Source organism: Vombatus ursinus, unplaced genomic scaffold (assembly GCF_900497805.2).
Source record: "Vombatus ursinus unplaced genomic scaffold, bare-nosed wombat genome assembly UNPS02014828.1, whole genome shotgun sequence".
Classification (NCBI taxonomy): domain Eukaryota; kingdom Metazoa; phylum Chordata; class Mammalia; order Diprotodontia; family Vombatidae; genus Vombatus; species Vombatus ursinus.
The window spans coordinates 611,772-683,860 of NW_020954606.1; the positions used below are offsets into that span (position 1 = coordinate 611,772).

Consider the following 72,089-nt stretch of genomic DNA (forward strand, 5'->3'; position numbering starts at 1 on the left):
TTTAATATGAAATTATTATAGTCAATTTAAATAGCATTCATGTTGTCTATTTCAATTTTTTATTTTCAATAGAATTTTAATTGATTCAGAATTGTCTTCTTAATTATATTTTTCTCATTACTATTCTTCTTGTCATCCCTCAATTATACTTTCTGACTAGTCCATCTCTCTTTCTGTCCTATAATTCTCTGATGATATCTTTTCCTCCTGCATTTCTTTCAAATTCCTCATTGGTTATATATTACATCCTACTCAAACCCACCACTTAGCTTTTCACTGTCTTCTTGTGTGATGCTAAGGCACTTTTGCTCACCCTAAGCTTCTCATAACAGCATGGGTATATTTTCTTACTGTAAGACTTTTACTGGTGTTGCTGTATGGTAGTCAGACCTGTAACACAGCTACCTCTGAAGAACTAGTAAGAGCACCACACAGCTGACAGAGATAACTCTCATTTCTATAAATCTTTTCCTGCTTGTTTTTGTCTATGAAATCTTTACTAGTATTTAATTATGATTTTTCCTTCAAATATTCATTCATTTGCTACATTTTGAAATATTATTTTGTAATACAGTAGATATGAATTGTTTTTCTGCAACAAAATTATACTTACAAAATTTTAATAAGACAAGAGATAAGAAGGCGTATGTTATTAATCAAAGGCAGGGAACACAGATTTTGATGTTGCCTCTTGTCCCCTGGAACTTGGCACAATATGAGTATTTGCAAACTGTCGAATAAGAAGTCCAATAATGAGCCCAGATTTATACACTAAATATTTAAATTACACAAGTTATAAGGCAATACTGAGGATTTCAGCTTCAATTTTCTTTTTTTTATACATTGGTTATTATGAAAATTTAAGGGCACAACTATCCATAAATGCATTTTTTTTTTAGGCAATTGGGGTTAAATGACTTGCCCAGGATCACACAGCTAGTAAGTGTCAAGTGTTTGGTCTGAGGCCAGATTTGAACTCAGGTCCTCCTGACTTTAGGGCTGGTGCTCTATCTACTTCACCATCTAACTGCCCCTCATAAATGCATTGTACAAAACAACTTATGTTTCCTAGGTAAGTGATTTTACAGAAATAAAGAATGAAAGCAAGTCTAACTTCAAAAAAATGTCAGAAATGGCAGTCAGAAACTGCCATTGTATGAAGAAATAAAATTTACCCCAGATATGTACATTGGATGAAAAATAAAAATCATAAAAATTATAATTATAATTATAAGGCTCACTGAAAAGGTATCTAAAGAAAGTTTCCAGTGAATTTCCTAATAGAACTGGCTTCAATTAAATAAAATTAAGTAAATATTTATTTAAAAACTATTAGGTACAAGGCTCCAGGACAGATAATGGAAATACAAAAACAAAAACAAAACAGACTTCAGGGAACTTACTAAACAAGTATACTTCCAAATTGGAAGGGTATATGTACACTGTGTCAAACACAAAAAGTTTGTGTTTTAAAATTTACTGCATTATCTACTTTGGGGAAAGGTTTCTTATAAAAAAAATATTAGAGGGATCTAATTTATTTTTTTAAAAGCTGGGTATTCAATATATACCACTAGAACATTGGGAACATGAGTCATGTTTTAGTTACAGTCAAATTAATAAGCATTTATTAAGCACTTAATATGTGCTAAGCACTAGGAATACAAAGAAAGGCAAAAGACAGTCCCTGTTCTCCAGGAGCTCACAGTCTAATGGGTGAGACAACATGTGAATAACTATGTGCAAACAAGTTATAAACAGGAATCACTTCAAAAGGAAAGCACTAAAATTAAGGAGAATGGTGAAAGGGTTCTTACAGAAGGTACGGCTCTTTTAGCTAAGACTTCAGGAAAGCTGGGAGGTGGCCAGGAGAAGGGAGAATTCCAGGCCTAGAGGACAACTGGTGAAAAGACTTGGTCTCAGGAAATGAAGTGTTATGTGCAAGAAACCGAAAGGTCAGTTTCAATGGATCACAGAGCAAATGTTGAAGGGAGTTAGATGTAAGAAAACTGGAAAGGTAGGAACAGATCAGGTTAAGAAAGGCTTTCAAAGACAAACAGAGGATTTTATATTTGATCCTGGAGGCAATAGGGAGCCACTAGAGTTTATGATATGATAAAGCATATGATAAAATGTTTTATCATAATATAATAAGACATGAGATAAAGCATATGGTGAGACACAGTGGAACTAATACAAAGAAATAACACTGGTCTAAATTATAAGACAATTCATTAAAAAATAAAATTTCACAAGTCAAGGTCTTATTTCACAGAGATTTATCTATTATTAGGATGAAAGTCAAAAGCAAAAGAACTTGTGATATATTACCTATATGTCTATGTTTTCTGGTTCCTCATCAGAACTGAGAGTGGAAACCTGGAAAAAACTTAGATGATACAAAGTAAAGTGAGCAGAGCCAAGAAAAAGGTACATGATGCCTACAACAATGTAAACGGAAAGAACCACCACAAAATAGTCGAAAATCAATGTCAAAAACTTACAAAGAACAAGCTTGACCCCAAAGAAGAGATACTGAATGAGCACCTCCCCCCAGCCCCCCATTACTGTGCAGGGATGGGAGACTCACAGGTGTGGAATGGATATTTTCAGGATTTTTTTTTTTTGTTTAAGCTATTGATCATTTTTGCTGATCACTCTCTCCCTTTTTTCTTTAAAAAAACTATATGGAATGGCTCTCTGGGACTGAAGAAGGGGGGGGAGATAACAGGCTTAAATTAAGGTTATGTAAAAACAAAAGATATCAAGAAAAATTAGCTTTTTATAAGTGATGAGAGCAGAGTAGAAAACAATGAGACAAAAATTATTTCTTTGTCTGGTATAAATATATAGAGAAGGAAAGAAATTGTTAATCGGTAGATCCTTATCTAATTAAGCTGTGGTTTATGTAATATTTATGAACAAAAGTTGGGTCAGAAAAAATGATTTACAGAATCAGAAAGGTTTTCAATGAAACTTAAAAGATGAACTTGATTCCAGGAAGAAATTCCAACAATGTGCAAAACACCAAATTAAAGAGATTTAAAGTTGTTTAATTAAGGCTTCTTTCTCATGTTAACACTGCAGTGTAATAATTAGAGGAGTTGTTGTTCTTATATCATCCTTACAACACTTGTGAAGTATATGCTATCTTATTTCACAGTTGGTGAAATTGAGGCAAAAACAAAGGTATAGTGACTTGCCCAGGGTCACACAGAGAACAACAATTTAAATGTAATCAGAAGTGTATACATTTGTGATTTGTTGTGTTTGGATGATCTCAAAATAAGAGTGGAATGAGTAGGGAAGAAGAATGCACTAGGAGAGGACAGAAAGGAAAGGAAGACTGGAGAAAATTATCTTACATAAATGAGGTGCACAAAAGTGGGTTTATACAATAAGGTGGAGGTAGTGGGGAGAACAAACAATACTTGAACTCATCTGAATTGGTTAAAAGAGGGAAGAACACATATACACACACAGTTGGTCACAGAAATACATCTTACAAAGAAATAGGAAGGAAAGGGGTTAATGGAAAAGTGGGATATAAAAAATAGGATGGGGAAAAAGAACAAAGTAAAAAGAATATTAACAAGGAAGCAAAGAAAAGATGAACAGCTCTCAACACAATGAGCAGTATTTACTATATAGACTTTCTTGAAATGGAAATTTATTGCTATATATTTTGAATATTCTCTTCCGTTCTGCTGTGCACGACATGCTTTTTTTTCTCTTCTTATTTTGTATTGAGTTTCAATATTTAAGTTTATGATATGTTTCTTATTGTGCAAGTTTCAGTAATAAAAAAAGAAAAAATAGGATAGGTTAAGGGAAGCATTAGTCAAAACAAAACAGACTCTTAAAGAGTGGGCGGGGGGGAATAAAGAAGGATAAGGATAAGAGAATAGGATGCAGCAAAATAAATACACAGTTAGCAATTATAACTGTGAATGTGAATGGAATGGAGTCATTCATAAAATGAAAGAGAATAGCATAACGGATTAGAAAACAGCACCCAACAATATGTTGTTTGCCGGACACTCATGTAAAAGAGGAGGATACATAGAGTTAATATGAAGAGCTAGAGCAGAATCTATTATTTTTCAGATGAGGTTTAAAAAAAAAAAAGTAAAGACAGCAATTACGATATCAGACAAAGCAAAAGCAAAAAAACTCTAATTAAAAGAGATAACAGAAGAAACTACATCTGCTAAAAAGGTACCATGGACAGTGAGTTAATATCAAAACCAAACCTATCACCAAATGGCATAGCACCTAAATTCTTAAAGGAGAAGTTAAATGAATTACAAGAAGAAATAGTAAAATTATGAGACTTAAATTTTCCCCTATGACACTTAGATAAATAGAATGAAAAAAAATAAACAACAGAGAAGTTAAGGTTCTGAACAGAATTTTAGAAAAGTTAGATATGAGAGACATCTGGAAAATACTGAATGGGAATAGTAAAATACACCTTTTTTCTCAGATGTCTATGGCACATTCACAGAAAACTAAACATATAGTAAGACATAAAAACTCAAAAAAATTTCAGAAAAACTAAACTATTAAATGTTTTTTTAAATATAATTTAAATTAAAAATTAAATATTTTTAAATTTTAAATTAAATAATTAAATCTAAAAATTAAATCATATTTGTTTATAAATAAAATGCTAAATATTAAATTATTAATTAAAATTAAATTTCCAACCATAATTCAATAAAAATTACATTCAATAAAGGGTCTTTGAAGCAAAGATTAAAAGTTAATTGGAAAATAAATAATTTAATCCTAAGGAAAGAGTAAATCAAAGAACAAGTTATAGAAATAATAATTTCATTAAAGATAATAACAACAATAAGAGAATAGACCAAAATTTGTGGAATGTAGCCAAAGATGTAGTAAGGGGTAATTTTATATCTCTAAATTCTTTCATCAATAAAAGAGAGAGCAAGCAGATCAACAATATGGGTATGCAAATAAAAAACTAGAACATTAACAAATGAAAAATCACCAATTAAACACTAAAATAGAAATCCTGAAAATCAAAGGCAGATAATTCAAATTGAAAGTTAAAAAATTGATTTTTTTAAAGAAAAACAATAAAATAGGTTCATCATTTTTTTAAAAAGAAAATCAAATTACCATTATCAAAAATTAAAAAGGTAAATTCACAACCAATAAAGAGGAAAAAAGTAAATATTAGGTGCTATCATGTCCAAATATATGCCAATAAAACATATAATCTTAAATGGATGAATATTTATTTTTTTTAAATATACAAATTATACAGATAAACAGAACAAGAAATAGAAAACTTTAAAAACTCTATCTTAGAAAAACAAATTGGACAAATCAAAAATGATGCCCTTAAGAAAAAGTCCTAGGACCAGACAGATTTACAAGTGAATTCTACCAAACATTTAAAGAGCAATTAATTCCAATATTATATAAATTGTTTGAAAAATAGGTTAAAAAAGGAATCCTACAAAAAATCTCTAACACAAATTTGGTCTTGATACCTAAACTAGGGAAAGTCAAAACAGAAAAAGAAAACTATACACCAATTTCCCCAATGAGCATGATACAAAATTCTTAAATAAAATATTAACAAGAAGAATACAGCAAAACACAAAGATCACAGACTATGACCACCCTGGATTTATACCAGGAATGCAGGTTGGCCAATATTAGGAAAACTATAAACACAACTGACGTTATTAATAACAAAACCAACCAAAATCCTATGATTATTTTAATAGGTATTAAAAAAGCCTTTCACAGGATACAATACCCTTTTCTATTAATAATACTAAAAAACCATAGAAATAAATGAAGCTTTCCTTAAAATGATAAGTATATCTACCTAAAACCAAGAGCAAGCATTATCTGTCATGACCATATGATACAATACAATAAGATCTAGGGTATAGCAAGGATGTCCATTTTCACTCATTACTTTTTAAAATTGTACTAGAAATGCTATCTATAACAATAAGACAAGAAAAAGAAATTGTGGGAATAAGCACAGGCAGATGATGTGATAGTTTACTAAGAGAACCCTAGAGAAACAACTAAAAAACTACTTCAAACAATTAGCAACTTTGGCAAAGTTGTGATATATAAAAGTAATTACACAAATCATTAGTGTTTCTATATATTATCAACAAAATCCAGCAGTAAAAGAAAGAAGCTCCATTTAAAATAACTGCACAATATAAAATACTTTGGAGTCTATCTGCAAAAGTATGCACAAAGGAATCATATAAACACAATTATAAAACACTTCCTACAAATAAAAGAGCTACGTAATTGGAGAAATTTTAATTGCTTATGGGTAGGACAAGCCAATATAACAAAAATTGCAATGCTACCTAAATTAACTTACTTATTTGGTGCCACATCAATCAAAATACCAAAGATTTATTTTCTAGAGCTAGAAAACTAAAACAAAATTTATCTTAAAAAAAAGTTAAAATTGTAAAAGGAATCAATGAAAAAAAGATTGAGAAGGAAAAAGGATAAGCAGTACCAGATCTCAAACAATAGTACTAAACTGTAATCATCAAAACAATTTGGTGCTGGGTAAGAAAGCTATAATCATCAAAAGAATTTGGTACTGGGCAGGAAAAACTTTGATCAAAACAATGACCAACCATAATTCTGAAAGACTTATGATGAAACATGCCAACCAACTCAAAATAGAGAACTGAAGTATATCAGAGTACCAAGAGTATAGATTGAAGCATATTTTCTTCTCTTTTTCTTTTTTTTTCTTTTTGGAGATGGCAAATGCAAGAATGTGTTTTACATGACTATATATATTTATTGTTTTCCTTACCTTCTCCATGGGTAGAAGAGAGGGAGAGAAAAGGGACAAAATTCAGAATTGGAAAAATAAAATTGAATTTTTAAAAACTAACAATTATTATCACTCAGAGAGGAATGGAAAAGTACATGGTGGGTATGAGCAGGATTCAACACACACGTGACTTTTCTATTGCCCTCTAAGTGACAAATAGATATGTGCACATACATATACATATACACACACATATAAATGTGTGTATTACTATGCATGCATGTTGCACAGACATGTACACACATATAAACATGTGTATTTCCATGCATGCATGTATGCTGCATCCAGTTAATAATACCTGCCATGATTGTCCATGTGTCCATGTACCTGAAAAGATGAAAATTAGTATTAACTCTAGTTTCTACTGTATGGTTTTCTACTGTATTGATTCTACAATATAATTGATTTTATACTATACAGATTTTTATAATTGAGTCTACATCTGCCTAAAGTCACCTTTCTATGTCCTTGAATTGAGCTCAGGAATTCTGCTTTCCATCTGAGCTAGCTTCAAGTTAGTTTAAAAGAAAAGTTGTTATGTCTCATACCGGTACCCTCTAGGATACTTCTTGAACATGTTTGTTTAGCCTCACAAGTCAACTTGTTACCATCCTTAAAAGATATGCCATCTGTCCTTACCTGCCTTTGCGTAATTAGGGGAGTTTTTATCTCTTCCAAGGAGACAAGATGGGTCCCATAAAATAATAAACATTCCTTAATTGTTAGAGAGGGGCATGATTAGCCTCACTTGAATGCCAGCCCACCTTTCTTAATATAGCTGACCATAATGTTCCTGCCCCAACCCTATGAGCTATCACCTTTAATCCATGCCTATGAAGATCCCTCCTTTGTTGTGCGTCAATAAAGATGGTCTCTTGGGTCCTTCTCTTGGGGGTCCTGACTTTGCTGAGGTTGCCAGTCTGACCCACTTTGTTAACAGTTATGTGCATCACTGTTAATAAACTGATCTTGCTCAGAAGCTGTACCTCAGTCTACCTTTATTAAATTTACTCAACACATACACTTATACACGGTACATGTGTGCAACATATGCATGTGTAGTACATATGTGCACACAGGTATAGACATGCAATTATGCATGTGACACCTTTAGGTATGTATACATATGCATATGTGTGCATATGTATGTGTCTGTGTATTTCCACAAGGTGTTCAAAAGAACATGAGTAAAGAATGGCATTGAGGAAATGTCTAAAAGACTGGTTAGCCAGAAAAAGTGAGAGATGACAGCTGGAAGGCCAGACTGCTAAACTTGCACCCCTGCAAAGTTGAGAAAAAAAGGGAAGGCCTCTGGGATGTTGGTGCACTCATTGGGTTGCATGTTTGAGAGAACGGAATAAAAGTCTCACGGGATTGACTGTAATTGGCATTGGTGGAGGGAACTGGGGAGATCATAATTCCATCGGAACATATAAGTTTCTTTGATGAATAACAATAATGGCCTTTTATGACATTCTAAAAAAAAGGTATGGACATTTTAGTCAATCTCTTTGAATAATTCCAAATTTCTTTCCAAAATAATTAGACCAATTTACAGCTCTACCAACAATGTATTAATGTGATCATATTTTCACAACTCCTCTAACAATAATAATTCTCATCTTTTGTCACTTTTGACAATTTGCTGAGGGTGAAGTGAAACTTCAGAATTGGTTCAATTTGCATTTCTCTTATTATTAGTTATTTGGAGTATTCTTTTATATGGTTACTAACAGTTTGTAATTCTTTTGAGAACTATTCATATCATATGATCATTAATCTATTGGGGAATGACTTTTGCCTTTACATATTTTGTTTTTTATCTACATATATCAGACTCTTATTAAAAATATCTGATGTAAAGGTTTTTTTCCTAGCCAACTGCTTCCCTGCATTAATTTTGTTCATGAAAAATCTTTCCAATTTCATCTAACTGAAATTATCTATTTTATTTTTGGTTGTCTCTAACTTTTGTTTGGTTAAGGATTCACACACCCCCACTCACAGTTGTGGCAATTAAATGACCTGCTTCTCTTCTAATTTTTATGATATGATTTTTAATATCTAGGTACATATCCATCTTGGATATATTATGGTATATGAAGTAAGATGCTGGTCTAAACCTAAATTCTGCAAGACTTTTCTCTAGTTTTCCTATACATTAATGTCAATACGGAGTTCTTTCCTAGGTAATTTATCTATTTGTGTTTATGGGATACTTGGGTTATTAAGTTATTTCTGATGGTTTCTTGTATAATTTGTTCCAACAATCTATGTTCTATTTTTTAAATCAGTACAAATGATTTTGATGCTTAATGCTTTTTAATACAGTTTCAGGGCTAAAAGTATAATTCCTTCTTCATTCTTGTCTTTTTCTCCCTTGATATTCTAAAGTTAATTAAGTTTTTTGGACCAAAAATATACTCTTAAGTTTAGTTCTCTAACTTAAATATGCATATATACTATATCAACTCTGCCACCACCCTATACAAACACTGATAACCACTCACCAGCATTATTTCATTAAGTCTGTAGTTAAAAATTTTCTCACCTCCATTTTCTCCCCATTCCAATCTATCCATACAGTTGTCAGAAAAAAACTTCCTTTAATATACATCTTGTACCGGCCTCGCCGACCTTATGCCGGCCGCGCCAACACTCCTCCTATAAGGAGCAGGCTGCCAGAGTCATACTCACTCATCAGTCTTCGGTCCTCAACCGGATAAACACACAGAGACGAGCCATCGGGAGGCGCCAACACCAGAGCTTTATTCAGAGGCCATCACAGCAAGGCCAAGCAGGAAGGCCAGAGCAACAGAGCAGGAGCCAAGAGAGCACGTGATCTGACCACGCTCGTTCCTAAGTACCTACTTAGCCCCTCCTCTCCAGCCCGCTTACTAGCCAATGATTGTAGGGTCAGATACCGGAAGGCGCTGTCTGAGTTTAGCACACCAAGGGAGAGGGAGTGACGTAGGAGGCTAGGACCGGATACAGGAAGGAGGCGTCTGGGATTAGTGCATAGACAGAGTACGTGACCTAGGAAGTCAGGAAGGACACAGGAAGGAGGCGTCTGGGGTCAGTGCTACACAAAGGGACCCAGGAAGTCAGGAAGGTCACAGGAAGGAGGCGTCTGGGGTTGACGTTGCATGTAGGGAGGGGACTAAGCAAAGGGAACTCGCCCTCTGCTGTCCCACTCCCACGTGGCACCACCCCTTGCCTCAGGAGCACAAGCTCCGGCTACTTCCTTGCACCCAGCTTATCTCACATAGCACTGCCCACTGCCTCAGGGCTTCTCCGTACCCAGCCCATCCCAGTCCACCACGACTCCGCCTACCACAGCCCCTGCCTTGACTTCCAAATACCCAGATCTTACCCTAATCTTGCCACAGCGCCCACCTGGTAGTTGCCAACATAGACAGTCCCTCACAGATCTACATGTCATTCTACTCTGAAGACTTCAGTAGCTCTTAATTGTTTAATGAATAATAACAACATCTGACATTTATACACGGTTTAAGTTTTACAAAGTCATTGACATATATTCTCTTATTTTACCTGCTTTGAGTACTTGCATCCTCATTTTACAAATTAGGAAACTGAGGTCAGAGAGGGTTTAAAATGATCACATTACTAGTATCAAGTATAAGATTTAAACCCAGATCTCTGAGTCCAGATCTCTTTCTGCTACAGCATGCTGTCTCAAGCTTAGCTTCCCATGGCTTTTCCAACTATATTTCATATCATTCCTTCCCACATACTCTACCCTCCAGAAAAACTGAACTTCTCTACCTCTGTAACATGTCCTCTGCTTTCTTGCCTCCATGACTTTACTCACACCTTGTCCCTGGAAGTTCTTCTCTTACCCTCTTTACATGTTGAATTACTATACAATATACTATTCAAATGGGGCAGGTAGGTAGTACAGTGAATAGAGCACTGGGCCTGGAGTCAAAAAGATCTGAGTTCAAATCTAGCTTCAAACACTTACTAGCTATGTGACCCTGGGTAATTCACTTAACCCTTAGTTGCCTCAGTTCCTCATCTATAAAATGGGAATACATTGGAGAAGGAGCTGGCTCTAGTATCTCTGCCAAGAAAATGCCATGGACCAGTCCATGTGGTCATGAAGAGTTGGATGCACCTGAATAAAAATAACAATATAATTAAAAGTCCAACTCAAAAGCTACCTCCTCTATGATGTCTACCTTAATTCTTCCTCATATCAGTGAAAACCTTCCCCCCTCATACTTCACAAAGTATTTCATTTCATGCTTTCATGAAAGACTAATCACATATTATTGTGTATTATAGTTATCTCTGTATGTGTATCATATACATATGTATATATATATATACATACATATATATAATATATATACATATATATAATATATATATAATATATATATAATATATATATATGTCTCAGTTTTGTAGGACGTAAGTTCCATGAGGGCAGGAATTCTAAATGTTGTATATCATCCAGTCTTTAAAGAGTGTCTACAGAGTAGGTGCAGAACAGAACTGATGTAATAAATGTCTGTTGTTGCATCCTAATATTCACTCTGATGATGGTCAAAACTAATTTAAAGATCAAGTGAAACAAAAAACAATGAAAAACTAAATCTTTGGTCATTACATTCAAGTCAATACCTTCAATCTCTTAATAGGACTTTTACTTAAGTCTAAAACATTTTTTTTAATTCGTGTTTTGTCCCTTCACAATTTATTGCATGGGTTAGATAACTGCAAATAAATAAAGCAGCCAAAGTTAGGAAGCATGAGAGAAAGAGGAGGCCAACTCAAGTAATAATGACACTTATAGAACACTCTGATCTTTTAAAGTGCTTTGTATATATTATCTCATTTGGTCTTCACCATAACCCTAGGGGTAAGCTATTCAGAAAGACAAAGTGACTTGTTCATTGTCACACAGCTAGTGTTTGAGGGAGGATTTGAACTCATCTTCCTGACTTCTAATACATCACTCTATCCATTATGACCTCTAGCTAAATGAGTAATTGACAAAATGTATAATCACTTCTTGAATGATTAAAATGTAGTTCTAAAATATGCTTATCCCCTAAAACTTAAGACTAGCATGAGTTCTGAAAATGGGAACTTTTTATATGTAATTTATATTTTATATGTAATTTATATTTATATTCTATATGTAATTTTCAAGATGACATTTAAAAGACTCACAAACGTGAATTTTATTTCATATAAGTCTTTAATTTTGGGAAAACAATGTAAGTGACCAAAGCGTGAAGGCCAACCATGGATGATAGCCAATTAATGCCAACCAGTAATTTTGTTCATACATATTTATCTAAATAAGTTTGGATTATCACACTATGCTCTTTATGAGTATGCTTATTGTTTTTAAAAAGTTATTATGAAATAATACTGTCACTTTTCAATGTTCCCTGAATGTAGACAACAGTGAAACAGAGCTGGAAATTCAATAACAAAATCTTAAACTAAGGAGACCTGTTAGAGCTTTTTCATTTGAAAAAGGACACCTGCAGCAATAATATTGTAACCATTCTCATGTGTCCGGAGAACAGTGGTTTTCTAATACTAGAATGAAAGAGCCTAGTATATATACTGCCATACTTACAACAAGCATTTTGGAGTATTTATAAATCTACCTTCAGAAAGGAATGTGCAGTATTTGTAGGTCTGGCAAGATCATAGCCATTCATTAAGGCTTTACTAGTATCCATGTTCACAGTTCTAATCGTACTGCACACACATTTTTAAACTATCACATTTCTTTACAAAATACTAGTTATTAGGCTTCAAATGATGGACTTTTATCACAATTACACTTCCATTTTTTTGGGAGGGGGGGTTTGTCAGGATATTTTTAAAGTACTCTTTAGTCAATTAAACAACCTAATACTTCTGAACACCTCTTTTTTAATATTCTTTATTTATTCTGACCATTTCCTTCTGAAACTTTAACACTGCTTTTTATATAAAGTCCACTTTCATGAGGACTCCTTGTGAGCATATTAAAGAGGGTTATATTAAGCCATGTTAGAGAAGGTATATTAAGAATGTTTAACCAGGGTAGGGAGCCAAGCAGTAGCCTATGCTAGAAGAGGTGTTATAAGAGAGGGTCTGTTAAATAGCCTGGAGAATATTTTTAGAGTTAACATTCCTTGTCCAAAGTCAAAATTCATAAAGTTACATAGAATTTAACATGTGGAAACATTTAAAGTCCCCATCTTCGAAAGAATAATTAGGTATAATACATTAAAGTCTGCCAATTTTTCAAGACAATACTTCAAAAATAGTTTTAGGTAACTCAAAACTCTCTAATTTATTCTGATCTCTGTGGTACAAAAAAAAACATTATTAGATAACAGTTGACATACCAAAAAAAAATCTCCAAAGAGACAATAAATCAGAAGCTTTACTCTAAAATATTACTGGCTAAGGTGGGTACTGCAGAATCAATGAAGCATTAAAGTTCAGTGGAATGCCTTTATATACAGAATGAGAGAAAATCAGCAAGTCTGGAAACCAAAACTCAAATCTGTGTAACCTGAGCAGTCAAAGTTACTTTCTCTTTTATTAAAAAAGATGCTGTAAACCTAAATAATTAAACAAAGAGTGTGCCCTGAGAACTGAGAACATTAAGAATGGACGTTAACTAATACCTCCCCAGTAAGTTGCAAAGTTGTAGTAAAAGCAGTCAGCAAGACTCAGAAGTATCAGAGGTATGTGTTCCCCATGGCTGTCAAGTGAAAGAAAAGTTCCGGTTTTCATTGAAATCATTTTCTCAAAGATTATGAATGACCTGTTACCTGCTAAACCACTAAAATCCAAGTCTTTTCTTAGTTTTCATTTTCCTTAACATCCCTGAAGTTTTTGACACAGTTGATCACTACCTCCTAGATACTCTCTCTCCCTACCTATCCAATTGCTCTTCCTGGCACACATCTCAGGCCCACTATGTGTGTGTCCCCCACAAAGATTTCTCCCGAGCCCTCTTCTCCTCTCCCTAAATTCTCTTCCTTGGTAATCTTATCTACTCCCATATGTTCAATTACTATCTTTACACAAATAATTCCCAAATATGCTAATCTCTCTCCTGAATTCTGGTACCACATCTGTAAAAGCCTTTTGGACATGTTTACTTAGATGTACTGCTGTTAGTCAAGTCAACATGGCAAAAATTAAACTAATTCTTGACTCTCCTAAAAATTATTTCACTGTTTAAAAAAAAAAATCACATCAGTCAATGTTAAAAATTCATAAGATGTAGGGTAGCTAGGTGGTACAATGTACCAGCCCTGGAGTCAGGAGGACCTGAATTCAAATCTGGCCTCAGACACATGACATTTACTAGCTGTGTGACTCTGAACAAATCACTTAACCCCAATTGCTTCACCAAAAAAAAAACAAAAACCATAAAATACTTAATAATAATGAAGTTTAAATAGAAAATTGCATTACCTCAGAGTTACAGGAGACCTGAGGTCATCGAGTCCAACCAAAGCCTGTCTGACCCTCTGTGACACTGTTGAAAAGTAGTCATGCAGTCTCTATCTAAAGATCTCAAATGAGTGGTTATCCACCAACTCCTTAGGCAGCCCATTCCAATTGTAAAAAATTCTAATTGTTAAGAAATCTATCTTTACATTGAGCAGAAACCTGACTCTGTAACTTCTACTCTCTTCCTGAATACTTAACTTCAGGGGCCAAGCTGTCCACATGAGAGTCCTTCAAAAACCTGAAAAGAATGAATGTGTCCTCTCTCATGTCTTCCCATTACCAAATCTCCCCAATCCCATTCAATGACAACAGAATACTATCTGTATCCTTTCTTTTCACCATCCTGTCACTCTCCAATTTGTCAATTTTCTTCCTATGTGGTACCAAGAACTGAACAAAACATTGCATATATAAACAGGGGAACATACAACAGAAAATACTCCTACGTTATGCTGTTGACTCATATTGAGTCTCTACCCTCATCCAAGCCCTATTCACTTCTTTCCTGGATTACCTCAGTAATCTCTTCGTTGGGCCCCCTCTAGTTTCTCCTCTGTAATCCACCTTCCATATAGCTGACAGATTGATAGTGACAAAACACAGATACTGACCATGTCACTCTCCTACTTAAAATTTTCAATGTCTCCCTATTGTCTCTGCGATGAGACACAAATTCTCAGGCTAGTAATTACATCCCTCTACAATATAGCTCTGATACATTTTTCCAGTGATTTGCATTATTCCCCTTGCTGCAATCTCCTTTCTAGTAAGACTGGTCTACCTTAAAAGTACTTTCCTTTTCTTCATTTCAGTAAATGTTTTTTAAGCACCTTTCATGTTCGAAGCTCTGTTCTAGGTCTTGGAGAAACAGAGACAAAAATGAAACAGCCCTCACTCCCAAGAAATTTGCATTACACTGAGGGTAAACAATATGCACATAGAAAGATAAAAACAAAGTAAAGAAAGTAATTTAAAAAAAACTAACAGTTAATCAGGAAAGACCTCCCTTGGGAAGTCTGAATTATGCTTTCAAGGAAGGTAGGAATTCTATAGTAGATGTGACAGGACATGAGAGGTGACCTCCTGTGCAAAGGCAGGAAGGTGAAGGATGGGATACCATGGGGAACATCAAATAGACCGGTCTGAAGAGGAAAGGAAAGCGAAGGAATAAGCATTTTCATAGCACTTACTACATGCAACACACAGAAATATCATTCCATTTGATCCTCACAACAACTCTTTGAGATAGGTGCAGTGACAATTAGTAAGGTTCAAGAGACATAATTTCTGGGTAATTTAATCATTTTACTAATAAGGCCAGCATGTTATTAATAAAAGGATGGTTATTTGGCCACCTCTCTTAAACCAAAGACATGGTTTTGGCAGCAGGTTCACAGTTTATACACTCTTTAAAGAGAAGATGTTTCAGTGAGGGGCTGAGAGAGACATCATGTCATCCTTGGACAGAGAGACTTAACTTTATGCCCAGACCACCTGCGCCTAGGGCAATCTACTCAAAGAATTTTATGCCTCACCCAATCTTGAGCAGAACACAAAGGCTAATCCACCAGGGTGGGGTTTTGAAGAAGAAAGGTCTCATCAGTAATGTCCTTCAAGAGACTGAACTTTTTAAAATCAGGACTTTAGAAGAAGAGGAGAACTCTGGATATCCTCAAGTCCTGGTTACTAATAAATCATTTCTCTCAGTACTATTATTATCCCCATTTTACAGTTGAGGAAATTGGAGTAAACAAAAGTCAAGTGACTCACCCAGGGTCAAACAACTAGTAAGCGAGATAGGATTTGAATCCAAATCTTCCTGATTCTAGGCAGAGTGCTCTCTGCTGTATCAGCAGCAGCCTCTAGACTAAAAAGGAGACTGCATGAAGACGAGTAATGCAAAATTGACTGGAAAAGCATATCAGAGCTATATTTTAACTGTGAACCTGAGTGACTGAAGGAATGATGATGTTCTCAAAAGAAATACGAAAAGTTTTGAAGGGGAGATTTGGGAGAAAATATGAGGTCCATTTTAAACAAATAGAGTTTGGATATTTGAAAATAAAACAACTGTCTATAAATTACTTTGAGTTCTTTGCAGAAAGCACAATCAACATTAAATTGGCTATTTATACCTAACAGAAATGCTAATAAGATAAGGATATGAACCAGTAGTGTTTCGCAAATAAAGTGCTGAGATATCTAACTGCATATATAACAAGAAGCATGTTGCTAAATATTTCTTTACATTATTGATTGTCCAATAAAAACTTCATATCAAAGAGAGCATGCACCATTTACAAACTACTGAACTGTGAGGGAGGAAATTGTAGAAAATCGTAACAGTACACTAAACTGTATTTTCTAAAATTATCTCAACTAGCCAAATACTTTCATATCAAAAAGAACTTCCATTTACCTTTATGTTAGATAATTCTGTCCACAAAATTAAAAATAAAATAATAATTTGTTATTATGATGTTTTTAAGGTTAAATTATATGAAAGATTTTCATCCTATATCCATAACCATAACTAAAATAGAGCAAGAGCTTTGTCTCAAGGTACTAAAATTCAAAGGTATGCTTTCTCAATCAAAGCAGTCCCCTGCTGTATACAAGTGTCAAAACCTCCAAGAATTCCACCTTCCGTACAACCACCACCACTACAGTGATCTTCTGTACCTGCCACCTAGGTTTAGAGTTTCAGGGTCCAGAAACAACTTCACTACATGGAAGCAGAACCTGATTCTCCTGATCAAAAGCCATCCTACACCGGATGTTGCTGAAACTGAAAAGTATGAAATGCCTTCTCAAATGAATTTACCCCAAGCATTAGGACTCCTAATAACATCTCTCTGTATCCTATAATAATACTTATGTTTTATATGCCAGTTTTATATCTTATACTTGGTTATCACCTAGAACAGAAGTCCTCAATCAATAGATCTTTAACTCTTACCTGGTAGATTTCCATTTCGATTATCACTGCTAACTATGCTTGTCCACCCCTGGACTCCTCAATTTCCCAGTATTCATAGAAGAGATGGGAGCCTCAGTCAGGAGTTTTGCTCTAAGTATACATTCCCAATCAAACCTCACTCCATTTTAAAAGGAATTCCTGACAAAACACACATATAAACAAGCTCAAAGCTTCTAACAAATAAAGAGTAGCTTCTCCCAAAATTTCAAGATTTTGGATTTCTAAGAGATGACTTCCAAATTTTGGAACCTATTTCCCTGGGACATTGACACTATTCAGATCTGACTCTCAAGATATGCATTGTTTCATTTCTGACTGGCTATTGAATTTCTTGTCTGACAGTGTCTGATACTAGGTATTTATCAATTTAATAATTATTTACCCAACTAGTACCCATTCACTAGATAGAGCTCTACATCATTTATGGGTGTTATAGCAGGTACCTTCTTATTATCTTTAAAAAAAAAAAACAAAAAAAATTGTCAATGAGAATTAAATATTCATTTAAGGTTAGAACTAATGATAAATCCCACAAGTAATAATAATGACACTCAAATTCTACTCCATCGCTTCTTCATGCTCTAGAGATGACCCTGGTTAGTCAAAGGCTATACCAAGGAAGAGCAAGCCCAAAAAGATGCTATCAAACTGGAAAAGCATGATAAGTTTCATATAGAAAGTATGTAAGAGGTCAGCAAGATTTTTCTGTGGACAAAATACAGTATTGAAGCTAAGGGATTTTGTGGCTGTCATGCACCAAACAGAAGCAAGAATGCTGGCCAGCTGGGGAAGAGAATGGTGACCTTTATCTTCTTTGTTTAGATTTTGTTCTGGATCAAATTTGTTTGCCTGCCAAACCAGAGATCTTTAGAATTTCATACCCTAATTCGGACAGCTGTCTAGTAAAACAGGCAACATTCAGCCCCACACACACGGTGTCAAAAGAAAAGAGTTACTATTAGCCTATGGGGTAGTGGCCTACAGTTCAAGAAGTGCTGATAGGGGTTGAGAGCGGAAAAAGTTTAAGAAGCCCTGGCCTAGATATATTCCACCTGGCTTTGGCTAGTTATCTGGGTGTGATGGCCATGACCACTATGACTAAAGAGTTCTCAGCCTGTCCATATTAGGAAGGAAGTTCTCTACCGCAGCCTAGCAGACAGGAGCTGAGATGGGTGGCAAATGACTAATGAGATGAAGACCAGCAATTTAGAACAAGCAGCAACCCATAAGACAAAAAGAGGAGGATATAACCAGGAGAAAGAGAACAAAGAACCCAGGGAAGAGAGGCAAAGATTAGCACAGACATAACTTGACAACCAGATTTAAGTCCAAGAGAGAGCATTGCCCAGCAGAGAGCAAACCCAAGGACCAATACAGTGGCATTAACAGAAAACATGCACCCTACAGCATGGAAGTATGAGTTTCCCCAACAAGCATGATCCCTCTACATAGCTACTCCTCCTGCCAAGGATGTATATATTTGCGGAAAAGTGTTTCCTAGGTTTATGGCAGGAATGTTCTAATGTTACTTTGTTTATTATTCAATTACATTAAATGCTTTGCTTTTAATGGTTGGGTCCTCTATCCTTTAACAAGTAAAAGAATATGGGGTGGGGAGAAAGGGAAATGAGCCTCATGAGATATGTTTTTGAAGAGCATGAACCTTGGATAGCTTTGAAGGGAGCCCCATGTGTGAGGGAGGTGTTGCTGTTCCAAGGTTCACAATCTGTCAATCTGTCACCCTTTCTATTATGTTCAGAGAAGTTTGTAACCACACTGGGCAAAGGGTGATAAATTTTTTCGCTACTGTTAACTCTCCATTAAGCCACAGAAGAGTTAACAGGTTATACAGTAAGAACAATATCTTCTAAGGTTTCAGACATATAGGTTAGATAGGTTTTTTTTCCCCTGAAAAGCAATGAAACTGGTGAGATTTAATTGATTCAGGGAACTAAGTCTAGAACCATTGACTGACATAATCTCCTGATGGCCCAAGGCACATTACTCAGATCCAGGAAAGGTCTGACTCTGGCCCATTTCCTGGAATTTTAGGTTCAAGAATGGAATGAAATGATACTATTTCTGATTCCACTGTTCTCAAAGACTCCCTGTCACGTCTGATAGTTTATACTTGCTCTAGTATTAAAATCACCCAGAATTACAAACTTGCCTTTTTTCAGCACATTGATAACGAAGGTCTCCAGGTCTTCATAAAATTTTTCTTTAACCCCATCAAGGTTTGTCATGGTGGGAGCATATGTATTGGTGATGGTGACATAGTACTTTCCTGCAGGTGGCAATAGCATTGTCATGAGCCTGTCATTCACTCCTTTGGAAGGGCATACAAGCTTGCTGACTAGAGTAGATTTGATGGCAAAACCTATACCAGCTTCCCAGTGTTCTCCATCACTGTGGCCCCTCCAGAAAAACATGTATGCAGAGAGCTCTGACGTCAGTAAGCGGGCCTTCACTGATCAGCCTTGTTTCACTTAGGGCTGCTAAGTTCTCTCACAACAAGAGCTGTTCAGGGCTACTGGATTTCTTGTTGTCCAGAAATGTGCACATATTCCATGTACCGATGGTGAGCAGAATTATCTTCATAAAAGTTTTTGTACGTGTTTTTGTGTTTCAACTGCATGGTATGATCCCCACCTGTAACAGTAAGTAGGCCAGAGTTAGGTGAATCAGCCAATTTTTAGGGCATCTTTTCTAGCCTCTTCCTCATGCCAGGAGGTGAGCAGTGAGGTCCTTAAGAAAGCTGCTCAGACTTAGGAGGATCCAGAATCCCAGTGCTGCTTCATCCCAGTGACCTCAGTTGCCTATGTGCAGGGTTGTGACTACAGGGTCCAGTGTATCCACACCTGCTGCTTCATCACTAGCACACTGACACAGGACTTTGAGGTAGGTAAAACAGTAAGATAGTAAAATAGCAAAATAATAATATAATAAAATAATAAAAAATAAAATAGTAAAATAATTGGATAATAAAATGACAAAATTGTAAAATTATTTAATAGTAAAATAATGAAATAGTTAAATGGTAAGGGTGATGCCTTTTGACTCAAGAGTAAATTGTTTTTAAGTGAGGCAGAGTTGTGTGAAGACATCAGCCTTACTATCTCTTCCAGAGTCATCAAAATCCAATGGCAAGACAAAAGTCAAGACAACTGGAGATGGTTCAGGATGCTGCAGATGACCTTGGTATCTTCAGCGTCTAACCAAGCTCTAAGGATTCCATGGCACCTGCTTCTGCTGCCTTCATGGCTCATTAAAACAAAATGTTCACATCTACCTATTCTTCCAGGGATGTCTTCACATGCTTGGGATAGACACCCTACTAACTCACCAAGGAATTTGAAGCCTGTTGGTTACCCTCAGCCTGGTTTAGCCTATCTGCCGAGATGATTTTACTGGGGTAGGGCCACTGCACATGCTGTAGCTTCTTGGAGCCAGAGGTGAGAGTTGGGTGGCAGGCAGACACCAAAAGTGGATGAGCAGACCTGAAAAGGGCTCAACAAGACCTCACATGAGAGATGCTAGTGCTCCTTGAACATCCCATACACCCCTATACACATATACCACAATGTGTTCAGCCATCCCCATGTTGATGGGTACCTTCTTTTTTCCAGTATGTTGCTCTGTAGAAAGTACTGTTATGAATATTTTGGTACATATGGGCTGTTGTTTTTTATCTTTGGCCTATTTGGGGTTTATGTCTATTAGTTGGATCATTGAGTCAAAGGGCTCAATAGCCCTCACACCAAAAGTACCAGTCCTCCCTGACCACACAATATAAGAAACAGCCTGGGAATACTGGGTTCTGTTAGTTTAAAAAGAGGCAGGGAGGTGGCTCAGTAGATAGAGTGCTGGGACTGGAGTCAGAAAGACCTGATTTCAAATCCAGCCTCTGACACCTATAAGCTGTGTGACCCTGGGCATGTAACTTAACCTCTATTTGCCTTAATATACTCGAGAAGGAAATGGCAAACCACTCTAGTATCTTTGCCAGGAAAACCCCCTGGACAATACTGGCATGCTATGGTCCACAGGGTCACAAAAAATCAAACACAACTAGACAACTAAATGAACACATGACATATGTATGATATATTATATACACACATATATATGCATATCCATACATACATACATATATACATACGTGTATGTGTGTGTGTGTATGTATACATAGTCTCCCAGAATAGAATGTAAAGTCCTTGAGAGTAGGGATTCTTTCTTTTTTTGTCTTTGTATCCCCAGTGCCTACCACCATAGTGGCAGATAGTAGGCACTTAATAAATGCTTAATGATCCATTAATAAATATATGGTTGGTTACTGTCCTTTGTTCTCAAAGAAGACCAAAATGACATCACTATGTTGGGGTCAGGTCCGACCTATATGAGTTCGGAAGGCTTTACCATAGGTCAGACACAAATAGTCCATGTGAACATTTGGAATGGAGATGTCTCTAAATTTGCACACTTCATATTTCTTTTGAACTACTGCAATTGTGCTTTGCTCATAGAGCACAGCATCTTCTTTGATGTGGGCATGCCATGTTGGGTCTCCCATACCACAAAATCAATTCCAAAGTTCTGCAAAGAGACCTTGGGAGTGTCTTTGTATCACTTCTTCTAACTACCATACGAGCACCTTCCTTGCATGAGTTCTTTCTAAAATAGTCTTTCAGGTGAGCACACATTTGGCATTAGAACAATATGGCCAGCCCATCTGAGTTGTGTTCTCTGCAGCAAAGTTTGAATACTTGGCAGTTCAGCTCAAGAAAGGACCTCAGGGTTAGGTAACTTATCCTGCCAGGTGATCTTCAAAATCTCCTTGAAACAATTCAAATGGAAACAATTCAGTTTCCTGGCATGGCACTGGTATACTTCCAGATCTCACAGGCACACAACAATGAGGTCAGCACAACAGCTCTGCAGACTTTTAGTTTGGTATGCAGTCTAATACCTCTTCTCTCCCACACATTCTTTCAGATCCTCCCAAACACTGAGCTAGCTCTGGCAATGCATGCATCAATCTCATTTTCAATATATACATCCCTGAAAAGTATACTGCCAAGGTAAGTGAACTTATCCACAGTATTCAAAAGTTCTCTGGTTCCACATATGGATGGTGTGGTACTTCCTGGTGGAGAACCTGTGTTTTCTTGGTGTTAATTGTTAGGCCAAAATTAGCACAAGTAGCAGAGAATTGATCCATACTTTGTTCCATCTCAGCTTCAGAGGTTACATTGAGAGTACAACCATCCATGAACAAAAAGTCACACACTAGCTCCCCCTCCACTTAGTCTTGGCTTTAGTCTTTTCAAATTAAATAATTCATTATCAGTCCAGTAGTTGACCTTGATGCTGTTTTTATCCTCATTTGAAGACACCTGACAACATTGCTGAAAACATGCTAAAAAGCATGGGGGCAAGCACACAGTCTTGCTTCACTCCACTGGCGAGTGGGAAAGCATGAGAGCATCGTCCATCATTCAGAACCCAAACAAGCATGCCATCGTGAAACTGATGTATGATACTGATGAACTTCTCCAGGCAACCAAATTGCCCTCATGACTGACAGTATCAAAGACCTTGGTCAGATCAACGAACATTGTATACAGACCATTGCTCTGCTCTCGACATTTCTCCTGGAGTTGTCAGGCAACAAACATCACATGAAGAGTTCTTCAGCCTTTCTGAAGTCACACGGGCTGTTGGGTAGATGACCATCTTCTAGGTGAAGGATCAACCTATTAAAGAAGACTCTGGCAAAAATCTTGCTAGCAATGACTAAGAGAGATGGCCCTATGCATGTCACAGGACAATCTATTTCCTTTACCTTTACAGAGATGGACAGTGCTTAATGATCTATTGATAAACATATATAGTACCACATATTTCAGTACAAAACTATACATAAAATCCATAGTGAGAAAATGCTATATAATCATTTAGCCAAACTTAAGTACTAAAATCTGGTATAGCTATTTTATAATAACATATTTATATTTAGAAATTTTAACATCATACAAATTACCCTAAAATAGCAGCAGCATAATAAGAGGAAGTTTAGGAAAGACTAAGAAAAGGAAAGAAAGAAAACAGAATTCTGAAAAGAGAAGAAAAAGACTAAAAAGGAAACAAAGGGAGGTTGAAAAGGGTACAGAAGAAATGGAGCTGGGAAAGAAAAAGGAAGGGAGAAGTAAAGAAGGAATTAAGCAGTCACATAGTACATTTGATATTCCTTGTATAATAAGCATACAATTCAACAAATATTTATTAAGTGACTACTACATATAAGGCATCATGCTAGGTACCAGAGAGATAAAGAAAAAATGAAACAATCTTTGCCCTCAAAGAGATCCTGGTATCTTTGGAGGATAAAGCATGTACACAGACAAGTATGATAAAAGGTGGGTATTATAGGAGCAAAGCAAATATTAAAGTCCTCTAGAATGAATACCTTCGGGTGGGAGATAAGTGAAGATTTCCCAGAGTTAAGCCTTAATGGAAGAAGAGAATTAGGGTTGGATTATACAGTATCTTCCAGGCATGGAGGAGAACCTGTGGCAATGTATGGAGCCACAATGTTGAGTTCAGAAAATACCTAGTAATCCAGTGTGGCAAGAAGAGTCTGTGAAGGAAAATGATTCGAAATGAGACTGGAAAAGGTAGGTCAGAGTCAGATTATAGAACAGCAGCCTGAGGAATTGGCAGTTAATATAGAAGCAACAGGGAGCTACTGAAAGTTTTTCCAGTAAGGAGTGACACAGAGCTGTGCCTTACAAAGGTTATTTTGGCAGCTGTGTAAAAAAGACCAGCTGGAGGGGCAGCTAGGTGGTTCAGTGGACAGAGCACTGGCCCTGGAGTCAGAAGGACCTGAGTTCAAATACGGCCTCCTGACCAGACACTTGACACTTGACACTTACTAGCTATGTGACCCTGGGTAAGTCACTTAACCCCAGTTGCTTTGGGGGGGGGAAAAAGATCAGGTGGAGAGGGGAGAGATAAGAGGCAAGTGACTCTTAGGAAGGTGTTCAATTCAACAAACATTTATTAAACATAAGATACTGGAAAATAAAAACAAAAAATAAAGTGTCCCCACTTTCATGGACTTCACAATTTACTGGAGAATACACTTATACAAATAGGTGTAAAATATTAATCATAACAGTAGCTAGCATTCATATAGTGCCTCCTATGTGCCAGGACTGGACTAAACACTTAACTAATATTCTCTCCTTTAATCTTCACAATAACCCTAGGAGGTAGATGTATTATTATGGTTTTATTTATAGCCTGTGCAGATAACATGTTGTACAGGTTATATATTTATTTATATTATTATAGTTTATGTTTATATATTTTATTTATAGTTGAGGAAACTGAGGCTGGGATTAAGTCGATTAATCAGTCAATTAATACTTTTTAAGTGTCTATTATGTGCTAGGCAATGTGCTAAGCTACAAAAAGAAGCAAAAGATAGTCCTTGCCCTCAAGGAGCTTGCAATCTGTACAAAACTTACAATAAATAGATAGAAAGCAAGTTATATACAGGTTAAAGAGGATATAATTAACAGAAGGAAGGCACTGGAATTAAGAGGGCTTGGGGAAGGCTTTCTGTAGAAGGTGGGATTTTAGTTGGGGCTTAAATGAATCTAGGGAGGTCAGTAGATGGAGAGGAAAAGGGAAAACATTCCAGGAATGGTGCGGGACAGCCAGAGAGAATGCACAGAGCCAAGAGAAGCAGTGTCTTGTTCTTGGAACAGCCTCTCACTGAAATGAAGAATACAAGTCAGGAATGAAGGTGTAAGAAAACTGGAAAGGTAGGAGGGTGCTAGGTTAATAAAGGAGTTGAATACCAAAGAGAACATTTTATATTTGATCCTAAAGGCAACAGGATCATAGATTTAGAGCTGGAAGGGACTTTAAAAGATTATGGAATCCACTCCCCTACTTCCTTTTACAGAGAAAGAAAACTCGGGCACAGAGAGGTTAAACAACTTGCCCTGAGTCACCTAGATGGTAAGTATCTGAGACAGGATTTAAATTAGGTCTTCTGCACTCCACATCCAGCCACCCACAGCTGCTCCATGCTGCTTCACTAGAAAACTCCATTTACATTGTGTTTTAAGCTTCACAATGTGCAACTCCTTTGCAAGAAAAAGGGTTCTGACCCCCATTTTACAGATGGGGATTAGAATTGGGCTGAGAGAGGTGTCACGATTTGCCCAGCATGCACAAGCTGGTAAATGTCACCTCCAGGATTCGAATCAGTACTTCCAAATCCACCCCCTTTCCAGCACATAACGGTGAGTCTAAACCACTCTGACCAGCATTTTATCCGGGCAGGTGCTACCAGGGGCCTTGACTTTTCCTCCAGGTTGATTTTATTTTATTATTCATTTATTTACCTTAGCTTCTCTAAGTCCAAAGCCCTCAGCCTTGTCTTTGTCTCTCTCAGCCTCTTCAGGAGACCACGGTGCCAGGCGGCAGCAATAGAAGCTAACCTGAAAAAAACTGCTCCGCCCACCACTAGTCAATCTCCCGGGCCCGCCCCGGAAGGACCCTTCACCTAGGTAGCCAATACTGGCAGATTAAAAAGAAGAATCCTTCCAGAAAGAGCACATTTTTACATCCATGGATTAAGTTCCGATTCTTTGATGAACCGTAACAAACACTAAACTTGCCCGCTCCCCGATAAAAAGAAGACTGCTTATTTTTCATTTGAAAGGGAAATCAAGTGGTTTTATATATCGACAAGGACCTGGCAGCCAAAGGACGCATGCGCCCGAGACGCCTTCTCGCTCGCGCACGCGCGCTGGGTGCATTCTCTCGCTCGCTGTTTCTTGGAGCAGCCATGGGGAAGGTGAACGTGGCCAAGCTGCGCTACCTGTCACGGGACGACTTCAGGGTTCTGACCGCGGTAAGACCCGGGGTGCGCCGGCCCCGACATCTCCGGACCCCAGCCCAGCGGGTGCGGCCTCTCGGCTTTCTTCCGTCGGGCGCGGGCCGGGGATCCGGGCCTGCAGGAGGAAGGGAGCGAATCCACCGGGACAGACTGTCCCGGAAAAAATGGGCGGGCACTTGTGGCTGCCCGGCGTTCCCAGGCCCCGGGTCGTTTGGATCGGCTGGGCGGCAACCGGCAGGGAGCGGGCGGGGGACACGGCTGGGGGCGGGGGGATGCACGGCAGGAGGGCAGAGCGGGGGGCACGGCGGGGGCGAGCAGAACTGGGAGAAGTGCGGGGAGCGGGCGGGGGAGGGGGCACGCTCATCCGTTAAGTGCGGAATCCCGCCCCGCCCCCGGGGGCCCCGGGACCGGCCCCTCGAGCTTCCGGGCTCAACAGTCGTGTATGAAACACTTGAAGGTTTGCGATGCCCCTCACGTGTGTTCTCTCCTGTGCTCCTCACAGTTACCCTGCGAGAGACAGGGACTGTTGTTTTCCTTCCCATTTTCCAGATGAGGAAACAGAGGTTAAATCAGTCAACTAACATTTTCTAAGCACCTCTTATTTTGTCAGACACTGTGCTAAGGGGCAGCGAGGTGCCTGTCCTGAAGCCAGGAAGACTCATAGTCCTAAGTTCAGATCTAACCTTAGACACTTAGTATCAATAGATGTTCTGATCTTTTCCCCAAGAATGCCTAAAAATCCTTTAAATTCATTAAATGTCCATTTCACACTCTGCTTTGCTGGATAGGTTATTCTTGGTTGCAAATCTAGCTCCTTTGCTTTTCAGAATCCCATGTTCCATGCCTTTTGAAATGTAGAAGCTGCTAAATCTTGTGTTATTTCCACTGTAGCTCCACAATAGTTGAATTCTTTCTAGTTGCTTGTTATGTTTTCTCCTTAACCTCAGAGCTTTGAAACTTAGCTGTAATGTTCCTGTGAGTTTTCATTTTGGGATCTTTTTCAGGTAGCAATGGGTGAATTTTTTTCAATTCCTGTTTTACTCTCCAGTTCTTAACTTAGGTCATTTTCCTTAATAATTTCTTTAAGTATGTCTGGACAGTTGTTTTGATCATGACTTTCAGGTGATCCAACAATTCTTATATTATCTCACCTTAATTTGTTTTCCAGGTCCTTTTTTTCTAATAAAATATTTTATGATGTCTTCAATTTTTTCATTCTTTTGATTTTGTTTTATTATTTCTTGATGTCTTATGAAGTCATTAGCTTCCCTTTGCCCAATTGTAATTTTTAAGGAGTTATTTTTTTAAGTAAGTTTTTGGACCTCTTTTTCTAACTGTTCATAATTTTCTTACATTACTTTTATTTCTTGTCCCAGTTTTCCCTCTACCTCTCTTACTTGATTTTTAAAGTCCTTTTTAAGCTTTTCCAAGAATTCTTCTGGGGCTTGTGACCATTTTACATTCTCTTTGAAGCTTTACAAGTAGCTGTTTTGACTTTATTGTTTTCTGAATTTGAACCCTGATCTCTATCACCATAGTTACTATATATGGCCGGGTTCTTTTTTTTTTTAATGGTCTGTTTCTTGGCTGTTGACTTTCTGTTAAGGTAGGGGGAAGAAGTGAGTTTCAGTCAAATTGGGAGGGGGACAAGTAGGGTTCAGGGCCCTGAATTTCATAAAAATGAGATTACGAAATTAGTTGTATCCAACAGGTACTCTTTTTTGTTCCTGAGCCAAGACCAGCAAACCCATACCACCACCACCAACCCCATCACCACTGCCGCCCCAAATGCTCTTACTCCTCGAAATCCTGGAAATGCACCACTGCCCAAATATCCATTCACCCCTCTGCCCTGGAACTGATGTTCCTGTGAGTGACCACATCCAGACCTCTCCATGAGCAGAGCCCCACCTCTCTGATCTTACTCACCCAAATGTGCACATTGCTGCTCCTCCCATAGCCACAGCCTGGAACCGCATCTAAGCATCTGGGCCCCATGTCCACTGTCAGCGGAGGGACTACATCCCACCCCCTGCAATCTTCCCTTGATCACTGCCCATCCACCCCAACTTGCCTGGGTGAAATTTCCCTAAGCTGATACAACTGCCCCCAAGGCTTGCTTTGGTTACCAAAGCATTTCACTCTAGCTGTAGCACCACTTTGTGGGTCAGATCTTTCCCTATTGTCCTAAGTTATCTTGGGCTGGACAACTGCTTTACCCTAATTTTTGAACTATTTTTGCCATTCTAAAATTCAATTTGAGGTGTTGTTTTAAGCAGTTTGAGAGAGCCAGATAATTTCCTGCCTTATTCCACCATCTTCACACAATCTGTCTTCAAAGGAGTTCTTTGAACCAGTAAACATTCATTAAGCACTTGCTGTATGCCAGGCACTGAGCTAAGCTTTCAAGTGTTCTTGTTTGTGTGTTTATGTGTTGGGGGAAATAGAAGGGTTATATATCAGCCTTCCTGCCCTAGATTATCTTGTAAAGCTAAAAGTCACTTAGGTAATTTGAACTTAAGTTACCCAGCTTTTGCAGTAGTGAGTCGTTTTGTGGCTTTTTAAAAAATCTATTTTAAAGTTCTTAGTCTCAAGATTTATATCATTTAAAAACTTGCCCTTTTTTTGTACATCTCAGCTTCTAGTGCATTAAGTAAAACAAGACATTTTAAAAGAGCTGAGATGATACATTTGTGTTTGTTTTAGCAGTTAGAGAAGAATCATTTTAGAAGCTGCATATGTGTTGTTATTTGTTGTGTGTTTTTAACTTCAGGTCGAAATGGGCATGAAGAACCATGAAATAGTTCCTTGCAGTTTGATTGCCTCCATAGCCAGCCTTAAACATGGTGGTTGTAATAAGATTTTGAGAGAACTGGCAAAACATAAACTCTTAGCTTATGAACGAACGAAAAGTAAGTATTATACAGCTCATTTTATGAATGCATATGTAACATTGACATGCTTTTTTTGGATTTTTTAATGTGAAAAGAATCTGATTTTTCTCAACATAGCCAACTCCTTAAGATGATGTGGGTCAGCCTCCCTTTCTGACTTTGTGGGTAAATCCAAGAGTTTACATAGGAAGATAACATAGGACAAGGATTCCTGACATATTTTGTGTCAGTGGACCTTTTTGGCAGTCTGGTAGAGCCTATAAACATCTAAATAATGTTGAGTTTTTTTGTTTGGTTGGGTTTTTTTGCTTTTTGGTGAGGCAGTCAGGGTCAAGTGACTTGCCCAGGGTCACACAGCTAGTAAATGTTATGTGTCTGAGGCTGGATTTGAACTCTGGTCTTCCTGACTCCAAGTCCAGAGCTCTATCCATTGGGCCACCTATCTGCCCCAGAGTAATGTTTTAAATGCACAAAATACATAGGATTATAAGGGGAACAGTTGTTTGTAATTAGTTATCAGAATGTTTTTTGAAAGCTAGTTCACTGGACCCTAGGTTAAGAACCTGTTTTAGAATTTAAGTGACTCGCCCAGAATTATGTAGCTAGATTTGAGTCCTGATCTTTCAGACTTTAAATCCAGAACTCTTATCATTTATAACTCTTATCATATATATCATTTATACTTTGCTACCTCTTGCCATTATTTAGATAGCACCTAGAAAAAAATGTTAAAAGCTTCATGTTTTATTGTTCATATTTGTCTCCAAAGATCTGCTTAAAGTCTCTGGGAGTTTAGGGCTATTTTTAGAAGTTTTAGTGTTTATTTGTTTTTTTAATATTAAAAAAATATTTATTATAAACACTGAATAGTAAGACTTTCCTAGCAGTATTGAAAAATTTCCAAGAAGTCATTATAAAAAGTTCACCATACTTCACCATAATCCTAATAAACATTTCTGCTTTGATCTTTCAACCTGCCTCATATAAATCTAAATTTCCTTTCTTGCAGTGTTTATACACGCATCCTTAGCTCCTCTTGAAAGAGATAGAACAGCACACACTCAGTCCACCTAGTGGCCTACTTTTCAACATCATGAGAGAAGGCTGCAGATGTTTGTAAGGAGTGTGGAAGAAGTAGTAGAAAGGGGGAGATGGACGAAGGGAAGGGTGATGAGAATGACTGCTAGGGCCTGTTCCTGGAGGAAGAGGTGGGATCAGGGGCAGACATACTGTGGTTGGCTATGTCAGAAAGGACTACCTCTTAGAGATTAGAACAAAGGAGAAAAGATGGGTGAGATGTAAGGTAGGGGAAATGAAGATTCAAAATGAATGGCCAGGGTTTTCTCAGCAAAGTGGGCAGGAAGGCCATCTGTTGAAAGACAGGATGAATAATACTAGGGGCTTTAGGAAAAGATTTGGAACAGCTGCTGTAAATAATATGAGTATCAGGGAATAAATGACATATATGTAGCACTTTGACTCTACAGTGTTATCTTATTTGATCCTTAGTGTAACTCCTTGAAGTAGTTAACACAGATATTATCTCCAAAGGATTATAGTGTGGGCTTGGTTGCGATTAAGTAACATAAATTCCTTATGAACTCAGTAAGAATAGCTGTGTGAATTCCTGTAGTGGCTTAGAGTACCACAGGAGTAAAAGCAGAGAAGGTGGATGGTGGGGGTTACCCAGACTTTGTAATTGGCAAGGTGTAAACTGCAGAAGAATATTGGCTAGAGATTGGGGCTCTAGGACTGTGTTTAACTGGATAACTGATTAATAGTATAATTACTGTGAGAAGAAGAAAGTGAAGCCAAAGGAGGGGTGAAAAACTAGGAGATCCTCAAGGAGTAGAATTGAGGTCAGAATGAGGACAAAACTAGTCCTCAGAACAGAAAAGCAGAGGAAGAAATTCAAGGGTAGTATATTATGATTGAGAGGAATAGTTTTAGAGTTCAAAATCACGGAGGTGGCACAGTTTAGAGTGGTGGTGAGATCCCTGGTGGTCATGGGAATTGAGAATATTCAAAGGGACATTAAGAAGTATGTGGAGATAAAGACTGAATTCCTCAAGAAAAGTGTGAGAGTGACCCTGGAAGTGCCAGATGACAAGAACCAGGTACATGATATAGTCCAACAGAGTGATCCTTGAAGGCGGAGAATCTGAAAGCAGCAGGGGAGTAGTGGACAGCAATGTGTATTTTGGTTCCTTCTGACTCAGTGTGTGAAAGAAGGAACAGCCAGTACTGAAAAGAGACAACAGACGAGGGAGCTCCTGAGGAAAGCCAGGTTTTTCTGAATGTAAGAAAATAGAATGGTCATGAGAAAATCTAAAGTAGAGAGTAGAATTCTCAACAACAGAGTAGGAACATGAGATGGCCTGTACAATACGAGGAATTATGTACATATTATTTTATCTCTATTACTAGACTAAAGTTCACGAGGGCAGAGACTGTCTTTCTTCTCTTTCGTATTTTCCACACCTGCCTTACGTACATTTCTCAGGCACTCAAATCCAACAATCTGAAAAGAGCGTTATAGTTAAATCAAAGCCCTGGGCTTTAGTTGTGACTGTTACTTTCTACCTCTTATGACCTTAGGCAAGTCAGTTAGCCTTAGTTTCCTCAACTATAGAAGTTGGATAAATGATATTTGTACAGCCTTTCATCTAATGGTTTCAATGTGCATTGAATTCTTTGGGGAAGACAAACTGACAGTACAGTGCAAATTATAAAAACAGTAATTTCTACTTTTTAAATATAAACTAGAACCATTACCAAAACATAAGACTGTCTAACTGGAGATAGAGCCTCATTATTCTTGATTTCAAAACTAAATAGAGAATGGATGAACAAACTCATACGTCAACATTATGGAATATTATGGGAGCATCAGTATGATATAATAGAAAACACATACTTATCTAAAAATCAGAAAATGTGGTTTCAAGTCCTGGTTCTAGTCCTGTGACCCCAGGCAAGTCTCTTCAGTTCACTGTCCCTCAGTTTTCTCATTTGCAAAATAATAGTAGTTGTAAGGAAAGTGCTTTGTAAGTCTTGAGAAACATATATGAATATGAGCTGTTACTAAAAATATGATAATACATTGTAGCTGCTAAATGATAATTAGTGTCAGGTGGATATAAAGGATAGGCAAATGCCTTTAAGGTCAATGTAAGTAATGCTTTTTAACATAAACAGAATACATCCCAAAAAAAAGTATGTAGTATAGCTTCTGTGTTTAGAAGAAAAAAAACAGTAATATTAAAACTTCATCAAGAGATCCTCAAGGAAAAAGTATATATTTTAGAAAGTGAGAATAACATAAGAATTAGAACCCATTAACAGACATGATTATAGAGCAAGTATGTAACTAAAAAGAATTTTCTTTTTTTCCTTTTTCAGCTGTCCAAGGCTATCGATTGACAAATGCAGGTTATGATTACCTCGCTTTGAAAGCGCTTTCTTCAAGACAGGTGGTTGACTCTGTTGGAAACCAGATGGGTGTTGGCAAAGAATCAGGTAATTTTCTGAAATGTTGAATTCCTTTCTTTTTTTTTTTTTTTATTAGCTTCCCTTCTCCTTTATTCTTTTTTCTCTTTCTTCTGCTATGTATCAGTGTATAAATAGACTGGTATCTGTATAGAAAATAAAAGAAAGACTTCTTTAGTTTTCTGAGTTATAAATTTTTTTCCAGATATTAATAATTAGTGCCATAGACTTAGAGCCATAAGGGTTAGAGGTCATCTTGTCTATTTTATAGATGAAGAAAATGTTGGCCCAGAAAGGTGAAATCACTTGTTTAAGGTCACACAGATAGTTAGTAGCAAAGCCAAGATTAAAAAGCCTATAAAAAACCCTAAAAGCTATTCATGGGTTTGTTGTTTGTTTTTTTTGTTTTTGTTTTGTTTTTAATTTCCAGTTCCAAATTTTTTTCCCTCCAGCCATAAAGAAGGTAAGGGGGGAGGGAACTATTAAAAATATGTATATATAAAACAAATTCCCACATTAGCTACTTCCCCCCCCACCCCTCAAAAAAAAAGAAAGAAATAGAAGAAAATATGCTTCATTCTGCACTCTTGAGTCCATCCACTCTCTGTCTGGAAGTGAATAACATGATTCATCATTGTGGTGACTCATTGTGTCAGTTACAGAATATTTCACAGTTGATTACCTTCACAATATTGCTATTATTGTCTAAGTTGTTCTCCTGGTTCTGCTCATTTCACTTTGCATCAGTTCGTACAAGTCTTCAAGTTAAAGCTACTCTATTTGTGAGTATTCTAGTATATTGTCTTCAAACATAATCATTTTGTTTTTCTTTATTTTAAAAAAATTACTCTTAAATTTTGTCATGATACTAAACTATTATAAATATCTTTTAACAAGCAGTTACAATCCAGTGAGGATATTCAGAATAAGTGAATATCCAAGGACCATAAATATTTTCATTTGAACAGTTTTATAGCAGGCCTGCACAGCCTGTGGCCTGTGGGCCATAAGCAGCCCTCAGGCAGGATATTTTCCTCTACATTTTTCACGGGCCACCGGAAATCCTTTGGCAGGTTACAAGTTATGCAGGCCTGTCTTGTGGTGTCATAGAATGTACATAAAAACTGTTCTAAAAATAACACTAAAGGAATTTCTAGTCTTTAGTGCATTGGACTTGTGCTCTTAATTCTAGGAAAATAGGCCAATCCTTTTACCCTTACAAGCTGTGACATCATTTTACTCCTCTGAAACACAGTTTATCTGTAAAATTCAAGTATATAATACTTAGCTCATGGAATTGTGAGAATCAAACTAAAAAAAAAAATAACGTGTAAAGCACTTTATAGGCCTTAAAGCCATAGCTATTAAAGCAGACTACAAAGTACACCCAGAGTGAAGTCCATCATTGGTAATAATTGACATAAATCTATATTTCAAATAATCTTGACAATTTCAAATTTATTTTGTCCGCCTTGTCAGATCTTAATTGATTTATCACCATTTTTAACCTTATAATGTGACTGACAGCTCATAGGAGTAAATTGTTAGCTCTGCCATTTTCTTGTGCTTATAGAGATTTCTTTATAACATTACTTATAACGTTTGTCTGTTTTGAAGGCTAATTTAGATAACTAGATAATATCCATAAATCCACTTACCCAGGAACACAGAAAACTGTAATACATCACAATTTGCTGAAAATGAACCAACAGGTGAAAGTCATCATTAATCCCTCTATGGTAGGGAACTCCTCAGTCTTCCCTGAGAAAACTTCATGTGTCATACAAGACATATATGACTGACATGGTCTGACATGCAGCCTAACTGAGGGTACTGCTATCAGTCTGCATAATAGTAAAGCTTAATTTAAGATAATAAATATAAATAAAAGTTTTCTTTGCAGCACATCCCACTTTAAAGACCACTGCAATGCTTTTGGCATTGCCTGGTTATGAGTGGAACATGAGGACTATCAGTCATCTGCCTGTCTCATTCCATGACTGGCCCACCTACTTTACCAGTTGCAACTAGCTATCTCTGATGACATCCTTTATACCATTTCTCTCAGAGTACTATTTATTGGTTGAAGATGTGTGTTCAGTGTCTGGTATTCAAAAGATCGCTCTTTTTTTTTTTTCCCAGGGAGAAAAGACTCTGACCAGTTTTTCAAAAGCTATCTGCCCCATTCTGTTCTGCCTGTTTGATTTTGGGCCAGACTTTTTGCTCAGTGTCTCTTCAGGGACCACTAGGTGCCACAGTGAGGATAGAGTGTGGGCCTGCTGTCAGGAAGACTCATCTTCCTGAGTTCAAATCTGGATACCTTCTAGTTGTATGACCCTGGGCAAGTCACTTAATCCTATTTGCCCCAATTCCTCATCTGTAAAATGAGCTGCAGAAGGAATGGCAAGCCACCTAGTATCTTTGCCAAGAAAACCCAAATGGGGTCATGAAGAGTCAGACATGACTGAAGCAACTGAAGGACAAAAAGTCGTCTCTTCCAGATACATATACTGAAGGACCAGTTCTGTAGGTTGTCCCTCCAGCTGTAGATTGACATAATGTGGACAATAGGCTTTCTAATTACCTGTATTAGAAAATGTCATTTTTACAGAAACAGAAATTTAAATAAAGTAATGATGGCATATTAGAATTGATGTAACTCAAGAGGAAAAATTACTCTGCATGTAATAATAATGACTTTTTCACTCTTTGAACTACAGATATTTACATTGTTGCAAATGAAGAGGAAAAACAGTTTGCACTAAAGCTTCACAGACTAGGAAGGACTTCATTCCGTAATTTGAAAAACAAACGTGATTACCACAAGCACAGACATAATATGTCATGGCTTTATTTATCCCGTTTGTCTGCCATGAAGGAATTTGCCTATATGAAGGTACTTTTAATTATAAATATTTGCACTCAGTTTTGCATATTTCTTCCTTAACTCTGTGCAGCAGTCTGAAATAATTATTGGTACAAATTTTCTACACATACACTTATGACTAGCTGGATAGTGTTAATGTTGTGGTTTGAGGGTCTGATTGCCAAGTTAATTGGTACAAATATAGAAATCTGGATTCCCAGTTTATCTCCTAAGATTCCTAAAAACAAATCCCCTGATTTTCAGAGATTCCATAAGGCTAAAGTGAGCAGCCTCCACCCATGGAGAGTGAAACTGTAGAAAGGCCCTCCTGCTCCTCAGCATCCACCCCCACATAAATGGGTATTTTGTGGTGATGAGGTAGCAGGGCTGAAGTAGTGAGATCTCTTTTTGCTCCTTTATGGAGTATTGCCTTGAGTCAGGATTGGGCCACACAAAGAGAACAGGCAGCATGTTAAGGCCCCGGAGCCCAGAAGTAATTTTATCACCTTGGCATCTGCAGAAGTGTCAGGCAAAAGCAAGGAGAGCACCACTTGATTTAGCTTCTCTTTGGGCTGTGGAATGAAATCTGATTAACAAAATTTTAAACAAGTTTCCTTTAAGGCCACTCCTCCGCCAGGCTGCTTCAAAGTTTCTGAACATTCAGGAATTGTTCTTCATCTTCTGGTCAGTGTTTTTTCCTCCCTCTTTAGCCATATTAGTCTCATTGTGATGACAGAGTCTTGGCACAACAAACGGTGGGGAATTGATTTTTAAAAGCAAAATTTTTTTCTCTATGTCATGGGAATTATAGCCAAATTCAAACTGTATCTCTTTCAGTCAGCCATCTGCAAGTATTTATTAAGTGCCTACCATGTGCCAGGCTGTGTGCTAGTGTCTGGGCAGGATGCAAGTGTGAAGAATGAAAGGATCCCTGCTCACAGTGAGCTTCCATCTGACAAGGGAGACAACAAGGACATGTAAAAATATATGCAGCATAAATGTAGAGCTAACAAATACAAACATATACAAAGAAGGTGCAGACAAGGTAGTTTGGACATAACAGGTAGACTTTATGAAGACGATGGTACGTGAGCTGCATCTTAAAGGAAGAGACAGCATCTGGGAAGCAGACGTGAGGAGAGAGTGCATTCAGGTCTGTGGAAGATCAGGACAAAGGTATGGAGGTAGGAGACAGAGTGCTCTAAAAACAGCAAGAAGGCCAGTTTGGCTGGATGGCAGAGTTCAGGAGAAGGGAGTAATAGCCAGGAAGTCTGGAAAGATACATTGTTTTCCTCTGTGACCTCACTTGCCTAAGCTTTTTACCTAGCACAGTTGAATTGCTCAGGTTTCAACTTAATTGAAATTCCTTCCCTCCTTCTCTCTCATTTCCTTCTCCATATTCCCATTCTTCTATAGGCAAGATGGTGGTTTTTTCAGTAGCTACTATGTCCAATGACACCTTTAACAAGGCCTTCTATCCGTTGCCTTCCCCCAAAGAAAATCCGGGGAATTAAAACCTAAATTTAGGAAAGAGGAGAGGTATAATAGACTAGATGATTTCTAAAGTATAGGAAGCTTCTGTAGTACCTTTTAAATTATTAAATTTCAACTTTTGGGGAACATATTTGTCGCTTAAAACTAGTGTATATTTTGTATGTTTTGATATATATGTATCAAATATATATTATTTTTATATATGTGTGTGTGTGTGTGTGTGTGTATATATATATATATATATTTATTTATATGCTGTATCCCATAATGGAATGTAAGCTCCTCAAGAACAGGAACTGTTTATGGTTTTTCTTTATGTCACTAAGTGCTTAGCACAGTCACCAGCACATAAGCTCTTAATAAATGTTTGTATCATTTAAGACATAGAACTAGAGCTGAGAATATTACAGGCATGGGGAAAATAAACAGAGACACAGAGGGAACTAAAAAAGCTAATATGATCTTGGACTGAATTCAGAGAGGCTTATTATCTAGGAAAAAACCTGGATAACCATTCTGGAGATGTTGTAGGAGACAGCTCTTGTCCAGATTTATCGATTGTACTAGATCATGTCTGAAGTTCTTTACATCTCTGAGATTTTATTTTAGAGAACAGTGAATGTCAGGGCATCAACCCTGGAAATCCTCGCCACAGGGCTGAAGTTGGGTTAGCGCATTCGCTGGATTAAGGGATGAGGAATAAGCAAGCTCTCCCCACTTTGCTACCAAGCCCTGCTGCCAGGAACTGTCTTTGGGGGGAAATTTTTACTTTTAAAAATCAATTCCCCATCGTTTATTGTGCCAAGACTCTGTCATCACAGTGAGACTAATATTACTAAAGAGGGAGGAAAAAACACTGACCAGAAGATGAAGAACAATTCCTGAATGGTTCATAAACCTTGAAGCAGCTAGGTGGAGCAGTGGACAGAGTGCTGGACGTGATACAAAGAAGACCTGAGTTCATATCCCCTCTCTGAAATTTACTTAGCTCTGTGACCCTGGGCAAGTCATTCTCTCTGCTTCAGTTTTGTCATCTGCAAAATGGGAATAATGATGGAACATCTATCTCATAGGGTTGTTGTCAGGATCCAGTGAGACAATATATGAAATACACTTTGCAAATCTTAATGCATTATATAAGTGTTAGCTACTATATCATTAAAATATATGTAGGTCTTGAGACCACTGGATAGAAATGGCATCTTTTTATAAGCCCCCAAGTAAGAAGTAGGTACACTGGCACAACCATAAAGTGAATATTTTGGTACATACTAGGTGCTTAATGACTGAATGGAGAAGCATTTGCTTAGCTCTTGATTACAGTGCAAAAACCTTTGCTAAATGTTTGAGATACAAATAGAAAAGCCAGATAGTCACTGCTTTCAAGGAACTTATTCTAAAAAGGGAAGACAGCATATGTAAGTGGCTTCAGCTGCATAAGTGCATAAAGCTTAAATGCTTTTTTATTAATAGCATTTATTTTTAACATTTTAAAGTTTACAAAGCACTTTATATGTGTTATCTCATTTGATCCTTATAACAATCCTGTGAGCTAGGTGCTATTTTTATCCTCATTTTACAGATGAGGATATTGAGGCTGAGAAAGGTTAAGTGACTTGCGTTACAATGTTATTAAGTGTCTGAGATAGGATTTGAACTCATGACTTCCTAACTCCCTGTCAGGTGCTGTATCTACCTTATCACTCAGCTGATTCCTGTAATAGATTGTTCAAACAAACAAAATCATAAATTAGAGACTAGGGTACCACAAGTGTTAGAAGAATAACAGCCAGAATAGTGTGATTTCTCTACCCTAAATCAAATTCAGCTGGCAAAGAAATAATCTCATTGGAAACTGGCATCCCAAATTAGTCCTTTGCCATTCTTTCATTTCAAGAAATGTCCTATACTTATGCTTGGCAACAGAAGTAGAGAGTGGGAGAAATGTGCTTAATAGCAATTCATGTGGATTGAAAAAAATCAGTTTTGGTTGGCTGCAAGTTCAGTATGTACCGATGGTAGAAAGTGGTTTCCCCAAAAGTCAGTGTTGTCTTAGGTTGCATTGGTAGAAGCACATAATAAAGAACTGAAAATATGTTACACCATACTTTTAAGCTAGACAGAAAAGGACCCAAAATATTTGAAAGATTTTCATGTGGAACACCACCTACTAGTATATCTCCAGAGGACAGAACTAAGCTTAATGGGTAGAGGCTAAAAGGAGCTAAGTGTTAATCAGCTGAACTGATATCTCATTTTGAATGTTGATCTTCTTTTTAGCTCTATGTGCTTTTCATTCTTTCAGGCACTCTATGAGAGGAAATTCCCAGTTCCAAAACCAATCGATTATAATCGACATGCAGTTGTCATGGAACTCATAAATGGTTACCCTTTGTAAGTATTATTTTTAAAGCATAAATTCTTAGTAAACAAAGTTCTAATTTTTTTAAAGAACTAACTGTAATACTATTTTAGTGATTTTAGAGATTGATTTTAAAAGAGTGAACATAAAAATAGATTGAAAACTCAATTTTGGTTTGAAATTGGGACTTTATAATACCTGATAGCCATAACATATTTCAGAATACACTGATATATCTAGAAAAATGATGTCAAACTCAAATAGAAAAGGATCCTACAGGCTGCATATTAACTTAGAAAACCACAAATTAACATCTACATTGTATTGTTTGTTTTTTGTTAAGCATTCCCCAATTTTAGTATTATCTGGTTCCTGCCTCAAGGGCAGCAAGTTTAACATCTCTGTTCTAGAATACTGGTTGAGAAAAGTGCCCTAAATTTTTAAATGTATCTTCAAAATCTTTTGTTCACTGAATTTCAAGTAAACTCCCATCATGATCACAATCGAATAATAAATTAGCATTTAAGTGATACAAGTACATTAAACAGCACGTGTATGTATGACTTCTTAGACGTGATAAATTAAAATTGTCTGTATTAATGCTTTTCTTGCATTTTAAATGGTATTAGGTGCCAGGTACATCATATTGAAGATCCTGCAGCAGTGTATAATGAAGCGATGGAACTAATTATTAAACTTGCTAATCATGGACTAATTCATGGTGATTTCAATGAATTCAATCTCATGCTGGATAAAGATGACCACATAACCATGATTGACTTCCCACAAATGGTCTCAACATCTCATCCAAATGCCGAATGGTATGTACTGAAATGTCTGGATGTTAAAATTAAGGTTGATTATTGATCAGTCTTTTTAAGATTACTTTCTGTTCTTTCCTGGTTTTCCATCATAGCATTTGCCGACACCAGAACCTGTGAGTTTTCTCCTAGACTACTTCCTCCCTCAGTCTTCTCCATGTTATTTACCATCAGGCTTTGAAAGTTCAAAACTGCCTTGCACATAACTGAATTAAGTTGAATTATGGAGGGGAAACGTGTCCTTTTCAGAAGATTTCAAACTGCCAACATTTAAAATAATTAAGATTTTTTTTCCCTCCTAGAAGGGATCATTTTTGTTATTAATCATATAAACTAATCCTCTGTATAAATGTGATTCAGTGTAGTAGGAACTGAGGAAGAGAATATATTTTTCTTGGGGACACATATATGTAACTATGTATATTTCTTCAAATCAGAAAATTATAATCAAGAATTCCAGTTACTCCATTGAGTGAGAAGGCCATGGTTTTAGATTGAAGCTAATTTACCTGTCTATGAAAATAGTCACAATTTTTGCTTCTTTAGACATTTTTTTTCCTTTTAATGAATTATTTCTGTAATAAATGGACAGGATCAATTTATACCACATGTGAGGAACAGCAAGAAGGCCAGAGTGAGGGAAGGGGAGACATGGATCTGAAGTTGGAAAGTTAAGGTTAGGGCCATGTCAAAAGAATTTTGAGATCCAAACAGAAGAGTTCGTATTTTGTCCTAGAAGTAATAGTTCGATATTGGAATTCATTGGTTAGGTGAATGATATGGTCAGACCTGTACTTAAGGAAAATCGTTTTGACAGTTTTCTTGAGGATGGATTGGAGGAAGGAGAACCTTTGAGCAGTGAGACCAGTTAGGAAACCATTGTAATAGTTAAGCTGAGAGGTGATGAGGCCCTGAGCTGAGGTTGTAACTTTGTGAGTAGTGAGGAAGGGTCTAATTTGAGAAATGTAAAGGTAAAAAAAAAACCAGCAAGATTTGGCAACTGGTTCGATGTAGAAGATGAGACAGAGAGAGAAGGCAAGGATAAATGGAGGTTATTAACTCAGAAGACTAGAAAACTGATGGTGCTCCTAAAAATGGGAAAATTTGGAAGCGAGAAGTAGGTTTGGGGATAATCATAATGAGTTCTCTTTTGGACATATGGCATTTGAGATCAGGAAAGGCTGAGGCTGGATATATAGCTCTGGGAGTCATCTCTATTAAGAATATTTATACTCATAGCATCTAATGAATAAAGAGGTTGAGTGGTCACACAGGAACTATCAGAGACATACTTTGAATCTAAATCTCTTTAATCCAAGACTAATATTCTTTCTACTTCACCTTCCAGTGTTGTAATACAATATACTGCACCAAGAGGACGTAGAGGAGGGTTCTTAACTTTTTTTGTATCGTAGGCCCCTTTAGTAGTGTGGTAAAGTCTGTGGACCCCTTTTCAAAGTAACCTTTTGTGAGGGGCGGAGCCAAGATGGCGGAGGGAAAGCAGTGACTGTCTTGAGCTCTCTCCCAAAGCCCTCCAAATACCTAAAAAAATGGCTCCTAACAAATTCTAAAGCAGCAGAACCCACAAAAAGACAGAGTGAAACAAATCTGCAGCCGAAGACGGCCTGGATGGTTGATCAGAAAGGTATATTGCGCCGGGCGGGGAGAGGAGCACAGTTCAGCGTGGGCATGCAGGCTGCAGTGACCCTGGAGCAGGCCTCAAGAGGACTAAATCGCAGGCAGCTGTGGCCGTTTCCAGATTTCTCAACCCAGGAACGCCAAAGACAATGTGGAAGGTCAGTGGGAAAAGTCTGTGACTGCGGTGAGAGAGGAGCTAGGTCTCAGCCGCAAGTCTGGAGCGCAGCATGGGGCAGTGACTGTTTCCTGAGCTTCCAGCCCACAGACTGATGGGGAATCGAGTGGCTGATCAGAGGGGGATTGCAAGGATCTCTTTGCCAGTGCTGAGGCAGGAATCTCTTGCTTTACCAGTGCTTGGATCTGGATCATAGTTCTGAGGGGCGGTCCTGGGGCGAGGAGGATCGCTAGTGTGGTGAAGCTTGTTGTGGCTGTGGAGAGGAAACACCTCGTCCCTTATCATACCACCTTGGAAGAACTAAAAATTTACAGTTCCCTAGCAGTACCTCTGAAAACAGCTGTACAAACCCCCGAAGCTTGGGACAGTACACTCTTCACATTGGAAGCAGACTTTTACCTTAACAAAGAGTTTAAAACTCAGGAAATTGGCTGAGATCATGAGTAAGCAGCGCAAAAAGAGTCAGACTATATTATCTTACTTTGGTGACAAAGAAGATCAAAACATACAACCAGAAGAAGACAACAAAGCCAAAGCTTCTACATCCAAAGCCTCCAAGAAAAATATGAATCAGTCCCAGGCCTTGGAAGAGCTCAAAAGAGATCTTTAGAAGCAAGTAAGAGAAGTAGAGGAAAAACTGAGAGTGATGCAAGAAAATCATGAAAAACAAGTCAACAGCTTGCTAAGGGAGACCCAAAAAAATACTGAAGAAAATAACACCTTAAAAAATAGCCTCACCCAAATGGCAAAAGAGGTCCAAAAAGCCAATGAGGAGAAAATGCCTTAAAAAGCAAATTGGCCAAATGGAAAAGGAAGTCCAAAAGATTACTGAAGAAAATACTTCCTTAAAAATTAGAATAGAGCAATTGGAAGCTAGTGACTTTATGAGAAATCAAGACACTGTAAAACAAATCCAAAAGAATGAAAAATTAGAAAACAATGTGAAATATCTCATTGGAAAAACAACTGACCTGGAAAATAGATCCAGGAGAGAGAATTTAAAAATTATTGGACTCTCTGAAAGCCATGATCAGAAAAAGAGCCTAGACATCATCTTTCAAGAAATTTTCAAGGAAAACTGCCCTGATATTTTAGACCTAGAGGGCAAAACAGAAATTGAAAGAATCCACTGATCTTCTCCTGAAAGAGATCCCCAAAGGAAAACTCCTAGGAATATTGTAGCCAAATTCCAGAGTTCCCAGGTCAAGGAGAAAATATTAAAAGCAGCCAGAAAGAAACAATTCAAGTATTGTGGAAACACAATCAGGATAACACAAGATTTAGCTGCTTCTACATTAAGGGACCGCAGGGCGTGGAATATAATATTCCGGAGAGCAAAGAAGATTGGATTACAATCAAGAATCACCTCAGCAAAACTGAGTATAATTCTGCAGGGGAAAAAATGGTTTTTCAGTGAAATAGAGGACTTTCAAGCATTCTTGATGAAAAGACCAGAGCTGAATAGAAAATTTGATTTTCAAATACAAGACTCGAGTGGAACATGAAGAGGTAAACAGGAAAGAGAAAATCATAAGAGACTTATTAAGGTTGAACTGTTTACAGTCCTGCATGGAAAGATAGTATTTGTAACTCATGAGACCTTTGTCAGTATTAGGGTAGTTGGAGGGGAAAAAATTATATGTATGTATATATAGATATAGATAGATAGATAGAGAGGGCACAGGGTGAGTTGAAAATGAAGGGGTCATAGCCAGAGAATAAAATTAAGGGGTGAGAGTATTATACTAGGAGAAGGAGAAAGGGAGAGGTAGAACGGGGTAAATTATCCCACAGGAAAAAAAATAAACAGAAAAGAAAAGGCTCTTACAGTGGAGGGGAAATGGGGGAAGGTGAGAGGGAATGAGTGAATCTTATTCTCATAGGATTTGACTTCAGGAGGGAATAACATACATTGGGTGTGGAAATTGGGTGTGGAAATCTGTCTTACCCTACAGGAAAATGGCGGGGAAGGGGACAAGAGAGTAGGGGGATGATACAGAGGAGGGCAGATTGGAAAAGGGAGTAATCAGAAGCAAATACTTATGAGGAGGCAGGGTCAAAAGAAAGAATAGAATAAGTGGGTGGGTGGGATAGGATTAAGGGAAATAGAGTTAGTTTTTCTCAGCATGTCTACTGTGGAAGCGTTTTGCATAACTGCACATATATAACCTATATTTAGTTGCTTGCCTTATCAATGAGGATGGGTGGGGAGGAAGGAAGGGAGAAAATTTGGAACCCAAAGTTTTAAAAACACATGTTTAAAAAAAATGTTTTCACAGGCAACTGGGAAATAAGAAATACAGGAAATGGGGTACAGAAATCTATCCTGCCCTACCTTCATTGACAAGAGGCTTTTATCGTCCTCTGCCTCCCAGCCACTTGATAATTTCCCTCTGAGGTTATTTTCCTTCCACTCTATATCTTATATATACCTGTTTATTTACATGCCTCCATCAGTAAATAAGCTCCTTGGAGGCAGAGACCATTTCTGTATTTTTACTCTCTTCTGTAAACACAAAATTTAGCATAGTACCTGGCAAATTACAAGGACTTAATAAGTAATATTTAACTGATTGGCAATCTAACAAAGGTGTGTTGGGGTTTAGTAAAGGGCTTTTTGGTCGTTTTTTCTTTTTAAAGCTGGAGTCTTGGGTATGTTTTAAGGCAATTGGGAAGGAACCAGTAGTTAGAGGTGGAAGATTAAAGGGAACAATATGCTGGAGAAGACTGAAGAGAGTGTTGTTACTATCAGAGACTAGAGTAGAGAAGGAAAGAGTTGAAAATAGTGGCAGTGGTTTTTGAGATGGAGAGAAAAGGGAGTTTGTGAAGCATGGCCTGAGTTTTCACGGTAAAGTATTGAACAGCATTTGTTTCTCATGATTGATTATGAAATGTTTGATTTTACTCCTTTTATAGTATTTTACATTATCACAATATGAGCCATTATCATGTCCTCGTTTTAAAGAATATCTTTGAATAGCTTGGTGTAGTGAGTCAAGAGATAGGAAGAACTAGGTTCAAATCATGCATGCTGCCTTTCTTCTCTAAGACTGAAGTTGCAGAGATTTGCAGTGGTAGTTCACTTTACCCGTGAAATTATAGATCCAGTCCCTGTCGCTGTCTTTAAATAATATATTTTCTTCTCATATTAGAATAAGTGAACAACAATATGTATAGGCAAATAAGAAAAGGAGGATTTAGGAGCAATTTAAATAATACAGAATGATTCTTACTTTTGCAGGTACTTTGACAGAGATGTTAAATGCATCCGAGATTTCTTCATAAGACGTTTCAATTATGAAAGTGAACTTTATCCAACCTTTGGAGATATCAGGTTAGTTCTATGAAGGGTTTAGGTTTTTTTTTAATTGATGCAACCCTGCTTGTGTGATGATTCATTAGCCTCAAACCTTAATACTTTTAGCTAGTTGAGGAAAATATTGAACATTGCTGTGGTAGGAGCAATTTCCTAACTCCTACCCCCATGCAGGTTAGGATAGTTTTTCCTTAAAAGATACTGAGACCATCCTTAAGATTTGTTTGGCTCCAGAGAATAAGACTTGAGGCTGTTCACATCACTTCTGGCCACGAGGAGGAGCTCTAGGCATGTTCTAATGTTTGGCTGATCACCTCAGGCAGGGGAGCTGCCCTCAATGCCTGTCCTTGTTTAATATGTTCCTGCTGTGGCCAAGCAAATCTCTCTTTGTTAACTGCTGAGTGACCTATAGCGGCATCTCTGCATCAAACCTAAACTACCAGGAGACTGGCCTGAGTTGGGCCCAGTCCAGAAGAGTCTTGGGGAAGCTTGGGAAGCTTTACCCACATTAAAGGAGTCATATTTGTGTAAACTATTTGGTTATTGGAAATGACAGTGCAACTGGGCCAGCAGTCATCAATAACTATGATTGTATGTGGATGTAGCCAGCCATCCATGATGGCATGAAGTAACCTCACCCATGAGAGAATCCAAATCAAGGCAAGTTTTTGTTCTTACCCTTGAACTTACCCCTGAACCCCAGAATGTAATTCCCTCCAGAGCCTCCATGGAAGGGCCCTGAAGAGCACAGAGCTTAAGCTCCACAAGCATTTCCCCCACCTCAGTAGAAATGGTTACTGCTTACACAGGGGAGAAATAAAACTGAACTATTAAAAACTAAGTAGGTAACCATCTTTCCTAAAATTTTCTGTGACCTTTTTATTATATTTATTGTATTCCATACTCAATTTATTGTAATTATATAATTATAATAGCATAAATTTTGTAAATCTATATACTTAAAATATGTATACAATATATTCTTGAGTAATTATAAAACATTGCATTTGGGGTTCCAAAATTCTCACTTTTTGAATGTATTAACTATTAGAAATTAATTTGGTAACCATAAAAACTATGTGAAATTAAACATTAAGATTTTTGTTGGGAAGTTTTAATGCTTGAAATTGCTGTTTTAACTAGGAAGGAGGACTCTCTTGATGTAGAAATTTCTGCCAGTGGATATACAAAACAAATGCAGGAAGATGATGAACTACTTCATCCACTAGGTCCTGATGATGAGAGTCTTGAAATAGATGAAGGATCTGAATATCCTTCATCACTTGAAGAGAAGGTAAAGACTTCTGAGTTGGAAAATGGAAGAAACTTCATAGATAAATCGGATGATGATTGTAAAATGAACTCTTCTGAAGAACTGGTACAAAAGAATACAGATGTGCTGTCTGAGGATGAGGGTGGTGCACAGTGTTTGGAAATGACTGAAATCAGTCATTCATTAGGAGAAATTCAGGGAGAGATTGTTGAAGGAAAGAAGAGAAGTTGCATAAAGCATTCTGCGACTGGTTTTCATGAAGAGGAAGACAGCACTGAGAATGTCACCAAGGGAGCAGATCAAATGCTTCGAGGAGAAGTTTCTGCTGATTGTCAGGAATATGAAGATGAATGCCCTGATCTGGTTAGCTTGTCAGCATTAAACAAAGAACTCAGGCCTTTCAGGTATGGATTTCTATTGATTGGACCTTGCTTTTAATCTTTGGTTCACTACTTTCTCTTGATTCTCATAAATGATCATCTTTCAAAAAGCCTGACATGTTACCCTTGTATAAAATGGAAACATAATGTGTTATTTTTTTGTCTTTAAAAGCCCAAATTTTATTCCTTTACACTTGCTCTTTTGATCCAAGGCAGCCTATTGATTACTTTTAAATAAATGTTTTATCAGACTTCTGTTAATGGTAATGCATAATGGTAACTTCTAAAGAATTTACAGGTGCTCTTGAATAGTCATTAGTTGCAAGCTATTGAAAGAAAAAGGTTTTGTGTTTGCTTTTATTTTTTTCTTCTTACATATGTCTACATTGTGCTTCTTTTGTAAATACTGATGCTTATTCATCTAGTCTGTGTCCAGAGTATACCTGCCTCCAAAACAGTGGAAGGATGAAGTGTCAGTTGGGAGGGAGGAAGAGGAAAAGGGAAAGAAAAAAAGAGAAAGAGTGTGGGGGGGGGGTGAGACCACATTATTATAGATTTATATGTGTATTTATATTTGAAAAAATAAATTCTAGGGATATAACCTCTATTTGAAGCAATATGACATAGTGACTGAATAAATTCCCTCCGTCCAGATAGTAAAATAATGACTATTAGGAATTAATGCTTCATAAATATTACAACCTTGATCTGTAGAAATGGATGGTTTGGCAGAGGAATCCCTTAACTTGCAGTTTTTCTAACAATACAGACTGTGGTCTCAGCTTCCTTGAACTCTGTGTTGAGTTGGAGGAGAAGACTGTGCCAGTAATAGATGTTTATAGACCATGGAATAGTATCATTGAATGGAAAAATAATTTAATTAAAAGAATCAAGGCAGAAGTAGACGGTTTAGAGGACGTAAAATATCTATTATTTGTTTATTTTATCAAATCATTAGTACTTTGGATGACATACATCATTAATTTATAGAGATTTTAGCAAGTAGTTGCCTTAATATGCTTTTCATGAAAAGATGTGTGTCAGAGTGCCAGAGGAGATTTTAAATTTACAAAATCAGAAAGTAGAGTTTTTTTTTTAATTTCAGTACTTCAACTTTTCCACCATAGTAATATTCTTTCTGAAGTCTTTAGTTTGCTAGATTCTGAGGTAACAAAGCCAAAACAGAGATATTTTATGTCTCTTATCTGTAGAGCATTTAAGCTGTTGACTAGAATTTAAAATATTGTTAGAAACACTTAAATGGTGATTTTATTTAGTTTTTATATGCTTAATTATACATTAAAGTTAAATTATTGCTTGATACAGTAACTTTTACTTTCTTTTTTAGGGATGAAAACATGGAACAAATTAATCACCATAGAACAAGAACTGAGAGTGTAACTTCTGCAGGCAGTATTGTAAGCTGTTCCACAGTTCCTCCGGTAACTAATTTTAAATGTTTGCTAATTACCTACAATGGACATGATAATATGCTCAGTGCTCCTGAGAGTGCAAAGTTGCATAAAACATGGTCCCTATGCTCATTTTATAATCTAGAAGATACCTGTGATATAAATAACTTTATTATTAACAGTAACGTATTAACACCTTACACTTGTATAATAAGTTAAGGGTTTTTGCACTTTTATAGAAATTTCATTTATTCGTTAATAACATGAGAGGCAAAGAAGTTATTTTCCCCATTTTACAGATAAAGAAATTTAGGTTTCAGAGAATTTGTTTGTTTCTTCCATTCCCCTTTTTTTCCTTACCTAGGATCAGAAACCTAAATGCTTTAATTAGTATTTTATTGGTTTTCGTGGTGTGGAACAAATTAGTAATCACATAGTCTTAATTCTACATGATACAGTGTGATATAAAACGGAAGTAATAGATTTGGAGTCAGGAAAGAGCAGAGCTTGAATCCACCTCTGACACAGGTCTCTTAATCTTTCTAAGCCTCAGTTTCCTCATCTACTTGCTGTCCATTTGCAGCATTTTAAAAACCCCAGACCGATGTGCTAATGGATAAACAAATTTAAAATACCAAACAGATAGTACAAGAAAAATACATTGCCTTTCTGCAAATGCCAAACTAGAATCAAAGTTACAGAGAATGTAGAATAATACTGTCTCACAGGGTTTTGTTGAAAGGATCAGTTGAGATAGTGTGTTGTGAAGGGTTTTCTAGAGAAAAGAAAGTCATCCAAATAGTATGAGCCAAAATAGATGTGCTGGTAAAGTGACACGAATCAGGGGTACCCAGTGGATGGCCTTGTATTACTCTATTAGCCTGTCAGTGTGGAGACAAATTCAAAAGTTGCCCCAACACGTTCAGTGGATCTCCTGTGACAGATTTATAGGAAGACATAGACTAGACTCACACTAGGTGGGCAGGCACGAATAGGTTACAGGCTTCATTCTTAGAAGTAACCATTCATATTGGTGATAGCATAGGATTCATTTGTACATAAATAGCATCTATTATTCAGTACACAGAATTGGGGACAATTTTATTTCATGCTCTGTAATTTTCACTGGATTAATTTTATAATTGAACTAATTTTTCACTTTTAAAATATAAGGAGGAAATTTAAAGTATTTTATGAAAAGGTTTTAAAAGTTGTACTGCCCTATACTTTGATTCTGGCCGGTTATTTGTGGAAAGGCAATGTATTTTTCCTGTGACATTTGTTAGATATTTTAAATTTGATTATCCATCAGTACATCTGTCTAAGGGTTTAAAAGTGCAAATGGACAGGAAGCTTGGCCTAGAAGTAAACAAAGGAGAGAAAAGTCAGTTGGATTGCTCTTTGGGAAATTGCCACAGTGCATTTAATGACCTGAGACTTCCCTGAAACAAAGGCCTATCTTTTTAATGCCAGTATTCTTATGGTGATATGTGGTTTCAAGTCATGGAATACTATAAAGTTTCAAGATATGAGCAGACAGGCTGTCACACTTTATAAATGAAGAGTTACACAGGCAAAGTGGTACAAAGAATGTCAGAAATGTATGAGTAGAAAGCAATGAATAGGTTATATTACCGCATAAGGCAAAGAATAGTTGAAGGACACATGATTCACTGATAGTCACAATATATGAAAAGAGCTCCAATCCCATCAGTTCCTTGGGTAGACCCCCTTTATCAGAGTGGATGTGGATAAGTCACACAGAACATGTAGACATGGTAGACTTTCAGTCTACAGCATTGGAAGGGACAGCCTATATCAATGAGGTCATATTCATTGGAGCATATATGTATAGCACTTTAACATTTACAAAATACATCACATTTATTATATAATTTGATCTTTCTAATATTCTTGTGAGGTAGATGCTGCAATATTACTATTTCCATAATGAAATATATTGAAAGGTTAATAAGAACCTTCATAACTGTGGTTATGCAGCTGGTTTGAGTAAGGAGTCAAACCCAGTTCTATCCTCACTCTGAGTCCAGTGTTCTTTCCTTTACCTTTCCCCTGCCTGCTTTCCCACTACCTGTTTTAAAATTTAGCTTTCAACCAGATTCCCAGATGTGCCATATTGGACTCAGTCTTCTGTTATAAAGCAAATAGACAATAGCAAAATTACTGACTTATTAGATTCTTTAGGTTTATTTAATCTGGCCTATTTAAAATGATCTAAATTTCATGAAACCTATCATACCCATATAGGGGTAAGAGTAGCAATAGATCCTCCAGCCAGGGATAAAATGCTCTAGATATGGAAAATCAGGTTCACAAACAATGCAGTGATCCTTCTAATCGTTATATCTCTTAATATTATTTTCTGATAATCCAATTCTATGTGTATTTATTAATTCAATTTAGCAAACATTTTTTAACCACCTATTATGTATAGGGCATAGCCAACCATTATGGAAGATACAAAGATGAAATAAATTCCTGCAATAAATTCAGAATTCAATTAAATTCAGTAGACTAGAATGTCTTGCAATATAAATTGTCCTGTCCTTCTGAAGTAGATTATAAATTCCGTAGGACTTCCAAAAAAGGGAGAAAATTCTGTTGATATATTCCCATTGAGCTTATTTTGTGTAATTGAAATAAATAACTAGAATAAGACTTAAACTGAGTTGAGCTAATTTTGTTTTCTCTTACCACAAGAGAACATTCTATACCTTCTCCAGATTATTTATGGCTTTTTTATTTATTCCTCCTATCAGAACTGGAAATTTCTGAAGTAAATAAGGGAATTGTTTTATGTAGTTTGACCAAATGGCAAATACCTTTAAAAACAGCGTAATTGCCAACTACTGTGCTATAAATATTTTATAGGGCAGTAGGAGAAATGTCCATTTTTTTCCCCCTATAATGAACACTAGGTGGCAATGTTTCATCGAATTAGGAAAGCTGGAACAGTTCTTTTTTTTTCTTTTTCTTTTTTGAAAAACTAGTGTTTTTGTTAAGAATCTGTCAGTGACAGTTTGGATTTTATTGTATCTTTTTAATTGTTGGCATTGGTCTGTTGGCCAAGTTTATGTTGATAAGAGTATAAAATTAAAGCAGGAATTTTTAAGTTTTTGTTGCTGTGACTCTAACCTCTTACCAAAGATAGCTGTCATTGATGCTAATGATGTGCTACTTCTTATTTTCAGGAACTGGTGAAACAGAAGGTGAAACGTCAGTTGACCAAACAACAAAAAGCTATAGTGAGACGAAGATTACAAAAGGGAGAGGCAAATATTTACACCAAGCAAAGGAGAGAAAACGCCTACAACATTAAGTCAAGCTTAGAAGCAGCTAGTTTTTGGGGATAATTATTGGAACTTTTTTCTGAAAGTGTGGTTTATAATATATTGGGGGGAAAGTGTTATCTTGAAGATCCTATTTTTCTGTAATTTTGGTTATGTAAATGTGTGCATATGTATAGCTGGCCATTCTACCTTTTCTAACAGGAAACTATTTTGAAGTAATTGATTTTTTCAAGAGAACACTTACCAAAAATTTTTGCCAGTTTAATGAATGGAAACTTTTCTGAAAGTCATTTGGAACAATATTACATATACTGAACTATCATATTTGAGCCTTTGGTAACTAGAGTATTTCAATCCCGTGGAAATTTGACAAAGAAAATATATTCTAAATACCCAACTGAAATATGCCCTTAGAGTAATAGAATCACTGACTCTTCAGAATTCATCTAGTCTGACCTGGACCTTTACAACATCCCCAGCAAGTCATTCAACCTCTACTTGAAGCCTACAAATAAGTTTTGACATAACCACAAAAACTTCTCAAGTTACTCTGTTTCTTTGAAATTGTTTGCAATTATAGCCTTCTGTACATGTGTGACTCAGGAATAAGAGACAATAGAAGTATTGTCTGTCTTATGTATGTGGGACAAGAACCACATCTCTGTAACTCGCATGACAAATACCTAGTATTGACTATATCGTCAACGCCTAGTTATTGAGTGCATCTGTAAAAGGGTAGCATTGGGCGTTTGGTAGCCTAACTTTAAGTGGAAATATCAGTCAATAAACACCTACTCCATGCCTGGCACTATGCTAGGCACTGAGAATTATTGAGGGGAGGAATCATTGTGGAGAAGGGCTCACCTTCCTCATCACTTCCACCAACAGCTGACTAGCTGCCACCAACATATGGATAGCACAAGAGTGCTGGAAGTAGCGGCACATCCACCCTTACACCAACAGTCCTCCTGGAATTCCAGCCATTCCCACCAACAACCACTCACAGGACAGGCAAGCCAGCCTACTTGAGGCAACAGAGTACCTTGGGAAAGAAACAACCCAGCATGTGCCGACAAGTCAAACCAACATGACCACCTTAACCATCAGCTCCACTTAGACCCCATAGACACAGCCGAAGACCCTAAAGATTGAGAAAAGAAAGTTCTTGTCTCCAGAGTCCTCAGCACTGGCAAATGGTTCAATATCAAAAACTGGTATTTTTATCAATGGAAGTGACATTTAAAAAGAGACAGTACCATCTGATTTGTTGTTGGGACCTTTCAGTCAGACTTGCAGCTGAAAACCCACCCATATGTGTTAAATGTATCCACCATTAGAGTGTGACCTCCTTGAGAGCAGGAACTGTCTTTTCTCTTTGTATCCCTAGAGCTTAACACACAGCTTTGCACATGTAAGTACTTCATTCATTCATACAAAGTCCAAGAAAAGAAATAATCCCTGTAAGCAAATGGATAGATGCTAAATTAAATACGTTTGATTTTGATGACCTACATTGCCTTGTAGGCAAGGTAGAGTGGTAGGAGCTACCAACAAAAAAATTAAAAAATAAAAACCACCAAATGATAGTATCACTTAGTTTTTTAAATTGCTGACATGATAATTTCATGGCAAAATTGTTTAATAGAACCAAAAAGTTTAGTTGTAATCCAGATGAAAGTAAATATTTTTTAAAATATATAATCCAAAAGAGAAAATAAATGTGGCCTCATGCTCAGCTGACTTCATTAGTTTAACTACGAGATACTCGGTTGACTCAGCTTTGTATAAGGCCCTGTACTAGGCATTGTTGGCAGTTTAGAAATTTAAGTGGAAAACAATTGTTACTGTAAAGTTGCTTAAAAATTGAATAGAGATTAAATAAATGTAAGACATCCAATAACAAATGTAAGACAACGCTGACCAGTTGTGTCTTCTATAAGTACTAATTTCGTTGGGAAATTTGACCCTGTTTTGTTTGGTCATAAAATATAATTCCTTGGCATTTGAGGTCCAGATTGTCATATGGTACAAAGTGTTACATAGGCCCAGGTTACCTTTTAGAGATGATTTTCTTGGCTTGGCCCATATCTCAAGTCCTGAGAAATTCACCTTATTGAATAATTGAATAATGAATAATGAAAACACACTTGACCCCATATAAAAAATATAAAAAAAAAACTAGCAATCTAAGGTTAGGATGGTATGATAGTGCCCTTCACTGCCAGGTCCTACAATTCCTAAAAGAAGTCTTCATAGCACTTTTCTCCATTGCCAGGGATACTTTTGTGAGAACTGGTTGCCTTTCCCCCTTATTTGTATGATGCATCCAAGTAAGTTTTATGAGGGTAGGGGTTCAGTCTTCTCTAAAATTTGTATTTCCCACAGGACCTAGTGCACATTGGTGTTTTTTGACTGATTATTGAATATGTAATTTCAGTCATTCCCAGAAAAGCTCCTCTCACTTGTTCCACTGTCCACTTATCCTCTCATCTCATGTTACACGTGTAGTCCATGTTTGTTTTTTAATTACTTGCATAATTTTCCATCTCTTAAGTCATCATAACTCTTTTATACTCACTGGACAGTACTTGTCAGGATGGCAGAGTGAGAGGAAGCAAAATAGTCCATCTCACTACTCTAGCCAGGATGGAAAAAGAGAATGAGACAGAAATGACCAAAAAACCCAAGGAGAAACTACAGTAAGTGCACGTTGCCTGTACAAGCCCACATAAGCAGACAGAAGCCTGTGGTACTGGGGATGAGCTCTCGCCAGGGAATCTTAGGCTAGAGCATGGTACATAGGTCTCAAGCAGAAGGGCCAGGATCTAGGATGCCTGGATCCCATAGCCTGTATTCTGATCTCTCTCGGGTCAAAAGCTTGAGGATTAGGACTAAGGTGACAACTATTGGGGCACCTCCTGGGTCAGAGCGCCTCTTCACTATTCAACCATGTATTTCTCATGTAAACTGCCTGACTGCTTAGAGAGCTGTTCATGGGGTCCTTGAAGAATCTGGCAGATTGCCCAGACAATACAGATCAGTACCAAAGAAAGCCTCACCATTCTTTGCAGAAGGGCAAAGCTTATCCCTGACTCAAAAGGCTCAATTCAGGAAGTAAGGCTGGAAAAATGAGTAAAGATAAGAAAATATCAACAATAATATTATAGAGCCATAGACATAAACCCAGAAAAAAAAGGAACTCGTGTATAAGTGTCATAATCACAAGTTTGCTAAATGCTCTGAGTTCCTGGAAGAAAAAAGTTTTAAAATGATAACATGAATTTGAGTTCTAGAGAAAGAATTGGAAGGATAAATAAATGGCTTAGTATAAGAGGTACGAAACATACTCAATTACTGAAAAATAGGCCCAAAAGACAACAAATAGTAAAAACCCAAAATATTTTTAATACCAGAAAATGTCAGGTATAATCTTAACAAAACCATTGACCAGGAATATAGGTCAAGGGGAGATAATCTGACTACCTAAAAACCTAAATGACAAAAAAAAAAAATCCTAAATGTATTTAAAGAAAATATGAATGAAAATTGCCTATAACTATTAGAAGCAATGGGCAAAATGAAAGTAGAATCCACCAATTGCCTCCTGAAACCCCAAAATGAAAAATCCCAGGAATGTCATAACCAAAATCCAGGACTTGAAGATTAAAGACAAAGCATTCAAAAGAGTTTAAATACTAAGGAGCCTCAATTGATTAAATAAAAAAAGATGTCTTCCTGATTCTCATTCTGAAATACGAGGGATTTTTTTTTGTTGGCTAAACTCTGTAAAATCTCTACCCTTTTTACAGAAGTTACAAGATAAATGATTCTCTGCTTAGCACTGTCTACATAATTGTAGTTGGGTCACCTCTACATGTTCTGGCCATGTTCAAAATGCTTATAAATGCTGATTTTTTTTTTTTACATGAGAAACACCATCACCATGCAGGTGACCCCTGAGCTTCAGAGCAGTCATTATTGTCATCACCACATAGAGACCTCCAAGTACTGGTACCTCAAACCTTCCTTATAATAAAATTGGTTCCCCATAAAACCACCTCTTCTAGGTGCAAGAGCTGTCTGGGGACTCCGATTTCATTCATTTGCAGCATGACTAAAGTTTGCCTTTTCTTAACCTTCAAGTTTGTACGGGTTTTGACCTTGCATTTCTCTGCTGCTACCACTTAATTGACTTAACCGTAGTTTGAGAATGACCTAAAATGTAATATTTTATTCTAGAAATGGCTACAACATCAATAAACTTCTTTAATTTTTAAAAGAAAATATTGTATGTAGCAGAATCGAACAATTTATTCTCCAATGATTTCTATTAAATCACCATAACTGGAGATGGGTTCTATTATTTTGAGACATTATCAATCATATATTGATTCTACCCTGAAATGGAAGAAATAACCATTCACGTATCAACTATTCTGCCTAGACTAACCTACTCTGAGTTGATAAAATGTTTGGGTAAGGCACAAAGAAAAATGTCTTAATGCTTATTTAAAGGGTTTTAGATTTTACTTAAATTTACATACCAAGCAGTGATCTCAGCATTGTGTTAGACACGAGGAGAATAGAGAAATAAAAAATTGGAACTATAGCTTCCAGGAGTTTGCAATCTAGTTGGAGAAACGAGCTTAACATGGGAAAATTGTTGAATTCCAGATAGTAATTGTGTTGCACAGTAGACATTCATACATCTGAGAAGGGGGCCCCCAGTAGATTGGCAAAGGGAGCCATGACACATATATAAAAAAAGGTTAAGACCCCCTGGAGTGGGGGAACTCATAGGTCCAAGGCAAATTGTAACTCTGGGTTGCAGTCTTTGATGTCCTTGGTCTCCTTAAGGAATAGTCTGCACTAGAAGCTGCCTCAGGGATGGAGCCCTTTTTCCACTGGCTCCTCAGCTCAGACTGTTTCTTCGATAAATTCTAAAGGCCTCTCCACCTTAGCAAAAGGAGTTCCACTAAGCCTATTCTAGACTGAATTCTGGGGTGTTTTCCCTCTCAAGCTATAGATGGCGATAAAAGGCAAGGCAGTCAAGCTTGTCTCTTCTCTAATTAGCTGTTCCAGTCAACAAAGCAGTTTCTCCAGTAGACTCCCAACCGTAAGTCTTTTCCTCCAATAAGCTTAGCTTTTAGCAGCAGAGACAAAACTTGGCTTCCTTTCAGCAGCTGGGAAGGGGTGGGGTAAGGAGGAGAGGGAGTAAGGAGACTGAATCTGGGGGACGCAGGCAGAAACACAGGCTCAAAACCAGAGGTTCTTAACTTATTTTGTGTCGTCCTCTTTGGAGTTTTGTGAAGCCTTTTGGACCCCTTCTCAAAAAAATGTTTTGTTCTTTAATTCCTAATCAAAAAAATGCTAATGCGTATGCTTTCCATGGACCCTAAATTGACCCCTGCTCTAAACTTTTTTCAGTTCTGAGCTTGGCTGATTTTCTGTAAGCCATTCACTCATTTGGGCTTAGTTTTTCTGCACTCTCCTTTACCAGCTTCCTCTTTCTCCATCTTCTTTATTTGCTTTTGTTCCTTCTGCTGTCTCAAGGTAGGTTTTCTTGTGAGAAGTGACTCACCTCTACCTTAGGGTGAGAAACCAAAATTCACATTTTCGAGACTCATTGCAAATAGGCAGTACAAAATTGTCCCATAACTACCAAAGAGTCCTAGTTATCAGAGCTCTCACCTATCACACTCAAAGTCCTCCTAATAGACGTGTAAAGGATCTCTTTTTCTCTGAGGGCTGCTTTAACTCAGGTTTTCCCAGATACGGAACAGCTCAGTGGTGAAGTGGATAGCCCCACAGGGCCTAGAGTCAGGAAGACCTGCATTCATAATCCCACCTTAGATACTTACTAGTTCTGTGTCCCTGAGCAAGTCACTTGCCTCGGTTTCCTCGTCTGTAAAATGAGGATAATAATAGCATCTACTTCCCAGAGTTGTTGTGAGAATCAAATCAGAGAATTGTAAATCACTTAGCATTGTGCCTGGCATGTAGTAAGCACTTTATAAGTGTTAGCTATTATTATTAACTGTCTGTGTTTTCAGATCCCCAAGTACTTTCGTCTAAGGGGCTGTTTTCTCCCAGATTCTCTCAAAACTGTTTCTGCCCCTTTCCACAAACAAAGGACAGTACCTTACCTACCTACCATATACAGAGTACTGCATTAGGCGTGAGGGGAAGTGCAAGGGTTAAATAAAACATGAGAATATTGTGCTAAGTGCTAGGAAAAGATAAACATTAAAGGAAGGTCCCTGTCCTCATGGAATTTAACTATCCAGATCAGTGAGGGCCAAAAAAGCCAAGAAGAAAAGTTTAGGTTTTGTGGTGTAGAAAACCATTGAAGATTTTAATCAGAGTGTTATGATAAAAGGCTATTTAAGTGTAGCTCAGCTCCTCCCCTCCCCCAAACATGAAACCTATGAAAGTTACCCCAAGTTCAGGGCATGCTTTGATTCAGCATCTGTTCAAAACCGCAGTCCCAACCAATGCTTCTCTTTTAGTGGACTAACCAGAAATCAGTTTGAAACAAAAAGTACTTAATTAGACATCTAGAGAGAATCTACCATACATAATAGTGGTATATTTCTCCACCAATTCAAACAGTATCTCTGGAAGCAGAATATTCATAGTCAGGACAACTTATACTCCTAAGGCGGCATTCCAGTGGAGACTTCTCTCATTCTGACACTGCTGCTTGCACTTTTCTTTCTTTTCTTTTATATGGCATATATGTTTTAGCAATATAGTTCTTTTAGAATACAAATGATATTCACTTTAAATCCTGTGCACTTGAATTTTTTTTCCCCAATATGTAACTACCCCATTTAGTCCCAACAAGGTAACATCAATAACAGTCCTGCCTCATTAAGGTAATGGATCAAGATATTGGTAGCAGGTTGATGCAGGGTATTTTCACCATTCCTCTTTGGCAGTGCAGTTCAGTACTTGTTTTAATTCAGAGCAATGCACCACATAGCAAAAAAAAAAAAAAAGGAAGGAAGGAAGGAGGAAAGAAAGAAAGAAAAGAAGGAAGGAAGGAAGAACCTAAAGAAAAGTGGTGCATCATAGCAGAAATATCCCTTTTTCATCAGTTTAATTTTTTCATTAAAAAAATTAATCTGATCCTCCCAGTACTCCCCTCTCCATAAGCAAATTTAATTAATTGATTGATTAATTAAGCTTCTAATAAATAGCTGCTTGATCCAGCAAAAGAAATTGCAACACTAGCCATACTCAAATATGTAGGTCTCTCTGCATTTAAAGTTCATCTTTCTGTTGAAAAAGTGAGTGGTATGTTTCATTTTCATTTCTTTGGACTTAATCAATCAAGCAAATAAACACTTATTAAGCACCTACTATGTGCCAAGCACTGTGCTAAGTGCTGGGGATACAAAAAAGAGACAAAAGACAGTTTCTACCCTCAAGGAGTTCACAATTTAATGGGAGAGACAACGTTCAAACAAACACACACAAAGCAAACTAAATGCAGGATTAAGAGGGAATAATTATGAGGGAAAGCACTGGAATTAAGAGGCGTTGGGGAATGTTTCCTGCAGGAGGTGGGATTTTACTTGGGACTTAAAGGAAGTCAGGGATGCCACTCAGAGTGGAGGAGAAAGAGTTTCCCAGCTATGACAGAACAGCCAGAGAAAATGCCTGGAGCTGAGGGATGGAATGTCTTGTTTGTGGAATAGCCAAGAGACCAATGTCACTGAATCTAAAGGAGTAGAAGTAAGAAGAAGACTGGAAAGGTAGGAGAGGGGTAAGTTATGAAGAGCTCTGAATGCCAAATAGAGTATTTTGTATTTCTCTTGGAAGCAGCTGGAAGCTGCCAGGACAGGAAAATCACCTCGGTGGCTGAGTGAAGGATGGACTTGACTGGGGTGAAACCTGAGGCCAGCAGATCCACCAATCTGCAGTAGTCCAGGTGTGACGAGATGAAGGCCTGCCCTAGAGTGGTGGCTGTGTCAGAAAAGAGTAGAGGGCAGATTGGAGAGATGTTGTAAAGGGGAAAACTGACAGGCCTTGACAGGAGTTTGGATATGGGAGGTGAGAGATAGTGAAGAATCCATGATAATTCCAAGGTTGTGAGACTGAGAACTTGTGGCATATCATTGAATTGATCAGAGTTCTGAAATTTTCCAAAGTTTGTTATCTTTGTAAGTGTTGTTCTAGTTCTGCTGACTTCATTCTGCATTAGTTGATAGAGGTTTCCCAGTTTCCTCTGAAATGGTCCATTTCATAATTTCTTATGGTACAAGAATATTCCATTACTTCATATACCACAATTTGTTAAGCCATAGAATGGCCACTTAGTTTCTGAATTTTGGCTCCAGCAAAAAGAGCTGCTATGAATGTTTTTGTACATACAGGATTTTACCTCTTTCTGAATTTCTTGGGATGTAGGCCTACTAGTGGTATAATTGGGTTATATTTTAGTAACTTTGGGGGCATAATTGCTTTTCAGAGTAGTAGGATCAATCCATAGCTCTACCATCATGGCACTAATGTACCTGTTTGCCACAGCCCCTCTGAATTTGTCCTTTTGTCACTTTTACCAGTCTTATGAGTACAAGGTGGGTACTCTAAGTTGCATTAATTTGAATTTCTCTAATTATTAGTGTTCTAGAGCATTTTTTCCAAATGGTTGTTGATAGATTAGATTTCTTCCTTTGAAAACTTTCTGTTCATATCCTTTGATCATTTAGATATTGAGGAATGGCTCTTCATTTTATAAATCAGAATCCTCCACTGAACTGCCAACTATTGGATAGGAAGAGGCAGGAGTTTGCTAGTGTCCAGTGAATGGCCCCAGCTGCATTAGTTTTCTTTCAAGTGTTAGGAAGGAAAGGAGATTGGATTTGGTGTTAGTGACTTTACCTTTAGATGAGGTGCTAGCAGCCTGAGGTCTGGGATCTGATTCTTGGGTCCTGTTCATTGAGGTAAGAGTCCTGGTTCCTAAAGCTCTGGTCCTGCTTGTGATGAGGTCTAGAGGTTAGGGGTCCTAGAATCCCAAAATTACAACACTCGGGTCCTGCCTGAAGAATTAGACCCAACCCTTCTTTCAGCTAAAAACAAGGTTTATTGAAGATTTGCCATATTAGCTAGACTCTTAAGGAATCTGAGCATCTGTGGGCTATTGGCTAGATTGTGAAAACCTGCGCAATTTAATGGAGACAAGATGGACCTTATATAAAGAAAGACTGTGGGAGGGATCCAGGAGTGGCCAAGTAGTCTATCGGGTAACAGAATTCCAGGAAAATGGAGTATCTAGGAGTGGCCAAGTAGTCTATGAGGTAATAGAATTCCAGGGAAATAGAGCCTAGGTGGGACCAAGGGTGAGAAGTGGCCTGGGACCATAGGGAGGCAAGACAATGGAGGGCCAGGCTAGGTCAAGGATTACAGAATTGGGGGATTGGGTGTAGCCAAAACAACGAATCTTGGCCTCAGGGGAACATCAGAGATCTCCTTGATCAAGTGGGAGAATTCAAGGACAATCCAAAGGTTTTCTAGGGCCCATATACAAATGGAGCCCAAATTGGGACAAAGGTCTCACTTTGGGCCCATACCCCATCACTTGGATCCCTGGAAGTAAAAGGTGATGTATGTGTGGCTTTGGACTTGGTTTGAGTCAATTCTAGCAATCATGAATTTGGACAGACTTCGGGACGCAGTAGAGGATAAAGTGGAGGACAGAGTTGGTGTTCTCTAGTCCGTGAGGTCATGAAGACGGAAATACCACCAAACAACTGAACAACAACAAGAAGTCTAGCAACAGGTGCTAAAACATGACCATGACATACAATGTTTTGATAGCAACTGCATTGGTAGTACAGTCAAAATTATCCTTTTTAGTTTGAAATGGAAAAGTACAGTGTTTAATTTTGTAAGTGTAGCCTGCAGCAATGTAATTCAGAATATGCTGATAATGCAATCATGGCAGGAAACATTAACTAACTATATAAAACTATATAATTACTAGTTTTCCTGATCCTAACATTTCTGCAAACTATTTTTAGTATCTTTTGTAAGATTTACTCATGATCAATAGAAGCTTGTCTTTGTCTTATTTTAGGTCATTTTCATTTATTTTCAAAATATGCTAGACCTCTATTATAATATAATCCATTATAATTGCACTTGTTTAACTATACCACAAGTGAAATCCTGTCACCAGAAACATAATTCCGTGCAGAAAAAGCCGGATATAATCTGAGGGTTGTTACACTTGTTCCCCAATATCACAATTGTGAAAGCATTATATTGTATGAGATGTGATCATAAAACAATGGAATTGAATGTACAAGCCATGAATATAAATCCACATACTTATTTTATATTCATATTTTACACAGAGGAAGAGACAAAAAGAAAAGAGAGAGACAGAAAGAGGAAAAGAGAAACATAGAGATAAAATCAGAGACAGAGAGAGAGAAAATGAACGATAATCTTCCACCATTAGGGTGAATATTTGTGTAAAGGTCGTAGCAAATTGAGCTGTTAAGGAAGTCACTATCATTTTCAGAATGTGTTCTGGGGGCCAGCTAAATTCCTGCAAAATTTTCCATTTATTATAGTACAGCTATGTAGTATAAAACATGTACGAATGATTTGATGTTATCCTTCAGTATATTTTAAATTACAATATCTACATTTCCTGGTCTAAACAGAGCCAAATCCTCTGCCTTAAATAGAGCCAAATCAATCAAATAAGGTAAAACTCTCATTTCAGTCAAATCTTCTAAAATGTCCTCATAAACAACTTTTCACAAAACCAAATTATCTGCTAGTGTTGAAGTGAAAGATATACATATTACCACTAATTGCATCACGTTTTTATCCAAGATCTCCAAATCAAATTGGTGCGGCAGAGTAAAAGCTCCGCTAACCAGAATGCTCAGGAAAGGGATATTCTGGTTAACTGTGTTTTCTGAGTGTAACGGGGACACTCTCAACATCTCCCAGAGAAGGCAGTGTCTTGTCGTACCAAGTTCAAGGTATTTTGTCTGTTTGTATCTACTCAAAACCATAGCTCATGAACCCCCACTAAATGTGTTTATTTTTAAAAATCAGCTAGAGGACATAATTATTTCAAAGCTAAGGCATTTGCTGAAATAGCATAGTAAGAAAAGAAGAAAAGAAAAATATATATATACACTCCCACAAAAGTAGGGAGAGTGGGCATAAGTGGGAGACATTTATGAAGGAGCACACAAGTAGTGAATATAAATGGCCCTATCACACTCATGGAGGGGCAACTCATTCCTCCAATGCTGCAGCCCACCAATGTCTTCTGATGAGGTTGCATTGTACTCAATGGGCCCCAGCCTCAATGTTTCCCCTCACCCTCAAGACATGTTATCTTGTGCAGAGTCAGCTATTTGTGCTGTCAGTCTGAATGACTGCCTTTTAAAACCTTGTTTAAAACTGAGTATGTGGCAGCTGGGCCAGCTGGGACAGCTAGGTGGCTCAATGGAGAGTGGAGATAGAGCCTGGAATGAGGAAGACTCATCTTTCTGAGTTCAAATCTGGCCTCAGACATTTACTACTAGCTGTGTGACCCTTGGGTTTTCTTGGCAAAGATACTGTTGTGGTTTGTCATTTTCTTGAGGAAACAGACAAACAAGGTTAAGTGACTTGCCCAAGGTCACACAGCTAGTATGTGTCTGAGTCTAGATTTGAGCTGAGAAAGATGAATCTTCCTGACTCAACCCAGTGCTCTATCCACTGTACAACCTAGCTGCCTATCCAATCCACATACCTTTGCTCTAAATGGAAGTTGCTTACTCCTATCTGCTGTCAAAGGCAGAGCACAGCTCAAATTGAGGCAGACCCACCCAATGCTTACTGACTTGGCAGGTTGAATAAACTCCTTTTAACTTTTTCCTCCTGAGTTTGCTGCATTAATGAAGGCAAGATCCAAATGAAGATTTATTTTAACAATCTCTTTGTAGACATAAGATGCATTTTCTTTTCTGTAAGCTGCTTCTCTGGTCCCCTGGTTCTCTTGGATTTCCTCAAGCAAGGATCAACCTTCTCCTTGTTTCTGGCTTCAGTTAGAGTCCTTGGGTGGTGGGTTAATATCTGCCTCATCAGAAGAGTGGGCTTTACCATATTCTATGTTATTCTACATACACTACCATAAAAGACCAGAGGTTTTTTATAGCTTCTTGAGCAAACAGCATCTCTTAATACACTCAGCCACAGACTAGAAAATGCCTCCCTAGAGGGGAAAAAAAGAAGAAAAAATCCTCCTTTTTTGGTCAAGGAATGGTCTTAATGTTCTTTTCACAGTATTTCCTAGAATAAGTCAAGTCAACAATCATTTATTAAATTGCCAGGCACTGTGCTAAATGCTGGAGACACAAAGGAAAACAAAAAGTAATTATTTCTCTCAAGAAGCTCACAGTCTAATGGGAGAGACAACATGCAAACAACTTTGTACAGAGGATATGTACAGGAAAAATTGGAAATGATCAATGAGAGGAGGGAGGCGCTAGCATTAATGGAAAGGCATCTTGCAGAGGATTGGATTTTAGCAAGAATTTAAAGAAAACTGGAGAATCCAAGAGGCAGAAATAGGGAAGGGGAGCATACGAGGTATGGGGTCAGCCACTGAAAATGTGGTAGATGGAGTGCCCTATTTGAAAAATAGTAAGCAAGCCAGTGCCACTTGATTGCAGCATATGTGAAGGGGAGCAAGGTGTAAGAAGATTGGAAAGGTAGGAAGGGACCAGGCTGTAATAGACTTTATAAGCTAGATAATTTTATATTTGATCCTAGAGTTAATTGAGAACTACTGGCATTTATTGAGGTAGTGGGCATATAACATGGCCAGATCTGCACTTTAGGAAAACCACCTTATCAGCTGAATAGAAAATGGACTGAAGTGGAAGAGATGAAGCAGGGAGACTAAGCAGAAGGCTACTGTAATAGCCCAGGAATGAGGTGATAAAGGATTGTGTGAAGGAAGTGTCAGTATCAAAGGAGAGAAAGGAAATATGAAAGAAGTCATAAAGCTAGAAACAACAGGACCTGACAATTGTTTGGATATGGGGGGCTGAGAAAGCATGAGGAGCTGAGGATGATATCTAAGTTTTGAACCTGGTGACTAGAAAGGTGGTGGTACTAATAATGGTGGATAGTAATAGGGAAGTTAGGAAGAGGAGAGACTTTGAGGAGGAAAGATAATGAGTTAGTTCAGTTTTGGACATGTAAGTTTTGAGATGTCTAGGTGGCACAGTGGATAGAGTGCTGGACCTAGAGTCAGGAAGACTCATCCTGGCCTCAAACACTTACTAGCTGTGTGACCCTGGGCAAGTCATTTAACCCTATTTGCCTCAGTTTCCTCATATGTAAATTGAGCTGGAAAAGGAAATGGCTAACCACTCCATTGTCTCTGCCAAAAAAACCCAAAATGGGCTCAAGAAGAGTCAGAGATGATTGAAAAACAACTGAATAACAACAACAGAACATCCATTTCAAGATATCTAATAGGCAGTTGGAGATTCAAGACTAGAGGTCAGGAGAGAGGTTAGGGCTTAAAAAGTAGATCTGAGAATTATTGGTAGAGGGATGATGGGGGTGATGGGGTGATGGGACCTGGACCTTGAATTTTCCCATACATTTCAACAACCCAGTTGTTGGTGTCTGGCCTGAGGCATCTGGCCCAGCCCAGTCCACCTAGATACTTAATATTCCTTTTAAGTGCCCTTTCACTGCGGCTCTCTAACCATTTAACTCCTTTCATTGACTGCACCTGACCCACCCCAAGCTACTTGCCACTCCTTAAACCCATCCAGATCATTTCACTGTCTTTTTTTGTATATAAGTACCAATCTTACCCCCATTAAATTTTGCAGATTTGCTAGGAATCTTGCCCACTCCTTGGCATTACAATAAACCCTGCTACTTTGACTCAAAGAAGGCTTGAGTGGCTGAATTCTTTCAAAGCAGATCCCCCTGTACCCTTGCATTTTGGGGTTCCTAGCACCCCAAACCTCATTAGGAGTTGATGAGATCCCCAATCTCCAGCACGAACTCTCTAGATACAGAGCAGTCACTTACAGCTACTAGTGCCCTCAGGCTCAAACTAATTTTTTTTAAACTAAACTTTCTAGAATTTGTCTCTCCAATGGAGATCATTTTTCTCATTTAACATGGGCAATCTCTGAGTCTCCTCTATTAGTTTCCATTGGCCAGACTACACCTAACCAGCATCCACTTCAGAGGCTACATTCCCAACAATTTCCTGATCTCTCAGGGTCTGGATTCCCTCATAGATAATTTGTAGTGAGAAGGAGTGAGTTCAAATCCTGGATCAACTATTTATGACCTGGTGGTCTTGGAAAAGTAACTTTACATCTCTGGGTCTCAATTTCCTCATCTGAAAAATGAAGGAATTAGACTAGATGAAGTCTAAAGTACCTTCTAGCTCTAAATTTATGGTTATATGATTCTTCTTACCCAAATAGAATAGTTGGAAAGTATTGGGGTGAAGGAGACCCCACTGTGAGGGACTGAAATAAAATTTCACCCAGAGGGCAAGGTCTTTATCTTCCCTCAACCCAGCTACATTCCTGCCTTTATTATGTATATGCAGGCAGCCAGGCTTTCTAGTACTTGGCTCCCTTACTGGAGAGTTAACCCTATATATGCCCTCCCAAAGACAAATTAACGATCTTAAAATCTTCAGAAATTTAAGAGATTCCAGTTTCAACCACAGAAAAAAAAAAGAGAGGGAGGAGGGAAATTATCCAGAAAAATCCTTCTGTTCCCTTTCTTTCAAAATAAGGAGGCAGAGATATTCTTGTATATTCAAAATATACAAGGCAGAGATAATAAAGTTTGTTCAATGTATAGATAAGTTAATTCAGGAATTTACTGTGATTTTTCTTCTGTTTTCTATTTTCTGCTACTTGTTTGTCCTTAAATGCTGATATATTAGAAGTATTCAATCAGCACTTGTTGCTGTATGGCTTCATAAGCACAGTGGTATCTAAATTAACAAATTCCCTGAGAACAGCTGCTTCACTAGAAGCATAACTATCCAACAATAGGGGAATGGTTAAATAAGATCTGTCTGCTATATCCATCTTTTTAAAATCTTCATAAATCCTGTAAAGTAGAGTGGCAAGCATTCCTGGCCTTGAGCATAACAAAAATGCCTTGGCTCAATTTCTATTTGTCTCTGCCCAACTGAAGGTAAACAGGACTGACCCTGAGCAAGTAAGAAAAGTTTGTCTTTGTCTCCAATCTCTCCTTTATGTCTTCTCTAGCAACTCCATAGGGGACCTCCACTCTGATTCAGAAGCCAGCTTTCTATCCTTTATGCCTTGTTACCTCTGATGCTGCATTAATATAATGCAATTTATTTAATTGTTCCTTTGTTCACATTTAAGCTGCTTCTGAGATTTTTAAAATCACAAAATAATGCTGCTATGAAAGTCTACAAATACAGCTTTTTTTCTTTGTTTTTGGTAATTCAATGGGCATAGTTATTTTTTGAAACTTTTGTAACTTCCAGCCATATCACTCATAAACAATTCTATGAAGTTACTTAAAATTCTGACTTGTATAGAGGCAACCCTGTGGGTAACTGTCTTCCCTTAACATTGTAGCTGACAAGCCCCTACCCTTGTGCTTCCCCTTAACAATTAGCCAGTAGACTCAAAAAGCTCTTAGAAAAGACACTCATATGGCATAGCAAGAACAGTAGGATCAAAGAATTTTCCCCAAAACCTGAGGCACATGTTCCCGCAAAGATACACAGTGAAGAGAGTAGGTGCAAACTTAGAATACAGTGGTAATAAGGCACATATGCAGAGAACATGTGTGGCTAAGACAATTCAGAATTCTGGAATATCAGGGTCTCAATATTCTTCCTTTCTCAGAGAGTTCTCATGAAGTTCTCTACCCAGTGCTTCTTAAACTATAGGTCATGACCCCATATGGGGTCACGAAAAATTTGGCAACAGTAATAGGTTTCTGAACATTCACCGACCAAAATTTAATTAAAAACCAAACAATGAATCTGTGGTGTTTCTGGCAGTTCCATGGCAACTTCACTGCAGCCTTGGTTCTGAACACAAAGCATGTGCCCATTGCAATGCGCATGCCCTCAGGCCACACAACCCAACAAATGCTAGGAAAAGGGATCATGAATGGAAAAAAGTTTAAGAAGCCCTGCTCTACCAGACAAGGTACTAGTATCAGAAATGGACAAGTTCCTCCACAACTAGAATGGGTTCATTCCACACATAGCACAGTTTCTCAAATGGATAAGTGTCTTACCTGGGCTTACCCTTTGCAGGACATGGCATCTCTGCTGGACAGGTTTATCTGATGCTGGATGGAACCAAACAGGTTACTCAGCTACTGGGGTTGGAGGTACATGCTACAAGGCATGGAATCTTTTCTAGACAGGCAGATGGCCTAGATTCCCTGGGCTGACTCTTTGATGTCTTCAGCAACCCCAGCTTCAGATTCAGCTGAATGTTACTGTGTTCTTTCAGCTGGGGTGTTACTGGGCCTTTTTGTAAAGAACAGAAAACTTTAGCCCTAGAGGCAAAAGACTTTCTAGAACTGCCTCCTTAGGACCTCTCAGTGATAAGATTCTTCTTCTAGCATGACCTGTATTGGAAGCTGCGCTGGTTCTTTTTAATCACTGCTTCCTCTTCTGAATGCTCACCAACCTTTGATCAATTCTAGAATATTTCCAAGAATCAAAGTCAAACTCACCAGCCTGTAGCTTGTAGACACTATTCCCTCCCATTTTTGGAAAATTAGGACATTTGCCCTCTTCTAATTTTGTGGTACCTCCCCCACTTTTCATGATCTTTTGAATAACACTGAGGGTGTCCCAGCAATCATATCTGCCAGTTCTTTTGGTACCTGATGCTCAGTGGTGTCAAACTCAAATAGAAACTGGATCCTTGCATATTAACTTTAAAAACCACAAATTAACGTTATCTATATTGTGTTACATTTTTATTTTGTTAAACATTTCCCAATTACGTTTTGATCTGATTCAGGCTGAACCATAGTTTTGAAGACTGCTTGTAGCCCTCAGGCTATGAGTTTGATGCCTCTCCTGTAATTCATCTGGTCCAGAGGACTTTAATTCATCAATGGCAACTAGGTAAGTATTAACTCCCTGTTAGTCATTTTTCTTCAGTCATTTCCAATGCAAATATCATTCTCCTACATAGAAAAATAGAAACAAAATAGAAGTTTAGCAGCTCTACCTTCTTTTTATTGTCAGTTATCATCAATATATCCACCCAAAGTGAAGGTTCTATCCCTTCTTGGATCCCCCAGTTCTCCCACCGTTGCTACAGAGACTCTCTGAGTAGCTACTGTCAGTGGTCTTATTTTTCAAGTTTCTCTGTCCTGATCTTCTCAGTTCCATTCTACTCTCTACAATTATCTTTTCTTTAATCATTAGGTTGGCCACAAGGGGTTGATCATGAGGTGGTCATGGAGGGTCTCCCAAGACACTGCCAAAAGGAGGTCTTTGCATTTAGGTCTCCTCTCTCCCTTCCTTTCACTCCTTTTTGCTGACTTTTTTTTCCTCCTGTGCTGCATTTAGCATTGCTACAAGCCAGTACACCCACTGTAACAGAATGGAAACCAAAGGTGTGATTACCCACAGCAACAGGACCTCCACCTGATCTGAGAGCAAGGATACCCCATAACTCCTGTCAAGAGTACCAAAGAGTGATTCTACCAAAGTCAGTCATAGAGGCTATAGGGAGGTCCCCAGGCCAGTGCTGAGGTATGAGAGACAGAAGGCTGGATGGAAACACCAGGAGTGACCTTCTGAGTTGGTCTTGAAATATTTTTTTTTAAAGAATCACCTTGTGATAAGTTTGCTAGCCTATCCAATTCCTAACATTACTGAGTTTTCGGCATTGTGTGTCTCTTTATGATTTGGTGAGGCAAATTAGTTACCCTTAGGAAACCTCTCATTTCCCTGTCATTCAGGATTCTGGATCCAGGCCAATTGTTTATTATGATTATTATTATTATTATAAATGTCTCATGTTTTTCCAATTTTTCTGTCTTTTGGCATTGCTAGAATTCTTTTTGACTCTTTTTTGTTTTGTTTTGTTTTGTTTGTTTTGCTTTGTTTTTTTAGTTCTTTCTCCTCCATTCTCTTTTTCAGGGTATCCACTGCTTTGGTTTTAAATTTTTTAATTGTATTTTTATTGACATCTTTCCTTTTACCATCACCATCATTCCCCCCATATCTTTTCCCTTGCCCCTTCTCAGTGAACCTTCCACTGTCATGTTCAATGTTTTCTATCTTCTATTCTTAGCCATTGATTCTACTTTCACATTTTTTCTTTCATTAGTATAGGCGGCTACATGTAAGGAAACTATCAGTTTAGATTAGCAACTCTTCTTCAGTGTATTTGTTGTTCAGTTGTTTCAGTGGTGTCTGAGAACATGAGATTGAGACCATACTGCTTCCATCAAAAAGAAAGATGAGAAACCATGCTGCTTGTTTTTCCTAAGCAGTCTTATCATGGTACTTACAGGTGAAAATTCTCCTTGAGTTGCTTATCGGGAGATGTGTAAGCAAAAGATTTCCAAAGGAAAACTGCTGAAGAAATGGAGTTTGAGTTTGGAACAGGCTAGCCTCCAATGTCTAATTCTGTGAAATCCATATTTATCAGAATTCCTTTTATTTTCCCCAAATGTAAGATTCCTAAATTATATCAAGTCATCAAAGGTCTTAATGTTTACATAAGTCTGAACCATACATGGCTGTGTTTGTATTATAGTATAGTATACTTCTTTAGAGAGAATGAATTCTGAGGACCCTGCAGGTGAAATCTATAATGTTCTTGTCATTTGTCACAAGCCCCTGTAGCAGCATCAGGATTGGTCATTTTATTAACTTGTTGACTGGGTATTAGTTACACTGGTAATGGAAGGCACATTAATGTCTGATGACACTATAGCCTGTAGAAAATGATGTTCCCCCAGCAACCAAAATTCTCATTTTTTAGTGTCATCTATCTTTCTAACACCATCTCACAAAATATTTTTAAACTATTCAAATACTCCTTATGGTCTACTGCCCTAACTCAGCACTCCATATTCATAGGTTGGGTACTCTGAGGGTGGCTGCTTTTCAGTTTCTAGGGTTAACTTTATGGGTCTCTACTAGTCCCTACTTATGTGCTTCCATTAAAAATCAGCCAGTAGTCTCAATTAGCTATTAATAAGGGATTTATTTAAATGACATAGCAAGTACTAACACAAACTTAATGTACAACAGGAGTGAGACATAAACATGTGGCCAAGGCAATACGCAACTTCAGAACTGTAGGACCTCAATGTCACTTCTTACTTTGTAGAATCCTAATGAGATTGACTGCTGAGTGTGGTATCTGTTCTGAAGTAGTCCTTCTGCTCCTAGGCTTGATTTCATCTTCATAAGAGTTCTCTGTTTCATGGATATTAATCCACTGTACTCCCTTGTCTTGCAATTTTCAATGGGCACTGTAGTCTCTACCTACTACTTCCAATCTTCAACCCCAGTTGCAGACTCAGTTGGGATGCTACTGTGCCCTTTAAGAAAAAAAGGAGATCCTTAGCCTAAGACAGAGGGTGACTTAAAGGAGTGTACCTGTTAAGGTAGGGCTGGCCTATACTCAAGAAGTATCGTATGAAGTGTCATTTAGGAAATGTATGTTCAGAAAAAGGAGGAGGACCCATTATGTGGTATAAGGATGTATTTTCCACAAGTAGCATTAAAATCTAATTTGTTGTTATTGTTACTGTTTGTTGTTGTTCAGTTGTTTCAGTTCTGTCCACCTCTGACCCCATTTGGGGTTTTCTTGGCATGGATACTGAAGTGGTTTGCTCTTTCCTTCTCCAGCTCATTTTACAGATGAGAAAACTAAAGAAAACAAAGTGAAGTGACTTGGAGTGAATCCTTGGATTCAGTCAAAGGGCTGCGCTTGAGGACCTAGAAGACCACATGTGGCCTCAAGGCCCCATATTCCCCATCCCTACTCCAGTGTCTCACATCTTTTTCTCAATCCCAGATCCTTTCTGCTGCAACATAATCCCAAAGTCCTCCTCTTCCTTTCTCAGTCAGATTTTTACTAAATAGGCTATTATGTGAGGTATAAAACAGTGGGGAAGAAAGATGGGATTTCTCTCTACTGATTCATCTGATCCATCATTTTCAGAGCATCATATCATTTTCACGAACTCCTTTCAAAATACATCCTAGTTATTCTTCTCAATTTCTCAGATTTACTAATTCTCTTTAGAAAGCATCATCCTTGTGAAAGTGAAAAGATGAAAGTTATATCTAAAATAGTTCCCAAACTTATTTGGTCTACTGCCCCCTTTAAAAAAAA

At 37.6% G+C, this 72,089-nt stretch overlaps 1 protein-coding gene across 1 annotated transcript; it reads left to right on the plus strand.

The window, feature by feature from the left end:
* Positions 1–26,178: 26,178 nt before the first annotated feature.
* RIOK2 (RIO kinase 2) lies at positions 26,179–55,239 on the plus strand. Its single transcript, XM_027838494.1, has 10 exons — positions 26,179–26,283; positions 29,042–29,180; positions 32,565–32,681; positions 35,372–35,547; positions 39,317–39,405; positions 40,003–40,194; positions 45,249–45,341; positions 46,467–47,000; positions 48,325–48,418; positions 51,601–55,239. The coding sequence occupies exons 1-10, from the start codon at positions 26,218–26,220 to the stop codon at positions 51,760–51,762; spliced, it is 1,662 nt and encodes a 553-aa protein (XP_027694295.1). The 5' UTR covers positions 26,179–26,217; the 3' UTR covers positions 51,763–55,239.
* Positions 55,240–72,089: the final 16,850 nt, after the last annotated feature.

Excerpts from the sequence above, each read along its gene's own strand:
- RIOK2 (XM_027838494.1), top strand. The coding sequence starts at position 26,218 with ATGGGGAAGGTGAACGTGGCCAAGCTGCGCTACCTGTCACGGGACGAC. Across the intron at positions 26,284-29,041 it reads ACTTCAGGGTTCTGACCGCG|GTCGAAATGGGCATGAAGAA; the intron begins GTAAGACCCGGG and ends TTTTAACTTCAG. Across the intron at positions 32,682-35,371 it reads GGGTGTTGGCAAAGAATCAG|ATATTTACATTGTTGCAAAT; the intron begins GTAATTTTCTGA and ends TTTGAACTACAG.